This window comes from Astatotilapia calliptera, chromosome 23, assembly GCF_964374335.1.
Source record: "Astatotilapia calliptera chromosome 23, fAstCal68.1, whole genome shotgun sequence".
NCBI classification, from domain to species: domain Eukaryota; kingdom Metazoa; phylum Chordata; class Actinopteri; order Cichliformes; family Cichlidae; genus Astatotilapia; species Astatotilapia calliptera.
The window spans coordinates 11,263,712-11,335,800 of record NC_137443.1 but is presented as its reverse complement, the minus strand read 5'-3'; the positions used below and the strand labels follow the sequence as shown (position 1 = coordinate 11,335,800).

Below are 72,089 nucleotides of genomic sequence, written 5' to 3'. Positions count from 1 at the left end.
CCCTTGAATTCGAGTTTGAAAAAAAAGTTCAGTTTACATTTTTAATTTTATTTTATTTGTTTGTTTTTCCTCCAGTTGAGCTCCAAGGCAAAGTTCAGTGAGAATGTGAAGCCTATTCCTCTGGCGAGTCATGATGATGGTACTTTGCCAAAATCATGTATACTCTCTGGCTGGGGACGAACAGACAAGAATAATAAATATATGTCTCCCAAACTTATGGAAACTAGCATAACACTGATTGACAATAAGGAGTGCACCATGGAAAACTTCTACTGCTCTCAGGGAGACACTGGTCCAAGCGAGGTACGTACATCTTTATAAAATAAAGTGAACTGACTTCGTTCAGTTAACTCACTTTTGAAGCATCACTGCTTCACATGCTGAATATTTACTTCCAGGGAGATGCTGGTGGTCCATTGGTCTGTGAAGATGGAAAGGCATACGGTGTGATATCCAGTGCAGTTACTCCACACTCAGGTGGCCCAGACATCATTAGATTCACTAAAATTCCTGAATCCACTGAAACACAGCATCATGTTTGTATTAGACCTGCTGATTAGTCAGTTAATGTGGAAGTTGCAGAAATGAGAACAATCTAAGAAGTACCACGTCTTAATGCAAAATTAAGAAAAAATCTATAATCTAAAATAAAGCATTGATTCTCAGGTTTACTAACAATTAAATTAATAATCTCTTGTTCCATTACTTTCTACAGTTTTTGGATAGTTCTGGGGCTTTGTTTTTTAAATGTTACCTTTACAACTGATTTCATATCTGCAGACGTCTGAAATCTGAATTTTGTTCAGTAGATTTAATATTATATGTCATTATTGTTCCGTCTTCATATGTATTAAAGAGATTCTTCAATCTAATGAGAAAATAAGATCCTCTAACGTTGTTTTATCTCATATTGTCTAAAAAGAAACCTTTATCTTAATTTTTTTTACTTATTCAATGTATCATTTTTGGCAGGTCAAGTGTACAGCACTTTGTCTTCAGCTGGGAGTTGTTCTGAAAGTGCGATATAAATAAATTCCTTGCTTCAGTCACGTACTTTGCACAATCTGACTCTGTCATTTCTGATCATTTCTGTTGCGACTCAGATTCACACACACACACACACACACACACACACACACACACACACACACACACACATAGAGCCCCCAAAAATTTATAATAATCCAAAAGTAATAAAAATAGATGAAAAAGTCCATACAGGTTATGGAAATTCTGTACAGGCTGACATATATGACTCCAGATGGACTAATGAGCACTTCTTTTTGTGCAAAGGCCCTAACCAATTCTGGACATCCAAACTAGGTCCACAATTTGGTCATCCAACCATGAGCCGACATAGATGTCATCTTTATTTCATCGCCTATTAAACTTCTAGCGTTGACATCATTAGGGCCTCCGTGCACGGGCTATTTATAGTCCAAATATGGTCATTGTTCACGTCTTTTCAGAGTCAAACTCCAACTCATTATAGATGTTGATTTTATACTGCTTCTAGAGGCTCTGTAGTCCCGTGTTTCCAGAGGGTGGAGGACAGAAACAGTTATGTGTGGAGGTGTGCAGAGTGCTCAGCAGGCTAACACATAATAAATCAGGTTTGTTTATAAATATCTGTATTCATATATATCATATTGATAACAACAATGTTAATGTTAAAGGAAAATATTTAAATTAAGTGAATGTCTCTATTTAAAAACAAACAAACAAACAAAAAACTCATGATGTGATATTATAGTATATAGTATATCAGAAATCTGTTCACTATTTTTATTACAAATTATATCAGTAAGGAAGCTGACTAAATATTAACTGATAATTTATGGCAAAGGGGTGGGATTAAATAAGTGTTTACTTCTTCCCACTCCCTTTCAACATGTAAATTAATCAGAACGGGGTTTTTTTTTTTGGGGGGTTTTTTGTATGTAATTTGTATAGTATTTTTTTTTTCTCTCTTCTTTTCTTTTCTAAATGTACTTGTATATTGTTCACATGTTGAAATAAATTACCAACCAATCAATCAATGTTTGTAAATAAACAAATGTATTAATCATGTACATTTCCTGCACCTGTCATAGATGTCCACATGACGTCCAAAAATATTATTCAGTCCAAAGTTCAAGTTTTGAGACCAACAGACTCAAGACAGACATGATCTGCACGTCTACCCGACGTCCAGTGTTTAGTGGGAATGTAATATTTTTACAAATATCTACAGAAGACATGGTTTTCTGTAAAACTGCTGTGATAAACAGTGGATCAGTGTAACAAAGGCTTCCTGGTGTTATGCTCTTCAGTGCAGGGATGTTTGCAGAGGTGCTTCACTGAAGCTGGCTCGAGTACACTACAGGGAGTGCAGAATTATTAGGTAAATGAGTATTTTGTCCACATCATCCTCTTCATGCATCTTGTCTTACTCCAAGCTGTATAGGCTCAAAAGCCTACTACCAATTAAGCATATTAGGGGATGTGCATCTCTGTAATGAGAAGGGGTGTGGTCTAATGACATCAACACCCTATATCAGGTGTGCATAATTATTAGGCAACGTCCTTTCCTTTGGCAAAATGGGTCAAAAGAAGGACTTGACAGGCTCAGAAAAGTCAAAAATAGTGAGATATCTTGCAGAGGGATGCAGCAGTCTCAAAATTGCAAAGCTTCTGAAGCGTGATCATCGAACAATCAAGCGTTTCATTCAAAATAGTCAACAGGGTCGCAAGAAGCATGTGGAAAAACCAAGGCGCCAAATAACTGCCCATGAACTGAGAAAAGTCAAGCGTGCAGCTGCCAAGATGCCACTTGCCACCAGTTTGGCCATATTTCAGAGCTGCAACATCACTGGAGTGCCCAAAAGCACAAGGTGTGCAATACTCAGAGACATGGCCAAGGTAAGAAAGGCTGAAAGACGACCACCACTGAACAAGACACACAAGCTGAAACATCAAGACTGGGCCAAGAAATATCTCAAGACTGGTTTTTCTAAGGTTTTATGGACTGATGAAATGAGAGTGAGTCTTGATGGGCCAGATGGATGGGCCCGTGGCTGGATTGGTAAAGGGCAGAGAGCTCCAGTCCGACTCAGACGCCAGCAAGGTGGAGGTGGAGTACTGGTTTGGGCTGGTATCATCAAAGATGAGCTTGTGGGGCCTTTTCGGGTTGAGGATGGAGTCAAGCTCAACTCCCAGTCCTACTGCCAGTTTCTGGAAGACACCTTCTTCAAGCAGTGGTACAGGAAGAAGTCTGCATCCTTCAAGAAAAACATGATTTTCATGCAGGACAATGCTCCATCACACGCGTCCAAGTACTCCACAGCGTGGCTGGCAAGAAAGGGTATAAAAGAAGAAAAACTAATGACATGGCCTCCTTGTTCACCTGATCTGAACCCCATTGAGAACCTGTGGTCCATCATCAAATGTGAGATTTACAAGGAGGGAAAACAGTACACCTCTCTGAACAGTGTCTGGGAGGCTGTGGTTGCTGCTGCACGCAATGTTGATGGTGAACAGATCAAAACACTGACAGAATCCATGGATGGCAGGCTTTTGAGTGTCCTTGCAAAGAAAGGTGGCTATATTGGTCGCTGATTTGTTTTTGTTTTGTTTTTGAATGTCAGAAATGTATATTTGTGAATGTGGAGATGTTATATTGGTTTCACTGGTAAAAATAAATAATTGAAATGGGTATATATTTGTTTTTTGTTAAGTTGCCTAATAATTATGCACAGTAATAGTCACCTGCACACACAGATATCCCCCTAAAATAGCTAAAACTAAAAACAAACTAAAAACTACTTCCAAAAACATTCAGCTTTGATATTAATGAGTTTTTTGGATTCATTGACAACATGGTTGTTGTTCAATAATAAAGTTATTCCTCAAAAATACAACTTGCCTAATAATTCTGCACTCCCTGTAGTGACATGCAAGAGAAGATAAGGAACCACAAAGAGAAATTATATCAGAGGTCGAGGGTTTATCGTAGTCAGCAGCAGCTGGGTGCACTCTAATCAAAAGGTTCCCATGCTCTCTTCGTGGCAGTATAGCAAGTCAAAACTGTATCTGCTAAAAATGCTAAGTCTCATTGTTTTTTCTACATTGACATAAGCATTCTGAAATCAGCCGAGTTTGTTGCTTTTAGTAAAGATTTCAATATAATAACAACAAAATGATTAAAAGGCTTGTTCACTGTGTGACGTGGTTAACTGTCAATACGTTGGCTGAGCTGAGCACCATTAGTTATCTAAGTTATCTCTCTACACCACAGGAATGTTGAAGACAGACACTGGGCGAGTTAACATGTACAGACATTCTGTACTTAAGAAAAAGTACAGATACTAGTGTTAAAAAATACTACAGTAAAAGTAGAAGTACTTATTATACTTTATTTAAGTAAAAGTGAAAAAGTAAAGGCATAGAGGTTCTCGCTTTTTTCTTTTCTGACCTCTGCAAACGACATTGATCCTTGACACAGGTTTTCCCTTCTTTCTCCTGTCCTTTGCCTACTCTCTGCATTACTGCACGCTCTCTTCTCTGTTGGCCGTCAGCGGTAATGTCGACTCTCTCTCTCCTGTATTTGCAATTCTCAGTCTTATTGCTGTCTCTGCCTTATTGAAGATTTAAAATTCAAGAAGATTTCATTGTGATTTCTCAAAGTATCTACAGAAACACACAGGCTGAAACAAAATATTCTTGATTGATTATTGTATTCTGTAGTGTAATAATCAGTAAAAAAAAATAAAATAAAATAAAAAAAGAAGAATACAGTAATAAAAACCCTAAAATGAGTATAAATAACAATCAAACCGCAAATTGTCCGAGACACTCGGCAAACACAGGTGTAAACAATCACAGTCATTCAGCCAGCAGCAGTCCTCACAGTCACTGAGAGGGACACATTATTTCCATTAATTGTTATTATTAGATGTTCTGGCCTTTTGTGGGCTTGAAGCTTAATACAGGCTCTCCTTTTTTCTCCTGACCTTTGTTTATAATCATCATCATCATCCTGAGTATTTAAGTCCTGAGTTTCCTCCAGTTCATCGTCTTTGTCATTTTTGATTCTGTTTGTCTGTTTCCAGTTCAGTTCGGTCCCGTCACGTGCATCAAGATCTTCCTGAATTTCTTTGTACTTGTTTATGAGGTGTGATTTACTCTCTTTGTTTTTACATGTAAACTGTTTTTCTGGTCGCTATAGAGAAAGGTGCTCATGACAGCACACATTAGTTGGAATCCCGCAAGAGTCAAAATATTATCAAAATTAATTAAAGCTTTAATTTGTCAGATGGTGATGCTTTATTGAATCCTGGAATTTAAACTGAATTTAAATTCATTTTAACATTTTATTGTTTAAAATGAAATTTAATTTACCATAAAAACAATTTGGTGCAAACTCAATGGACTTAGGAGTGACGTTAATGAGTTCACAGGATCATATTTTTAGACATTTTTCATGTAAAATAGTAAGGCGATATTTACCTTCCTTAAGAATGTGGTTCAAAGCCACATCACTGAGCATGCGTATGCAAATAGCACAAATATATAGGAAACATTTCAGGGTGAAAATGATCAGAGATTATTATTTCTCTTCAGTATCTCAGCTGAACTCTCGACTGTGATCGCACCATGATTATTTACTATAAACTGACATTACTGACACTGGTACTGAGCTTTCATCAACAAGGTAAAGATCTTTACATATTTTACGCACACATTTGATTTTGTATGTATATACTTTATTTCACTTTTGTCTCAGGCCATGCGATCATTGGAGGTCACGAGGCTGTGCCTCACAGCAGACCTTACATGGTGCTTTTGCAGATGAACAGCGCAGGTGGTCAAAGAGCCCACTGTGCTGGCTTCCTTCTCAATGAGGATTTTGTGATGACTGCTACACACTGCCAAGCCGAGTGAGTTTAACACACTGTTATGTTTTTTTTTTGTTTTTTTACCTGTTTAGTGTTTAGGGGCCTCCTGTGGAATCTGTAATCTCAAGATTAAAGTCAAGTCACATATTGAGAGGAGGAAATCTGTTTTTATGCAGCTTCATGGTTATTAGATAAAATGACCCAAAAATATTTTATCTTGTGAACACAAGACCAAAAAGTCATTATTTTTATCAAACAAATAATACACTTTTTTTTTTTTTTTTTTTTAGGTCCTACAAAGTTTTTCTGGGACTTCATAATTATCATGATCAGAATGGTGTACAGCATGTTAATGTGCCTGGGAGAAATGCATTTCCAATGAAAGGCTACGATCCAGTTAATATTAAAAATGATATGATGCTTCTTAAGGTATGTATATATATAACAAATATGATTGTACTTTTGAAGTTCACCATATTGCTCTAATTTAGTCTTTTTTTCAGAATCTCCAAATTTTTTTCTCTTTTTTTTGGCTGTTGCTCTGTTCATTCAAGTTGTACTGAAATCCTGTACATACTGATTTTTATTTTACTTTTTTCCCTCTTCGATTTACTGAAATTGAGCCCAACTGAATACAGCACTAAAACAGACTGTAGTTAACAGTGCTAATATCTTTTAAAGGGTTTTCTCTCTCTCTTCCTTAAGTTGAGCACCAAGGCAAAGTTGAACGACAAAGTGAAACCCATCGCTCTTGCTGACCGTGATGATGGATCTCTGCCAAAAGCATGTGTCATTTCTGGTTGGGGAAGCACAGAAAACAGCAAATATATGTCTGTCAAACTCCTGGAAGTAAATGTGACCCTGACTGACAATGAGCTGTGTGCTAACACAAACATGTACTGCTCTGAGGGTGAGAGAGAACCTGGTCAGGTAAGTGTATTTTTGTACACTAACATCGAGAAAAAAACTTTGGTCAACAACGGAAATTCTCTTCCAAAGCAATCACTAAATACTGTGTAAATACTGAATACTTCCAGGGAGACGCTGGTGGTCCATTAGTCTGTGAAGATGGAAAGGCATATGGGGTGATATCCGCCGACATACCAAACCCAGATGGCTCAACAATTCAGGGTTATACTAAGATACCTGACCACAGAGACTCCATCAAAGAACATAAGGGAAAGTTACATTCTCCGACAACCGATACAGTAACCATCATTCCTGTTTCTAAGGAACATCATATTTGTGTTAGAGATGCTGATTAGTCTAATAATACATGGTAATTAACAGAAATTAAATCAGCTGTTCTGATGAACAGAACATTTGATAGTTTGTCAGATATGTGATTTTCCACAGATTACAGCAAAGGGAATATTTTTGGGTTTTAGACGGCTGGAGAACATTACAGAGGCTTTGGTTTCGAGCATTTTTTTGTCATTGTTTATTAAGTTAAACACAAAACAAAGCTCAACTGATCAGGAAACTAACTGTCAACAATGAAAATAGTAATCGCTGGAATCCTTCAATCTTCAAACAACATGAGGTGCATTTAAAAATCAACATGGACTCAACTGTGGTCATCAAATTGTGTAATGTATGTGTCCTTTTACTTAAAAAGAAAAAAAACAGCTCAAACAGCGAGAGAAACCTTCCGGTGATAAACTGCAGATTCACATCAGACAGAGGAAATGGTGACAGTAATCTGCACTTCCTGATTATTACAAAAATAATGAGAGACGCAAGAACATTTCCACATGTGTGACTAAACCAGATACACGAAACTGAGAAACAAACTGGACTTTAAATGATTCATTTACTGAAAAGGGTAATTAAATAATTATAATGGGTAAAAACTTGGATTAAAAACCTCCATAATTAGAGGCTTATGTGGCCATAGAAAGGCGATGCATAAAATAATAGAAAGCACATGAATGAGTACAGAAAACCCTTTCACTCGGTAGTTGGTGTAGATTTACAACAAAAATATGTTTTACCACATGTGCATTAAAATTTAATGTCATAACATTTATCTTTTCACTTAAACAGTGGTTGTCCTGCAATAGTTGAACAAACAGTAACGGCATTTCTCTGCAACTTAAACCTCTATAAGACAAACACATTAGTGTCTTTATTGAAAAGAATTTTTACATTTAAATTTAAAATTAATTGACAAGACAAATATATTCAGAAATTTAAATCAATGTATAAAGGTATGGTTTTCATGCAGTCCAATGTAATAAATTCTCATGGTTATACAACATTTGGAAGCAGCTGCACAATTACATGACTGAGCTATGAATATGTGAAGGCGGTGGTAACACGTGTGTTACTTCTTCCCACTGCTTTTTGAACACTGGTTGTACTACAGGACAGTATTTTCCTTTTCGTATATATGCTCTATTTTGTATGTATGTACGTATATGCTTGAAATAAATGATCTCTCAATCAATCGCCTCGGTTAATAAACATGGTGAGCTTCATGCAAGCACAGCTTAATGGATGGTGGCCAGAAACACTGAGACTGTGCAGTGAATTAAAACTTGATTGCATCTGCTTGTTCACGCCAGACTGAGACAAAGCAGGGAAAGAAAGACTGAAGTCAGGTTTGTGTTTTATATAGATTTTACAGACCAGCACAATAAAGAATGTATACAGCAGTTTGTATAAAAGGTAGGATCTCCTCTGGAGTGCAGTCACCCATCTGCACACGGACTATAATACCATCTCATGTGGAGAATAAATTTGGTCTGTTTATCTATTTTTGAAGAAAGATGTAGTAACTTACTAATAACTTGCGCTGTTGTAGGTTTCCACTTGCTTTTATATGTGATTTTATACATCAGCTTTTTTAATGATCTGTACATGGCAGGCCACGAATCAAAGCAAGCAGGCTGTATCCCAATTCAGAGCCCTGAGTACTTTCTCCCACACTGAAAACACTTGAATGATAAAATTATGGGAACATTGCCTAATAAGATTGATTCAGGACAGACAGTTAGTTTAAACTTTTCTAGCAGTCCTTCACAAACAGGGAACAGTCTGTCTATTCTCTTCATCTGTCAGCTGCTGCGGGCTCTTCCTCCTCCTCTTCCTCACACACTGCTGAGTTTGTCCTGGTGGATCATCAGGGGTGCAAAGCCTCACAGATGATGTGCAGCAGTGGGTCCCTCAGTCTGTCCTCACTCGGGACACTTGCTGTTGTCACACATGGAAATCAAATGTGTGATAAGCTGCAGGATTCAAACACAAGTGTAACTTATAAATACATGTTCATACTTTTATTCCACAATCAGAGAGAAAGAAACAGAGAGAAAGTGCAGGACAGACAGACAGGTGACAGTCTCAGGTGTATACACTGCTACAAAACAGCACCAGAGAAGGAGGATTTAGTCAATACGCCGTCATTCAAACAAAGGTAAGTCAGCTTGAGTACTGCAAGTAAAATGCATTTAATTTCCCCCGTATTTTCAGATTAGTGCAAGCATCAATTCATTAATGAGGGGGAAATTACAGTGAGAACATGTGGAGGCTCTGTTAGATGGATAACATAGTGAGTTCAGTGCATTGATGTGACATTGTCCTGAAGCATTTAGTCATTCTCTATGGTTAAAGAAATTGCAATCATTAATTCATATTTATTATAAATAATCCTAATTATACATCTTGCTTCCGTGTTTATGTCCTGTGTCACTAAAATACATTCTTTTTTTGTTTTATACATTGATTAATGACCTGCAGAATCTCCTTATCATATTAAGTGATTCATATTTGTCACTTAAAGTCGAACTTTATGCTTTCTCCCTCTTGAAAGTGATTACATCCTTGCATTACATAATTTAGGTTCATTTTTTGCTGGCAGATTAAAAAAACAAAAACAAAACAGGCAGATTTAGAATATAACATGCAACATTCTATAGATGGATACTGTTAATAGGAAAATTGTACTTAGTAGTCAGTATAATCTTTTAATGATATAAGTTTGCATATGGTAGAATGCTGCATGTAATTATTTGTGTGTAGAAGTATATGGTTGGTGGCATATTGAAAGAATGTCTCATCCTAGGAGGTCTGTAACATTCTAGGGTGTTCACCCCCACATCCTAGGAGCATGGGAGAGGTCGTACCTTGTCTTATTGTTTTACGGTAGGATTAACGTAGCTATATCTGTTTTAGTCTAAGTGCCTTTTGGTTTGATGAACTGCTGGACTTCGAGACCAGCAGGTTTAGGGAAGTCTTTATGGGGTCACACTCTGACCCCACACACACACACACACACACACACACACAAGCACCCACTGAAGTATAAATAAAAGACCGGGGCAGTTTCTCAGCGCGAGTCTCTCAGTCTGGAGGCTGCCCTTGCTAGCAAGAAGTTCTGTGTGTTTCTCTTCTCTGAGTCTTTACTGAAGAAGTGTTTTAGAATATATTTCTTAACAAATACATAAAAAGATTTTTTTAAAATTACATGTATTGTCTTTAAATTAACTTTGTGTGTGTTTCAGGTGCACGGCACTGAATGAACCAGCATTGCAGGCATGGGTCATTGTGAGCATCACAGGGAAGGTTGAAACCGCCCACTGCACCTGTGTGCCCGGAGTCGCGGATGCCTGCAGCCATGTCACCCCTCTTCTGTTTAATGTAGAAGCAACAGTGTTGATCCGTGGCACAAGGACGGTTACAGATGAACCTGCATACGCATACTGGGTTTTGCTGGGCAATATGACCATGATACAGTCAGAGGTTGGCCATAAGACAGACTTCTCTTCAGCTGCCCCGAAAAAGGCTCTCAATCAAAACACAAACAGACCATCTGTAGTGACAGGTAAAAGAAGCCATCCTCAGAAAAGAAAAATTCCACCTGCTAAATTCAAATCAAATTCAAATTCAAATTTTATTTGTCACGTACACAGTCATACACAGTACGATATGTAGTGAAATGCTTGGACAACTGCTCGTGACCTAAGGAAAACAAAAAAGGAAAAGGCTATGAATAAGATAGGAAATAAATATGAAAAATTAAAAAGGGTAAATTTAACTAGGAAGGAATAAAATATAAATTAAGGTTAAAAAGGAAATAACTGTACAACACAAATTAGAATGAAGGGTAAATTAAACTGGGAAAGAATAAGATAAAATATATAAATTAAAGTTGAAAATAAAATAACTATACAACAAAATACACAATATCAGTGTTGGGACTAACACGTTATTAAGTAACGCGTTACAGTAACTACGTTATTATTGTGGTAACGAGCACGGTAACTAGTTATTATGCCAAAACTAGGAACGCATTACTTGTTACTGGGATTTAGATAGGGTCGTTACTCGTTACTTCGTGTGGTGGCTATCACGGAGTTTATCGCTCACTTTGCGCCGAAAGAGGAAACCAGCGGATGTTGCGCTAAACAACAGCAGCACGTTTAAGCTTGATCAGCTATTGTTAGAATTTATTTAATATTAATTTCTAGTATCAGCTGATGTTTGCTGGAGCCACAGCTGCAAAAAAGCTGCTGGTCATGATATGGTTTGGTTATCTGGTGAGAGGGAAACATGAAGATGAAACCAGGAGATGTCCTTACTGGATCATCAGAGCTGAACAGGTGATGGAGAAACAGGTTAACCTTTTAGGTGACATGAATGAGTTGAAGGGAAGTTATGAACTGTTTCTGAGAGACAAATAACCCCAGGATCCTTTTTTAGGTAGCTGACAGCTGGTAACTGTGCAGGGGCGGGTCTAGCAAAGTGTTGCCAGGTGGGCCAGGTAGGGCATTAACAGGGAGAGGTGGGCACAAAGAAATACTTTTCTTTCTTATTCTCATTTAAAATGTCTAGCTTTTAAAAAATAATTATCTGAATCTTACAACAAACGATTGATAGATTGATGCATATATACCATCAAAACAGTGTACATCACTATAACAACAGCGTTTGTTTTCATTCAAAGGCTTTATGATTTTTCCTATAATGGTGGGCCAGTCTCTAGTCAAAATGCCCAGGACGATTTTTTTGTCCCAGTCCAGCCCTGTATGCAGCTCATCTGCAGTCTGGTGTTGCCTACATCTTCCTATTCAGAAGGCAGAATTTCCGAGTTCTGAGTACAATCGAAAGCACCACGACTGCAGATTTTGTGTTGGATGTAAAAGGCGCACATGACGCTGTGATGTAGGCTAGAATCATGGCAGCAGTCAATGACGGTCCAGGCGTGGGATTTCTCTCGTGGAAATATGCACATTATCTTTTTCTTTCTATTGGTAGGTGGCACAGTGCACTTGTGGCAAGTAAGCAAGCTAGAAGACTGGCAAAGTTATGGAAGCAACACATTAACAAGAAAATTCTGAGTAAAACCAAAGTTACTTTCCCTAGTAACTAGTTACTTTGAAAGTAACGAGTAACTTGAAGTAACTGAGTTACTTTTGAGAGAAGTAACTAGTAATGTAACTAAGTTACTATTTTAAACTAACTTACCCAACACTGCACAATATAAGAATGTATGAAGAAATGTATGAAGAAATATAAATAACGCGACTGTGGCTCAGGGGGTTGGGAATCGCATCTGTAACCGGAAGGTCGCCGGTTCGATCCGTGGGCTCTCTGTCCGGGTCGTTGTGTCCTTGGGCAAGACACTTTACCCTACCGCCTACTGGTGTTGGCCAGAGGGGCAGCCTCGCTTCTGTCAGTCTGCCCCAGGGCAGCTGTGGCTACAACTGTAGCTGCCTCCACCAGTGTGTGAATGTGAGAGTGAATGAATAGTGGTATTGTAAAGCGCTTTGAGTGCCTTGAAAAGCAAGAATTTCTCCAAGCATAGTTCTGTTCTGAATAACCCATAATGTTTTATTTAGGGGGTCTACATTTGTGTCTGAAGCGCATTGCCATGTAAATAATTTGCATTTACTGTATATGTGCTTACTAAGTAACACTGTTCAAAAAGTTGAATAAAGAAACAAAATTATTTTTGCCTTTTAATTAAAACCACTTTGTAGAATATCACATCAGTTACAATGTAGAATCAATGTATAGTTTACAAATGACAAAATGTTCACATAAAATCATGACAACATTTAAATAATATCACGCACTATTAGCGTTCTGTAATTTCCTGTCTCTTTTGAAAACTTATAAGTACATACACAGCACAAGACTTTTAAGAGTATTTAACAAGAGCATTTTCCCCTGGTTTTACTACCACTCACTCATTCACCAAAACGCAGAAACCTTCACTATCTTATCCAAAAGGGTCACCTCTTCACCCTCACATGGAAGAACTAATCTGATTGGCATAGTGGTATGCTATGTAGCGTGTAGTTTGAAGCAGGGATTTCATAGTGCCCCATATGTAGCATTGGAACCCAGTCAGGATTTGTGCCATCCATTGCATAGGCTGGTTGGCCTGCAATAATGAAAAACAATTAGCAACTCTATAAATAGAGTGAGTGTTTTAACCAATGCATGAAACGATACATAAGTTGTAACGGCTGCCGTTTTCTTCGTGAGTATTTATTCAACAGCGTGCTGCGGGGAAAGGCCTGTTCTAACGTTTGAGTCTAAGGTTTATTTTTAGCACCTGGCGGCTCTTTTTTGCTCTCATCTATGGGCTCAAATTGTGGTCATAAATATTTTGTTATTTATTTGTGGGGCGGTCGTGGTTCAAGAGTTGGGAGTTCGCCTTGTAATCGGAAGATTGCCTGTTCGAGTTTCACATGTACTTCTTGGCTAAGTCCACACACAAATCTTTTTTACACATACAAATCTTTTTTACAAGTACAACATATTTATGACCACAATTTGAGCCCATACTCATCCGTAAACACTCTTTCACGTCATTCAGTTTATTTTGAAAAGCAGTGGTGTGTCCAGCGGGGTGGCCTGGGGGGGGCACAGGCCACCCCTCCAACCAGACTGGCCACCCCAGGTGCCACCCCGAAGCTAAAACAATAAAATTTAATGAAATATCAAATGTACGATTATGGTTTCACAGTGAAGCTCAGATATCCGAGGGTAAGTGAATGCAGCACCGGCTTCCGCACTATGCGCATCATGTTAGCAAAGGTAGGAGAGCCAAGCACGAAAGACGGCACCGCAGAAAACATTTTTTCTGCGAAAGATTAACAAGTTAACATAGCTGGACTAGCCATTGGACGTTTGCATGGTGGGCTGATGACTTTTTTTTTTTTTTTTTGTAATGGCATGAACAATGAGAGGTGGTGGCTATGGCGGAGCTTCCACAGAGGCAACAGGTGGATGAGGGAAGGTGAGGCAGGAGGAGAGACCCGAGGCGGCTGCCGGTCCGAGTGTCAGGTGAACTGAACTTCAGGTAAGAAGTTATGACCTGCAGTCTATCTGGGTCAGATATAAACCAAGTTTAGGTGGAGTTTATTTTCGTTGTGCTGAGTTTTTACAGTCAGTTACAATAACTCGTACTGCGTGAGCTAGCATGATGAGTTTATACAGCTGTTTGGTTGCTATGTTACTGATAGTGAACTTTATTTTATTCATAAGTTTAGTTAGTAGAGTTGCCAACAGCTCCTTAAAAAATGCAATGGTCCCTCATTTAGAGAAAATATTACGCGTTTCGTATTGAGCTGAGAAGAGACACAGTTTGTCCCGTACTTCAGCTAGGATGGAAAAAGACACAAAGCTGGAGTTATTCTGTCTTTACAGCTGCCTCTTCTATTGCTACTTCAATCATGAAACTGATCAATGATCAGCTGATCATCTCTCTTGTTTGTTTATCGCCCACTTTGCGCCAGAAACAGGAAACCAGCGGATGTCGCGCTAAACAACAGCAGCATGTTTAAGCTTGATCAGCTGTTGTTAGAATTTATTTAATATTAATTTCTAGTATCAACCGTAAAGCTGGTGGTCATGATATCTGTTTGGTTATCTGGTGAGAGGGAAACATGAAGATGAAACCAGGAGATGTCCTTACTGAATCATCAGAGCTGAACAGGTGATGGAGAAACAGCTTTACCTTTTAGGTGACATGAATGAGTTGAAGTTATGAACTGTTTCTGAGAGACAAATAACACCAGGATCCTTTTCTAAGTAGCTGACAGCTGGTAACTGTGCAGGGGCGGGTCTAGCAAAGTGTTGCGAGGGGCCCAGGTAGGGCATTAACAGGGAGAGGGGGGCACAAAGAAATACTTTTCTTTTTTATTCCCAATTCAAATATTTAGCTTTTATTAAATAATTATCTGAATCTTGCGAACAAAGTTTTTATCTGACGTAAAATGTATAGAAATCATACATATACCAAAAAGACTGTACATCACTGTCACAGCAACATTTGTTTTCATTCAAAGGGTTTATGGCTTTAATACCTGGTGGGCCGGTCTGTAGTCAAAATGCCCGATTTTTTGTCCCAGTCCAGCCCTGCAGGTTAATACTGGCAGTGTCACCGTGCCAGCTGACTGTATTTCATCATCAGCCAGTGCTGTTCTTTATACATCAATATTACCAAAGTTTACCATGAGGCAGCATATAAAGTATTTACTTGCTTTCAGGTTTTATTCAAATGTTAGTCTTTTCAGTTGTTTCCCCACTTTTTTCCTGTTTCAAAATCAAACACCAGTTTGTGAGAAGATTATCTTCTTTTTTTTAACAGGCATTGGTTTTGCATTGACATTGGCTAATTTGCCAATTGTATGTTAAAAATGTTTTTGCCCAAAACATATGTGCACTACATGTCAGTAAAAATACTATGCAAATATTGATGTCCTTGAATACTGAATAAACACTGACTGATTGTATCTCTTGTACTTTATCAACGCAGTATCTAAAAACTTTGCACCGTAGTGGTTAAAATCTCATTCTAATAAGAGTTAAAAGCGCATTCGGTTATTAGGTTTATAGGGTTATTGAATTATGGTTAACGGTTGGTAGAATTGTTTTTAACATTATCTGCCAATTACATCTGCCACGCTTCTCCAAATCTGTGCCCCTACCTGGCCCCCCCAACAAAAATTTTCTAGACACGCCACTGTTGAAAAGTCTCAACAGGATCTTGAGCTTTATTGTGAAAGGGAAATAAACAAGCAGACACGATGGTTTTACCGTCCTTGTTGCTAACGACAACACCTAAAAACAGTCGCTACACCCTCTCCAGTGACATCACACTCCAGAGCAGACGTCGGTGTCACGTGATACATTTTCAGCTTTGATCTGGTCCTACCAGCTCATAAATAGGGGCGGAGGCAAGGCAAGTTTATTTGTATAGCACAATTCAACACCGAGGGTTTGCTTTGCAGAGACATTAGAAACAAAAGTTATTACAGACACTAGTAACGGGATCAGAGAACAGCACAGAAAAAACTCAAATGGATTCCTTTAAAGGAGACTGTCCACAGGAAACCAGGCCCATAGAAATATCTGAAGAGGAGATGCAGACACTTCTCTTCAAATCCGCCTTTATGACCCGTACACAGGCAAAGAGACGAGAAATGGATGAAAAAAACTTTATCGTTCAGTTTGTTGTAAAGCTTTCAAACACCATTACAACAAAAACTAAATTAGTCATAAAACCCATCGACATGTTTTCACTCATCAAAACAGTCACAGAAAAAACTGCAGGAAAATTACCTGCAGAACTGCCAACATCTATAAACAGGGTGGTTAAGTCTGTTTTCCATGGACTGCAGAAGATGTACAACTCCAAGGACTTGCTACAATTTTTGATTGTATTTCGTCAGTCAACATTTGAAGAAAATGTCACAAGAATTTTAATATCAGAGATCAATAAGGTAAAGGAGAAAAGGATAAAGGGTTCTGTTGTTTGGGAAAATCAAACCAGTCCTGCTGAAACGTCTGAAGAACAGATCCCCAGTCCAGGGCAAAGGACACAAGAAACTAAAGAAAGAAACTTTATAATTCAGTTTCTTGTTAGGCTGAACAACATGATCACCTTAAAGACAGGCACAGCAACAAAGCAGGTCAACATTTTTGCCATTTTAGAAAACGTCATTGAAATGGCTGTGGGTAAACTACCCGCACAACTTCCAAAATCTTTAGACAAACTTGTTAGAGCCGTTTATAAGAGTCTAAAGAAGACATATAAGTCTAAAATGATGGTACAGACTGCCATGGAATTCAGGCAGTTAAACTTTGAAGATAATGTAGCAAGAATGTTGATATCTGAAGTGAACAGGATGAAGGAGAAGAGGATTAAGGTTTTTGTTGTTAAGGAGAATAACAACAATTCATCTGAACAATCCTCTTCAAACACCACTAGGAACTGTTGTTCTTTTGGGAAATTTCTGAAAACATTGTTTCCCTACAAAATCATAGTCGAAATCAGGCTATGATTTCGACTATGATATATACAATTCACAAGATTTCAACAATTTTAAAATCCTACAGTGTTGGTTCTGTCTCGCATCAGCCCCATCCAAACAGGTCGCGGCAGATGGCTGACCCTCTCTGAGCCTGGTTCTGCTGGAGGTTTCTTCCTGTTGAAAGGGAGTTTTTCCTCCCCACTGTTGCCAAGTGCTTGCTCGTGGGGGATTGTTTGGGTTGGAGCTTTAATTTTGTAAGGTTTTTACCTTACAATTTAAAACACCTCGATTCAGAACCTCTCACTGTTGTTGAAATTGTTTGGCCCTTTCTGTGAGGGCACTGCATGTTCTCAATCTCATTGGGAAATGCTACATTTTGCACATGAATGCAGATTTATTCTAAATTGCAAAATGCATTTGCTAAAAATAAACAAACTAAACTAATGCATGGCTATGGTGTATTTTTATGAATCTCGTACTCAGGTAATAAATACTTTTGTCTTATTACTGAGCAATAATAAAGTTTAAAAAAAAACCCTCATGTCTTTTAATGAACCGCTTGTGTTTTAGTTTAGTTATAGTTATAGGTAGTGGCCGAAAGAGTTTTGGTCCCTCTTACTCCAATGTAAGCTTGTGGAAAAAGCCCAAGAAGTGTGTTCAAGCCTGTCTATTGAGCAGAGTTTAGATTATGAAACTCTTAAGAAAACTGTGCTGCAGGCGTGTGAACTTGTCCCTGAAGCATATCGGCAGAAATTTAGGAATCTTAATAAAACTGCTAACCAGACTTTTGTTGAGTTTGCGCGAGAAAAGAATGTGTTGTTTGAGAAATGGTGTTGTTCATGTAAAGTTAAAACCGTGGAAGAGTTAAACTCTTATTTTGCTGGAGGAGTTTAAAAAGTGTTTGCCGGAACGCATCGTGACTTATTTAAACGAACAAAAGGTGTCGTCTCTCACTAACGCGGCACTCCTGGCTGACGAGTTTGTTTTAACGCACAAAAGTGTGTTCTGTGCACAGAATTCGTTTCAGGAAAATTTCTCTGAACGAAAAAAGTCACCACGAGCAGTGCGTAAAAATGTATCAGCGTTCATTGCTAGATCAAACGGTCGAGAATGTTTTTATTGTCACGACTCAGGACATTTGATTGCTGCATGTCCAGTATTAAAAAGAAAAGAAGCGAGGGGCACTAAATTCCCCGCAGGCGTGGGTTTGATTAAAACCGCTTGCTTGCCAAAGGTGCACGCGGAGGCTGAACAAAACCCGAAAACTGACATTGATCCGCAGTTGTGTCATGCGGCTTTGTTTCATTGACGGGTGAAGAAAATGATAAAGTGCCAGTCACGGTTCTTAGAGATACGGGTGCGTACCACTCATTCTTACTAGAATCTGTGCTGCCTTTGTCTGAAAAAACATCCTGTGGTTCCAACATAGTAGTGTGGGGAATAAAAATGAGTGTCACCAAAGCCCCTCTGCATATGGTACACGTGCATTCGCTGTTAGTGTCGGGCTACGTTAAAGTCGCCGTGTGCCAGCGATTACCAATCGAAGGAGTTTCCTTCATTCTTCGTAATGATCTAGCTGGTGGGCATGTTTTTCCCCCGCCAGAAGTTGTTGATGTTCCTGCTGAAGGATATAAAAAAAACAACAACAGCAATAGAATAATATTAAACACAAAGTGAACCCGTCTTCCTTCATTAAATAGGTTCTTTTAGATGTTAAGGAGGAATTGACTTAACCAGGCTGGCGGAGAATGAAGACAACCGGACACCTGCAGCAGATGGGGGAATCAGTGAACTTTTATTGAGACAGAGACAACCTCTCAAACAGCTCACATCAGGAGATTCCTAATATTTGCTGTGAGGATGGGTATATATTCTCTAAAACTTACAGGAGGGGGTTGTGAGGACAGTGCTGCATTAGCAGAAAAACAACTCCATAAAAGGAAATCGGCCTTGGGTGTTCTAGTCTCTTCGCTTGCAGATATCTTTCGCCTGCAGGATGAGGCGATCGCTTCTTATCGCTCTCAAGGCCAAAGTCGTGAGCACACATTTTTATTACACAGTTGCACAGTAACTTTAAAGCTGAACAATATTTAAAGCTGAATAATGTTTGATCAAATTATATTTTCTTCAAATCCCCCTTTTGACCCATCTTAAATGGGTCAACACACAAAAATAAGTAACATTCAAAGGAACACAGAGACGTGTCGAAGCCTGGCTCGAAAAACTCCTCGGGTCTTATCATTTGTCTTTATCTGTCATTGCAGATGAGGAGAAAAGAGTCCAGGCACCACCCTGCCCAGGGGTCGGCTGCAAGCAGTCTCGGTTCCCGATGAAAGCAGTAACAGCTGTCCTGCACACACGGATACAACGAGTTAGTGCAACCAGGGTAGTGACACAAAATTAACAGTCCCTGTAACTCAGCAACCAAAAAGCATAAGTAATGATAAAAATGTGGAGAGTACAGAGTATACTATAATAATGAGAGATATAAACGTGAAAATGTGAAAGAATAAATCAATCGTAAAATAAACACAGAACGGTAACTGCTAAGGACATTCAAAAGTGAATATGGTAAAACGTGAGGAAGGGGTGTGGAAAAAAACAATTTATATCCAGTGGTGGGAGTACACATTCGCTCAGGCTTAAGTCCGGAGACCCTGAGAACATCGCTTAACCCTCACAACCCGACCAGACACAGTTCAACCAGATATATCCTTCAAGAGGAAGTGGGTGAGGGAAACAATTAATAACAAGCCTAATACAAAACACCACAGAGAAACAACCATTCTAGAAGCATTTAAACAAGAGAAAGACGATAATGTTCGTCACCCTCACGATCAGAGTTTTCATCATCCGTTGGCGAGGAGGTAACCGTGTCTCGTTTCTTTCTAAATGGATCGGGCGTGGGCAAAACTGGAGAGGAAGTGGTGGGCAAGACCCTAGGGGCTACATTTGTCAGATTGGGACTGTCAGAAGGGGGCGAAGCTTTTGAACTTCAAGGTGTCAGAAGTGTCGGGGGCCCTTCACAGATCAGGATTATGCCAATGGGAATGAGACCCAGGGCCAGGAAGCAAACAAAGACGCAACATCTTTGCCTGCCTGTCATTTCAGGGGGAAAGGGCCAAGACATGTTTACTTAGCTTGGATGTCGTCTAATAGAGGATGATGGGGCACAGAAAGGTGGTCCAGTTCCCCCCATCTCGCCAAGGGCGTGTTCTAGGAGTTAAAGAGCAACAACCTGAGAGAGAGAGAGAGAGAGAGAGAGAGAGAGAGAGAGAGAGAGAGAGAGAGAGAGAGAGAGAGAGAGAGAGAGAGAGAGAGAGAGAGAGAGAGAGAGAGAGAGAGAGAGCCCCTAATGGCCAGTTAGTGGGCTCTAGGTCAAACTGTCCCCAAATTTGTTATTTGTTATTATTACTTGTTTTCATGTCACTTGTCTGTTTTCTACTGCACCCCTCTCACCAAAGCAAAGCAAACATTAGCAGCACATTGACCGTAGTCAGGCATCCTCATTCCATAGGTGCTATAAAACATTTCCTGTAAATACAGTGTAATAGCATCCCCAACTCCTAACCCATAAACACCGTTTCTTCACACATCCGCCCAGAAATCCTGTAATAGAAAAACATTAAAACTGTAACCCTGTAGGGAAGAAAATGTAAATGGTAACGCTGCGCAGTTACCTCTGTAAGCAACACAAGACACAAAAATGGCATTTACAGGTTCACTCATCCTCGAATATTTTGTCATCCTTCTACTCCTGTAAAAGAAACCCACATAAATTCATCCACCCTTTTATCCTATCTAGGTGGAGGTGGTTAACCTTGAGTCATGGTCAAGTCTTGTCATCTTTTACCAGTCAGTCCGTTTGTTTTTATTCCCAGTCTTTCATCCATTCATCCGTTCTTTGCTGATAGTGAAACCTGTCGTCGCATCTAGTTTCCACACTCAGCAAAATGACGTCATCTCAAAAAGAAACAAGAACTTGAGTTTGGATTACCTCGCTGAATCCTTTTTTAAACAGGGACTCTCGTTTCTAATTGTCCCCACAAGTGTTTCCTCCAGAACCCATTTCAATGCGGAGAAACTCACTTACAACAATTTTCTCGCCGACGTGTAATGCTTGTAATTTCCGATGTGCAGATCTGCTTAAAGAAAAGATTCACAAACAAAAATCAGTAAATATAAAACAAAATAAAATGAAAAATAACAAAAACAAAATGCAGACGCCCGGGTCTTAGGACTTGTCACTGAATATTCTTCCCATCAATAAAAATACCAACCTAAACCTACACAGAGTCAAATCAACACCACCTCAACCTTTTCATATTCATAAACCTATATGTTTTGCGTTCGTGAAACAAAATTGAACCATTAAGTAAGTTGAGCTCTTGAAATGTTTTAATTCTCTTAATTCTGCCAGTTTATTTCAACACTTATTCAATGACTTTTATTCAACTGCTACTTGGTCACTCGACTTTTACCTGTTCAAATTGCCTAGGGTTCAACAAAGTCTAGATCCCCGTTATCATGAAACTTGAACGGTGTACGATGATTTACTTACAGTAATTTAGAATCATCACTCAACCTAGCTCTACTACTGGCACTGCGTGACTTTTCTCACACTGGAAACCAGAATTTAGTACAGAACTTTAATGCCTCAGGCAATCGCGTTCAAGGGCTGCCCCCCCTTCTCTTCTTCTTTGTCCGTGTGTTCCTCCTTTATTAAATCTCCATCACAATGACGTGGCGCTCTGAAATAAAACTCACACTGTTAATTCCTCGTTTTCACTCTGCACCACTGCTCAGAGTGTTTTCTTTTCTTTTTAGTGTAGAGTAAACAATTAAGTCGAGGCCTTAAGCCCCAGATATCTCGCACGGGCATCATTTTCATAACCAAACCGCTCCGGACTCTGCTCCCCAGACCACACAAATGCCCTCTGGGCTTATTATTATAGCAAATTCTGTATTTGACTTTGTTGTGTGCAGCATTGAGCCTTTGTCAGTAAAGCATTCTTCATTGCAGCAGCTAGAGCATTGTGTGTCACTTCTTAGTAAATTAAATCAACATTTTGATTTTAGTGCATGGGTATGTATCAGTTTTTACTCCCTCAACAAGTGCATCAGTGTTCATGTGTGTGTTTCCCTTCATTCTAAGTAGGCGCATGCAGAAGTGTGTGTTCGTGTGTTGGTATATGTTTGTGTTCATCACCTTCCTGTTCTGTAGTTTAGGTAAACCAGCGGCCTGACGCATGGCCTAGGGTCCTCCCCTCCTCTTTGGGTCTGTTTTCATCCGTTGTTGCAGCTGCCTGCATCTTCCTTACTTTGCTCCACGGCCTTCTGCAGCTCTGCTGTTCGGCTCTTCTCAGAGGTCAGCATCCTTCTGCTCACCGTCCCTTTTCCTCCGGGCTTAATGCGCGTCTCGTCACAGCTCTGTCAGCTGACGCAGCCTGGGAATTTCCCCCGTGTAGTGAAACGGGCTTTAGGTTTAGTGCTCTCCGTCTCTGCTGCATGAGATCACTCTTTTGCAGCACTGTTGACATCCTCAAGTTGTTGTTGTGAGTCCAGCTGCTGTGGCCTTCAGGGGTCAAAGGGTCAAAGATGGTCGCGGAGAGGGCAACGATGGTAGAGGGGAGGGTAGGAGTCCAGGTCAGCTTCGGCTCTCAGAAAAAACAAAAACAAAACAAAACAGGCGAACAGGAAAATGATGTTGTGTTGGCTGTGCTGTGTTGGCTGTGTTATCCCGAGAGGGGAGAAACAACGAGATCTCGTCTCCCCCCTTTTTTGTTTTTGTTTTTTTTTTTTTTTTTTTTTTCTCCATATAATCAACTCATAACCCCTCAAGTTGACAGGACAACACAGGTACGTGTTAAAATTCTTAAGATCCTGTTTAGAAACCTAAAAAGGAATTTCCTATCATTCAGTAGTCATTTGTCTTAAACAATCAACAAAAACATGTCCCAAGTCGACCCTTTTAACCACTAAATTTGTCGTGTCCTCACTTAATCCTCAGACCAGTGTCTTTGTCTTTTGACGTTACGTTGTTGTCCTGCAACCCAAAGCGTTTAATTGTCAGTAATGTATGAACTATATCATTTAAAAACAGGTGTATGTTAAGTGTCGCTACTTTAACCTTGCATGTACGTGCACATGTATGTAAGCTGTTTCTTCATTGCATGTATGGGTGCGTCTGTATATGGGTTACTTTAACTTTTTCTCAAACGAGGCATTTCTCTAACACGCACATGTGTCTGTTCCTCACCCTTCTCATATCTTTCTCTGGTTGTGTGTGGTTTTATTTGTTTCAGTGATTTACCAGGAACATCTTTTCCTTTTCTCCATGTCTTCCGCCAGAGGTTAACACTGGTGAGATTCAGGGACACAGCACCCAGAGCAGGTCAGCGAGAAAAACCCGCCTCAAACTACATTCTCTCTTTTTTGTTTTACCGGGAGGGGTGAGGACAACTCTGGTGTCCAGCCGTGAATTTTAGCCAAAGCTTGGCCTGTCTTCTGCTGCCGTACTCAGGCTTCCAGGTTAAGAAAAAACACCTGTATGAAGACACTAAACATACATTTAGTATTTGTATAAACATAACTGCCTAAATCATTGAACTCTTGAGGAGGGTGTATTTCAGAATCAGAATCAAAATCAAAAACTTTATTGTCATTGTCATGAGACCGACGACATTAAGAATGGTCCCTGATCATTGCATCATCCCTAGTAATATCAAATATAAAAAAACAATAAAATTCAATCAATAAAATAGATAGAATACTTAAAATACTAAGTATTCCCACCGTCATGCTTCAGACCGTGCATAGATTAACACAAGAGTGGCATGGTGGACATTTTTGTAGTATTCAGATGTGTTATTGCAGTTGGATAACAGCTGTGTTTGAGTCTATTAGTCCTTGCTCTGATTGCCCTGTACCGTCTGCCTTAGGGCAACAGTTCGAACAGGGAGTGGCCAGGATGTGAGGTGTCTTTTATGATGTTTTGGGCCTTTTTAAAACAGTGGGCGTTGTTTGACTCTTTACTAACTTTAAAACCCCACCATAACAATTTCTCACTGACAAACTTCTATGCATCCATTTAAACATGCGAAGCCAGCACAAAATCACACACATACCCCTACAGCAAAGCTTTAACATAACCACAATGCAACTCCTCCCTTAAACGGGAGAAATCACCCTGAATCAACCAACTCTATATAAAACGTCAAACAAAGATAAACCACAAACATTTCTACACTTCTGTGTCTTCCACGCAGCACAATAGGCAGAAAAACACCGATTACTCACAGTCTACAACAAAAGAAAAACCTGCTCTTTTCACAACTCTCACAGCTAAAGTCAAAACTCTTACCCAGTGCCTCTGAAATAATAAAAAATCACCAAATACTCGATTACTCTTTTCACTCGCTCCCTCTCACTCCCTTCTTCCTCATACAGCATACACGCTCGCTCCCGCGGACCCGCTCGGCCCCGCGGGCTCACTCGGCCCCCACCTTTTTCCTCTCACAGAGACAGAGAGAGACCCTTTTCCTTTTTTTTTTTATTTCTCCAGCACACATACACACACAGAATCCCAACTGAGAGAAAGAGGGAGAGAAGAGAAAAGAGTTGTAGAGAGGAAGTTTTTTAGCAGGAGTTTCAGATCTAACAGATTTATACAACTTATTTACACACACCGGTAATTTATGTTCTATTTATTGATTTTAAAGGAGAATTTGGGCCAGCTGGGTTTCTGCCTCTGTTAGGCACTAATCAGCTGGGGCGCTGCTTTAAAGGTGAGTCAGCACTGAAATATCCCTTCAGGTGTTACCAAGCTTCTACCAAACCGGAGTCTGGCGGGTAACCTTGCCTAGAGCTTCCTGATAGGGGTGCTAGTTGGTTGTCACCTTGTTCACACGTCTCATTCACACTTCATACATTACCTGCAGTCACTCATTACCCTCCTTATGTATGTAATAAATGTGTAAAAAAAAATTCTATGTGTGGTGTATTATTTTAACCAAAAGAGGAACCTAGTTCCTTTAATTGTGTAATCTGTGAACACGGAGAACCAAACTGTCCTGCCCAGTGTTCCACAGCAAGCATTCAGCGTGTATTTATGTGTGTCCAATATCAAACAGAACATCAAAACATTTAAAACACTAAAATCATCGGGGTTTTAAGAAGAGATCCGTTTTCTCCTATTGATCAAAGGGACCCCTCCTTTGGACTCCAACCAGTACTTCTCCTTTTTAAGTTTTAGAGGATCTTTTCTAATAAAGTCCTCTGGGCCTTCCTAACCCTTCTGTAGTTTAGAGAATATTACTAAAAAATATTCTCAAGGCCTTTAACCTTTTAATTTGTTTAGAAAGGCGTTACTAATAAACCCTTTCAAGGTCCCAGACCTGCACTGAGGTATGTATCCGACACCGGAGAGCAACCCGTCGGCTGCAACCGTGGTCAGACCTCAGTTCACTCTTATCTTTATTCACTTATTCACTTATTTCTTATTCACTTATCTCTTATTCACTTGTCTGATTCTCAACAAGCCTTAAGTAAGCCAGACAATTTTGGTTATGAATTACTAGGAGTTTGGACACTAAGTATTTTATAATGTTCAATATAGCAGAAATAAAAGGTCTGCTTACCTTGTTTTTGTGTGCACACAGCTTTTGTCCAAACTCCGTTCACTCAGACCACGGCCGATGTCCTCCCACCCGTTCCAGTTTGGCCTGGAGCGGATCCTGTTCGTGACGCCAATTGAAGGATATAAAAAAAACAACAACAGCAATAGAATAATATTAAACACAAAGTGAACCCGTCTTCCTTCATTAAATAGGTTCTTTTAGATGTTAAGGAGGAATTGACTTAACCAGGCTGGCGGAGAATGAAGACAACCGGACACCTGCAGCAGATGGGGGAATCAGTGAACTTTTATTGAGACAGAGACAACCTCTCAAACAGCTCACATCAGGAGATTCCTAATATTTGCTGTGAGGATGGGTATATATTCTCTAAAACTTACAGGAGGGGGTTGTGAGGACAGTGCTGCATTAGCAGAAAAACAACTCCATAAAAGGAAATCGGCCTTGGGTGTTCTAGTCTCTTCGCTTGCAGATATCTTTCGCCTGCAGGATGAGGCGATCGCTTCTTATCGCTCTCAAGGCCAAAGTCGTGAGCACACATTTTTATTACACAGTTGCACAGTAACTTTAAAGCTGAACAATATTTAAAGCTGAATAATGTTTGATCAAATTATATTTTCTTCACTGCCCTTGCTGCTGACTCAGGCTCCACTGCTTCAGAGATGTTTCCTGCGTGCGCAATTACTCGTGCTCAGGCTCGTAAAATGGGTGAGATTGTGGATTTGTTGGGGTCGTTTATGGCTATGCTTGATGAAGACGACTCTTTCGTGTCACCCATTGATTCTGTAAAAAATCTCCACATGTGACGTCCCTGAAATGATTCCTGAGGACATTAATCAGAGCTTGAATATGACCAGAGCACAGCAGAGTGATCCTTCACTGGTGCCTTGTTTTTCCTCTGTTGTGGACAGAGAGGGATCTAAAGCTCCAGTGAAATATTTCATTTGTTTTAATTTGCTATGACCTCAGAGTAGGGATGTGCGATGTGACCAAAATCACATATCCTAGTGATGGGATTTCTGGCTCTTTTTAGAGATCCGGCTCTTTCGGTTTGGCTCGCTAAAAAGTGCCGGCTCTTTCGGCTCCGAACCGGCTCTTCAGGTTGTTTTGTTGCTTTAATTCATTTATTATTAACAATAATATAAAATTATGCACAAAAGGAATTACTAACGTAAAAAAAAAAAAGTGGTTTTATTTATATATGTTTATATAAAAATATATGCGGTGGCCCCTAGAGACAAAACACGTACAAACTCCAAAACACATTTCTAGCATGAACTGAACTTCCAAATCAGAGCTACTAGATCACTTAAATTACACAATTGAAAGCATATGTGTGTTGTTTGTGTATTTATACACAGGCACTCATATATATTCAAATAATTTAAAAAGAAAGTTCATTTACCTGTTACTACCACACACCAAATCCGGTCGTTGGTACTTGCTGGCTTGTGTAGCCACAAGATAACAAAAGCTCAACACTGCGCCCAGCATCCTGGAGCACTTCTGTTGTCTTTTGTACGTGTTTTGAGTTTTTATGTGCTTCGGAATTTTTATGTGCTTCGGAGTTTGTACGTGTTTTTACGTGTTTTGGAGTTTGTACATGCTTCAGAGTTCGTACGTGATTTGAAGTTTGTACATGCTTCAGAGTTCGTACGTGATTTGAAGTTTGTATGTGCTTTGTCTCTAGGGGCCACTGTAAATATACTTTTATTTATTCACTCCACATAAAATGTAATAAATAAATCATATAATACAAAAATCAACTATTCACATTTCAACTTTTAACTATTTAAATTTTCAGCTTTTTCCTTTTACAAATTTAAAGTGAAAACAACACAAAACACTGCAAACCACAACACAATTAAATATAAATTATAATATGAAAACAAAAAGAACATGCATATTCTCTGTCATATGGGCCTGCATGAATAAACTTTCTGAATCCTTTATCATCTGCAACTGAAAATAGTTGTGAATGATTACTATACCTTTCTAATGTGACGTTGTTGTCCCTGGCTCTTTCTCTCTCTTTCCCTCTGGCTCTGTTCCTGTGCTACTGAGTGTAACTACCGCCCCTCCCCCCTCTGCCCAGCGTAAAGCACAAGGCTCCCGTGCAGAGTGAAGTGGAAAAAAGTGCGAGAGAGTGAGAGAAAAAAAAAAACAAAACCACGTGCCGGCTCACAATAAGGAGCCGGCTCGCATCGTTCACGTCAAAGATCGGCTCTAAGAGCCATTTCGTTCGCGAACGACCCATCGCTAACATATCCCAATATAAGCATCTATCCGGTTGTTCAGTCTGACGTCACTAGCCGTGTCTGGGTCTAAACTCCGCTGCAGGTCCATATATCAAACGATCACTATAGCATTACTGAGAGTTGAAAAACTGTCTAAAGTCTTTCATCTTTAATAAAATGATCAGCGTTCTGCTCTACCAGGTGTAACAATTGAGTTTAACATCCAGGCATCCATGAAAACGGAATTTATGACATTTAACGGAGTTAGAAGTTAGCAGGGGGTTAGCTCGCTAGCTTCTATCTAAATACAATATAGCATGTCCTGACTGCGGGGTTTTGGAAACAAATTAAAACGTACAGCTCTGCTATCACTTCCAGCATAAATGAAGACAGCAGTGACGTTTGTAGGGTTACTGAAGTTGGGCTAGCTGGTATATAATGATGTGCTACGTGACCGCTAGCGACACAGCTATGTTAGCATAATATAAACAAGCTAACTTTTTTTCCACTCGATAAAAGTTAACGTGAGTGTTCTCGGTGGTCAGGAACAAATGTAATCGCATGGCAGGATGCTGTAAAAGGACCAAACTTCAGCCAGGAGAACAACTGAGATAATCCATCCACAATACGAGGTTAGTCATTCATATACTGCTGCATGGGCTGGGCTGTAGTTACATCCTAAGGTTTTAAAAACTGAGCTTAAATAAATGATTAGCGGTAATAAAAGCCGAGGGAGGTCAACAGGGATCACTGACTGTTTTAGGAGCTTTTTGAGATTAAATAGAAGAAAATAGATAACATTAAACATGTTAACAACACAAAAGCCATATTAAACGCAGACTACTTTAGACCCGGAAGTAGGATTCGTCGCGTCATCACTGAACAACCGGATAGCCCCGATAACGATAGAAATCACAAAAATGTAACATTTTCTGTAAATTCTGTGAATCTCGGGCAGCTCGACTCAGCTGGGCATCGTGTACCTGGAGTTGAGTGTTTTAACCGATGCATGAAACAATACATAAGTTGTAACGGCCGCCGTTTTCTTCGTGAGTATTTATTCAACGGCGTGCTGCGGGGAAAGGCCTGTTCTAACGTTTGAGTCTAAGGTTTATTTTTAGCACCTGCCGGCTCTTTTTTGCTCTCATCTATGGGCTCAAATTGTGGTCATAAATATTTTGATATTTATTTGTGGGGCGGTCGTGGTTCAAGAGTTGGGAGTTCGCCTTGTAATCGGAAGGTTGCCGGTTCCAGTTTCACATGTACTTTTTGGCTAAGTCCACACACAAATCTTTTTTACACATACAAATCTTTTTTACAAGTACAACATATTTATGACCACAATTTGAGCCCATACTCATCCGTAAACACTCTTTCACGTCATTCAGTTTATTTTGAAAAGTCTCAACAGGATCTTGAGCTTTATTGTGAAAGGGAAATAAACAAGCGTACACGATGGTTTTACCGTCCTTGTTGCTAATGACAACACATAAAAACAGTCGCTACACCCTCTCCAGTGACATCACACTCCAGAGCAGACGTCGGTGTCACGTGATACATTTTCAGCTTTGATCTGGTCCTACCAGCTCATAAATAGGGGCGGAGGCAAGGCAAGTTTATTTGTATAGCACAATTCAACACCGACGGTTTGCTTTGCAGAGACATTAGAAACAAAAGTTATTACAGACACTAGTAACGGGATCAGAGAACAGCACAGAAAAAAACTCAAATGGATTCCTTTAAAGGAGACAGTCCACAGGAAACCAGGCCCATAGAAATATCTGAAGAGGAGATGCAGACACTTCTCTTCAAATCCGTCTTTATGACCCGTACACAGGCAGAGAGACGAGAAATGGATGAAAAAAACTTTATCGTTCAGTTTGTTGTAAAGCTTTCAAACACCATTACAACAAAAACTAAATTAGTCATAAAACCCATCGACATGTTTTCACTCATCAAAACAGTCACAGAAAAAACTGCAGGAAAATTACCTGCAGAACTGCCAACATCTATAAACAGGGTGGTTAAGTCTGTTTTCCATGGACTGCAGAAGATGTACAACTCCAAGGACTTGCTACGATTTTTCATTGTATTTCGTCAGTCAACATTTGCAGAAAATGTCACAAGAATTTTAATATCAGAGATCAATAAGGTAAAGGAGAAAAGGATAAAGGGTTCTGTTGTTTGGGAAAATCAGACCAGTCCTGCTGAAACGTCTGAAGAACAGATCCCCAGTCCAGGGCAAAGGACACAAGAAACTAAAGAAAGAAACTTTATAATTCAGTTTCTTGTTAGGCTGAACAACATGGTCGCCTTAAAGACAGGCACAGCAACAAAGCAGGTCAACATTTTTGCCATTTTACAAAACGTCATTGAAATGGCTGTGGGTAAACTACCCGCACAACTTCCAAAATCTTTAGGCAAACTTATGAGGGGCCGTACAAGCCAAAATTTATACTTTCACTCTCACATACATATTTTCTTCTTTCACACACATATACTTTCACTCTCACATATATATTTTCTTCTTTCACACACATATACTTTCACTCTCACATACATATATTCTTCTTTCAGGCACATGTATTGTCACTCTCACATACATATATTCTTCTTTCAGGCACATGTATTGTCACTCTCACATACATACATATATTTTCACTCTCACATACATATATTGTCATCTCGCACACCTTTATTCTTATTTCATATCCATGTATATTCACTCTCACATAAATCCATTAATCTTCCTTTCACACACATGTATTCTATTTTTCTTAATGCTACATATTTTTATGCTGACATATATTTATTCTCCTTGCAGGTGCAGCCCTTTCTAGTCATACATATATATACATACCCTTTACCTTTCAACACATATATATTTGTACTCCTATATATACATACAATCCCAGTGTTTATCCTTTACCCTTGCATAAATACACTCAAGATTTGTTGACGATACAAGAAATAGAGAAGCAGTGAATACATTACAGTCCTTAAATGGATGGCTAATTTTTTTACTGACTGCTTATGAAACCAGACAAGGAACTACATCTGAGAACAGACTTGTCTTGCTACCTCCACCTCTCATGACTTGCTCTCAAGGTCGACCGCGATACAGCATTTCAAGAGAGCAAATATCTCATTTAGTATCTCTTGGAATGAACTGGCAAAGCATTGCAACATGCTTAGGGGTTAGCTCCCGTACTCTGTACAGGCACAGAGAGGACCTTGGCATTGAGCCACTGACTTATGCAACATTATCCGATGAAAACCTGAACAGGGTTGTTAGGGAAATTCTTCAGTATACCACAAATGCAGGTGAACGATATGTGCATGGCAGCTTGAGATCACGTGGGTTACAAATCCAAAGGTGGCGTGTAAGACAAAGTCTACAAGAAATTGACCCCTTTGGACGTTCCCTCAGAAGACGCAATGCAATACGTCGACGACTGTACAGTGTTCCTTTCCCCAATCAGTTATGGTGAGAAAATTCTAACAGAAAAACAGTCCTGATTCTAAGTCTATAGCGAAATGGATTATCTAAAGCAAAATAACTCATTGTTTTATTTACTCAAACGTGTGCATATCCTTGACCATGTCATAGTTTCCCCATACATAACTTATACTTATTTCGTTTTTCTATAGGCATATAGATGGAAACCACAAACTTGTGAGATGGAGGATGGTGTTCCATGGCTGTGTGGATGGTTTCAGTAGAACCATCATCTACCTTGCGTGTTTAGATAACAACAGGGCATCAAGTGTTTTGTCACTGTTCATGGTTGGTGTTCAGAACTTTGGAATGCCATCCAGCGTGAGATGTGATCATGGACTAGAAAACACTGGTGTTGCCCGTTTCATGCTTTACAGGCAAGGACTGAACAGGCATAGTGTTATCACTGGCAGGTCTGTGAAAAATCAAAGAATTGAGCGATTATGGGCAGCGATTCTAAAACCGGTGTAATGTGGGCCCGCCCTCTGGTCTTCGTCAGCACACGAGCTGCCGAGTTTTGCAAGAGTTGTAAAGTTGAAATATTCTTCTTAGGAAGACCAGAGAGCAGGGCATTACAGTAATCAATGCGACTGGTAATAAAAGCATGCATCAGCATCTCCGTGTTGGCCCGAGAGAGAATAGGGCGGACTCTGGCTATATTTTTTAGATGATAAAATCCAATTTTGGTTACATGTTTAACAAGTGGGATAAAACCAAGCTCAGAGTCAAAAATAACACCCAGGTTTTTCACTTGTAGCGAAGGACATAGTGAAAATGCCTCTAATTTAGAAAAAAGTTTCTCTCTCTGAGCCTCAGGACCGACAATTAAAACTTCAGTTTTGTCCTGGTTAAGCTGTAAAAAGTTTTCTGCCATCCAAGATCTTATATCCAAGATACAGTTAAAAAGGGCATCCATTGGTCTGGTGTCATCAGGAGACACGGAGATGTACAGCTGCGTGTCATCAGCGTAACTGTGGAAGTTCACTCCATGCCTCCTGATGACACTGCCGAGAGGCAACATATACAAATTAAAAAGTACAGGGCCTAGAACCGACCCTTGAGGCACACCACATGTCATTTTATGGATCTTAGAGGAGCATGTATCCATACTCACCATAAAAGATCTGTCAGAGAGATAGGAAGTGAACCAGTTGTGTACAGCACCAGAGAGGCCCACCATGTGTTTTAGTCTGTTTAAAAGAATAGCGTGGTCTACTGTATCAAAGGCTGCGCTTAGATCCAGTAGCACCAGGACTGAGAGCTTTTGGGCGTCCCAGTTACATCTAAGATCATTTAAAACCTTTAGGAGAGCAGTCTCTGTGCTGTGGTTCTCCCTAAATCCAGACTGGAATATCTCCAGGATCTGTCTATCATTCAGAAAATCAGTAATCTGAGTAAAAACAAGTTTTTCTAAGACTTTACTTAAAAATGGTAAGTTGGATACAGGTCTGTAGTTATTAAAATCATTACAATCCAAATTGCTCTTCTTCAGAAGGGGCCTCACACACGCCGTTTTAAAGGCAGCAGGGAAGACACCCAACTGAAGAGAGCAATTCATCATGTATAAAAGCTCAGCCTCAAAAAAATCCATAAAGTGTTTTAAAGAGTGAAGAAGGAATTGGATCTAAAAGACATGTGGTGGGTCTCACTGTGGAGAAAACTTTCTGAAGGTTCTCAGCATTAACCAGGACAAAGCTGTCCAGTGTCTCCTCAGGTACAATCGAGCCCTCAGATGTGTTTACAATCATATCGCGATTAGATAAAATATCAGATCTGATGGCGCTGATCTTTCCCCTGAAGTGGTCTGCAAACTGCTCACAGAGTGAGTCTGTGGGGGTTCTTTTGGAGCTTTTAAAATCAGGGTTAAATAAATGATCTATGGTGGAAAAGAGGACCTTGGGATTATTTTTGTTAATACTGATTATTTTGGCGAAGTATGAATTTCTTGACTTCCTTAATGTATTATTGTACATTTTAAGTTGCTCGGAAAATATTTGATGGTTGATAGTATTTTTATTTTTCCTCCATCTCCTTTCTGCTGCCCTGCAATTTCTTTTGAGTTTTTTGACTTCTTTGTTTCTCCAGGGTGATGCATGTTTTACGTTAATCTTTTTGGTGGTGAGTGGAGCAACGGAGTCAAGGCTTTTCTTCAGTTTGCTGTTAAAATAACTAAAAATCAAATCGCAGGGTGCAGGTAAAATCACAGGGGGGCATTTGACTAAAACCCTGGTAAAATTTGCAGCCACTTCAGAGGTTAGATAGCGCCTCCTCACAGTTCGCACCGAGGTCTCCCGCTGAATAAAACCGGTGATGTTATAAAACACACAGTAGTGGTCAGAGACAGCCAAGTCAACAACAGAGGACACGCTGGTGGACAGCCCATGGGTGAAGACCAGGTCCAGAGTGTGTCCTCTGTTGTGAGTCGGCTGCGTGACGTGCTGGATAAAATCCAAACAGTGAAGAACGTTTAAGAATTCTTTTGTTGCAGGGTCAGAAGGATTATCTATGTGCAGGTTAAAATCACCGGTTAAAACTATCATATTATATTTTGAATGTATGTTTGTTAAAAATTCTGAGAATTCCTTGATAAAAGCAGCGCTGTCTTTAGGTGGTCTATAAATTGTGACAGATAAAACTGGAGGGCTGCTGAAAACAATAGCGTGGAATTCAAAAGTGGTAAAATTATCAAATAAAATTTGTTTGGTGGTGAGTGTGTTGTTGGCTAAAGATGCAGTCCCACCACCTCTCTTACCACTTCTAATAGAAAAAGAGAAATTAAAATTTGGTGGGGAGGCCTCAGTGAGAACAACTGGTGCATCCGAACCCAGCCATGTTTCAGTTAAAAATAAACAGTCAAGTTTATTATCTAAAATTAAATCATTAATAATAAAAGACTTGTTCGACAGAGAGCGGACATTTAAAAGTGCCATACTGATTGAGACTGGTGGATTATTGACAATAGAGTTGAATGGATGTTGATATTTTTGAAGAGGCCGGAGGTTATTAATGTTTTTGGAGTTACTGGATTTATGATAATTCTGTTGCTCTCTGTTTGTGATTATGACGGTCATTGTGTTGACTGTGGGAGAGAGAGGTCCGAGTCCAGAGTTTTGTGTATTACTGTTAAAAGTGGAACAAATTAAATTTAATTAAAAATTAAATCGAGTGGTCTCATATCATTTTGTTAATCTTTTCAATTTTATGGAGGAGCATGGTGTATTAGATTCACTTAATGAGGTCCATTTATTTTGTCTTCATTATATATATTTGCCACGTATTCAAAGAGCTGCCACAGAATTTCAGAACCAGTGGAATAACCATGGACTTTCAACACAAGGAGGGCAAACCCCTCTTCAGCTGTGGCAAAGGGGCATTATCAACGATGCAGGAATACATAACCCAAATATGAATGGTATTTGTGAAAATGACTTTGGTATTGATGAATGCAGACCACTGCCAGAGCTGGAGACAAACAATAATATCGTTGTTCCATCAATTAACATTTCCATCAGTGACACCATGATGGTTACACTTCAACAGACCTTTGATCCATTTGAAGATGATGGCAATAACGGTATAGATTTATTTTGCAACCTTGTTCGTTTTCTTGAGAGACAATCCTAAAATATCAATAAGGCCTCTGGAGAAATTTCATTTACTGTAATTGTGGTTGTGCAGCTTAAAAAGAATACAGTGCCAAGACTGTTGTTAGTTCAGTATTATTAGAAGTTTAGTCACAGCTTTAAATTTCAAGAATGCTACTATCAACCTTTACATGCATGTTGACGGTTTGTATACAATTTTAAAGAATTTATGAGTTGTATTATGTGAGTGTGTTGAGATTTTACAACCATGTTTTGTTTTAAAACACCTTGTTAAAAGAAAAAATAAATTTGTGCAACCACATTTTATTGAGGTTTTTGGTCATCACAATCACCAGATGTATTGTCTTGGAACAAGATGACTCAAACTGATAACATTAACATTAATACAGTCAGTAAATACATCAAACATGGATCACTGATCAAATAGAATAGAAGTGTCAGATAAACAATATTGAAGAACACCAGAGAATAAAAGCAACAAACAAGTACAAAGCTAGAAAACAAAAATAATCACAATGCACATAAATTAATGCAATGAAAAAATTATTATTGAATTATGTTAGTATATATAACTATTGTATACTTGTAGAATGGTACCCTAACAAGCAAAAAGACTTGAAGCAAATGAACATTTGTTAAAAGGTCAATGCAAAAACAGAGCCTCCAATCACAAAATAGGTGGGTGAAATATGAAATATGGCAACATAAAGTAAATTCAGCTTGGTCTCAAGTGTGTTAATTGGTGTTTTAGGTGGAACATTTTGAACATTTGTTTGATTTCTGGGAAAGAAAATGCAATGATATTCAAAACAACCCCCCCACCCCCACCCTTAGAATTACTTAATGGTCGACACTCATTAATTTAACTGAGTGCAAAACTCAGATTAGCATACTAACCTGACCAGGAATTAAGCTATTCCAAAACCATGTGTATTACCTAATGCAAAGTCCATATTCTCCTGAAAGTCTTTGTAAGAGGTATGAAGTGGTAACTTTAAACAATTGATGCACGTGTTTGCAATGGGTAGTTTAGACATGGTTTGTGCATCAGGCTCTTGGTGAAGAAATTCAATGGACGGTTGTGGAGAGAAGCCAATTGGTGGAACAGTGTTGGCTCCAGTGGCGAAGGCAAGAATTGTCCCCAGCTTCTGTGTTCCGTCTTGATCTAAAGGAAAAGCAATACTGTCAAAAATGGCATTAAAGACAAAAAACACAGCAAGCATTTCTACTTTTAACTGATTCAATGAAAAGATGCACTGCATTATAAATTGAACACACAATGCTTAAAACGCTAAATTTACCTTCTGCATCTGTTAGGTAGTCTCTCCAGAAACTAATGACAACTGCTTCAGCATGCCTTTTATTGCTCTCAGCTGGAGAAAGGCAGATGGTAAAGAGGCTGTCAAGAAGGTCAGCTGTAAGCACTGAAGGTGACCAGCATAGAAGGGTGCGAAAACTCTCTGGGTGAGCTTGGATTTTGTCCAGCACCTCAAGTGTCCATAGTCCATCCTGAAATCTAAATGATAATCAGAATTACCTTTAAAATCACAAATCACATCAAAAATGAATGGATCCAAGAAGTATAATCTAAAACATATGAATTTATATATACAATAATTTTTACTTCAGATTATTCACATCATCAAAAGTGTATGTCCCAAATCTGCATTTTTCATGTGATGCTGTCACCTTTGGAGGCATGGTGTACCTACACATAAAGAAATGCCACACAAAATTCCCAGAATACAAGGCAATCTGCATGGGTTTGAGTTACTTATTGGACAACAATAAATACATACATACATACCTTTCAGATGGACCACGGACTCTGTGTATTACTTGGAACATGATAATGTCATGTATAAGCAGATCCTTGTCTTCCAGCCTCCGTAGCGGCCTCAGGCAGCCAGCATTGGCTAAGTATTCCTGAAGTGGCTCAGTTGCTACTATCAGATCTTCAAAGGATTTACACTCTTTAACCTTCAAATAAAAAAATAAAAAATTAATGGGCCCCAATTAATACATGGAGTAGAACGAAATGCACACAATACTAAAACATTATCCAACAACTGACAAATCAGTTTTACCCTTTTAATTTTTTCACGCAGGTCACTATCGGCAACATCTTCTAAAACTGGTTTAGCCAAATCTGGGCCATCAACAAGGCAAGAGAAGAGTGTTGGGGACAGAACAACCCGTTCTCACTCCCAAAGCGTAACATTTTACGCTAGGTGACAAATCGTCACCATATTACGTTTTCGGCTACCCACCACGTTCCTAAATGACGACCTCGGAAAAAGAGGAAATATGAGAACCGTCTGGACTGAACCTACACATGTTCGCTCTTTTTCTTCAAATCGCTTAGAAACACGCTATTTAACATCATTAAAGTCCTGGTTACGGTCTGGAATAAGGTTATGGTTAGGGCTAGGGATAAGGTTAGGTTTAGGGCTGGAATACAGGGCTGGAACGTCTATTACCGCGGGAGCGTCATTGCACTGGATTCCAGCCATAACCCACCGCGTACCATAAGAACGCCGAAGGTCTCCTTTCGCGTTCCTCAGGAACGCCGCGGGACGTGACAAAACGTCGACATGTTACGCCTCGGGAGTGAGAACGCTCTGGACAGAAAGCCTGCTGGTGGACCACCATGTACAAGGCTTACTGCAATGGCTCTGCCTGCAATGAAGTACCTGTCCTCCCTCATGGCTAGAAATAATGAAAAACATTACATGTCAATAGATGCATGAAAGCGCTTGACAAGAACTTCATAAAAATGATTTTTTTATTGCATTACTCCAGGGATATCAGCCTAAAATCAATACATACCAGCACTATCAAGCGCCAAGTTCATTTTGCCTTCTTCACCCTCAAACATTGGAGACAGGGGCAAAGCTTCGATCAGAAGTCTTAGAAATTCTCTTCTTGGTCCACCCAAGTCAACAGCCTCTTCAGGTACTCCCATATCGTCAGAAAACCTGACAGAAATTGTGTGGCATGGATCATATGTTGCTCGTTTAAAACCTCTAATTGCTCCATCCAGGACTGTTGATCTATTAATGTTGAACTTGCATTTCTTCTGTTGGTTTACTTTTGCAGAAAGTTCCTCCAAAATATCTTTTGCTGATACCAAACAACTTGAAGTCCTGTAGGATTAAAAAAAAGAAAAGAAAAAAAAAAAGAAAAAATATTGAAAAGAACATCAGTAAAAACATTCACATACAAGGGCTACAAGGACATACAAAGTTTTGTCAAAATCAGAATCAGCATACTTTATTAATCCCTAAAGGAAATTATCATAATCATAAGCAAAATGTACAAAGGAGTATATTGCTCAGTGGCTTTTTATATTGTTTATATGTTTTGGAGAACTAGAAAGCACTAGAGCAAAGAAAAATAGTTTCAATGCACAATAAGTAAATTTCATTTCATTGTCAGATAGGCTGTTAAAAATTCGCTGCCTATTTCAAATAAAATAAAATTTGCCAGCATTACAGCATTATCATTTGACTCTGTAGACATTATTCAAAAAACTGTTTTGTTAACAGCAAATATAAATATCATATATGCATATAAATATCTGAGGATGGATTACACTCCTTCACAACACTGGTTACAGTATTGGATTGCAACAAATATGGTGTGTTTAATTGGCTACTGTAAAACATTTGTATTTGAAACTAACCTTTCGCTCTGCAGGCTTGCTAGTATAGCCTGGTTAAGTTCCTCATCATCAGAAGACATGTCAGATAGTGGAGTCATGATTGAAAGGTAGTTATCGTAGTTTACAGATTGACTGTGTGTTGATGTACAGGGTAATGCTGAACAATGATTCTCTGGATTCCTGGTCTGGTAGGGTGAGCTTGAGGTATTTCGGCACGTCAGGACCAGAACTGGATCACTTAAAGATGCAGATGATGAGGTAGAAGGCTGACTAGTGGAAGGGTAGATTTCCAATGAAGACACTGGTAACTGGCTGAAGGAAATGTTTGTTGAAGCGCTGCTGTACTTGTGTGAGATACTACTTTCATGGGTCAAGGCAGGAGTTTCCGTTAATAATGTTCCATTACAAACTGATGAGGCAGGAGATTGCGTCGGAGCAGAGATTGGTTGGAAGGCAGCTGTTGAACTGGTAAAACTGTCTGAAGATGATGAGCGCAGCTGCCTTGATGAAACAGGGTTTTCTTCACAGTTTTCCTCACTGCTGTAGCTTGTAATATCATCCTTAGAAATAAAATAATAATTATAATAATTCACATATATTGAATTTGAACATTAAATACCATATATCCAACCTCTTCTGCTTATTCTTATCAGAGGTGGGGTGGTTGGAGCCTATCCCAGCTACCATAGGGTGAGAAATTTCAAGAGTTAATAGATCTTTCTCACAATTACTTTGACATACTAGGCAGACAAAATTGTAACACATCTCCTGAACAGCAGTAGTCTTACGTTCTATAATTCACAAACAGCCCAACAGAGCAGCTGTAAATTTAGTCAATACCAGAGCTTAGGATTAACATTTTTAAAAAGGAACATTAACTTGGTACTATTCTATCCAACTACAAAAGGTGAAAGGCAAGTTTAAAAAGAACAGAGATGAGAAAGTTCAAAGGTTGTTTATGCACCAATTTCTGGTCTTCATATTATTACTGTACAGTGCTATGTAGATTCATTTAAAAGTCAAATAATGTACCAAAATTGGTTTTGATGGTCTGATGTATAGGGCTCTCGATTTATAAATTTTATGTATGAGATTTGCATCCAGCGCCTGTCCTGCTCGCAGTTTGGGCGCAATCAGTCTGTTGCCACAAGCCATCAGAAACTCCAGGCTGGAAAACAGTTAAGTTGTAAAATGTTTAAAATCCAAAACAGCAAAAATGTTCCAATAACTTTTTTAGAGCTAATCTTGTTTTCCTCTTTGAATCAGACTTAAACCAGTAGTAACAGAAGTAAACTTTATACAAATGTCAAAAAAGTATGCCAAAAATGGAGTGTTCAAGAAAGGATAACTGATTTGGTTCTTTTAGTTTAGTTTACTGATTCATGTCTACCTGTTCTCTGACTTAAATCGTTATGTAAAGCTTTGAAATGCCTAGATATCGAAAAGACTACTGACAAAAGCTGTGTCGTATTAGGTTTCGACTGCTAGCACAACCTACCTTACATCAATAGAAAGTTTATCTCCAAAGGCGTCCCTTATTTGTTCAGAGACAGTTTTCTGGTCCCAGGATTTTTGGAATTCAAATCCATTCAATATATGCCCTTGTTCATGTAAATGTTGTTTTGTGCGATGCTTGACAACAACACTGCTTGATGGCCGTGGAAGAAGGATGACAACTTTGTTGAAAGTATCATGATAATGTGTCTTGGCCCTATAAAACAAAACAGAAACTATATTCAGATTTATGTATCCTTTGTTTTATTTACCTATACTTAGACACTATCAGTTCCTTAAGAAAGTTGCTAATGTCACTTGGTAGTGACCAGCTTACACGTTAAACTGTTGCTAAGCTTTTATAAATAAAATAAAATGTTACACAGTTTATATTAAAAAAACAGTATCGCAGCTAGCCATTTAGCCCACTTGAATATGTTTAAAGTTGCTCGTGCATGTAAGAGTTGAGTATAATAGCAAACACAAATAACAGAAACATAATTTGAAAGAAAAAAAATGCATAAAGTAATAGCATGCTTATAAATTGCCTTTGAAAAAAAATGGAAAATGTACGTAAAATAGAAAATGTTTTGGGGTTTGACCATTATAATTCACTGACGCTTGAATAAAAAAAAAAAATAAATATATATATATATATATATATATATATATATATATAGTACAATGAAAGAAAATCTAAGAGCTCCAGTTCAACTACAGTGCGGCCCCTTCAATCACAAAAGCTCAAAAAATAAACTGCATGAGGATTTATTTTACTGCTCTTTAAAATGAAATACGCCTACAAAGAGGCATACAAAGAAACATTTGCTATTACTTTTTACTTTGACTAAAGAACAAAAAAGACACCGATCATATTTCTTTTTTTCTTATTTCATACACTTTAGAAACTGGACTGAAGGCATGACTTGGCATCCATGTTTATCTACCTCTACAGTGGTACAGATATTGATCCACTCACAACACAGAGTTGGATTGATGTCTTCTAGCAAGATTAAAATTCTACCCCAAAAAATAAATAAATAAATAAATAAATAAATAAATAAATAAATACAAAACTAAACAAAAACAACAAGAAAATTAACCCAACCTTTTATTTAGCAGGAGGTGGTAGCTACATCAGTGAATAATGTAGCTACCACCTCCCACATTAATAAAGAAGATTTAATATAAATAATCTTAAAGTAAGCATCAACTTACACTCGGGTCACAAGTACAAACAGCCACTAATATTGAAATAAATGCCACGGTCTTTACTGTTTTTAATGTGGATGCTGCTGAATAAATTAGCTAGGGATAAAAAATTATAAGGGTAACAAAGTGCGTTGCTAAATCAGCAAAGCACATTTCGTATTTTGTATTTCGCAGTTGTATAGTTAAGTGGCAAACTGTTTTGTTCTTACCTTTTCCTTGATCTGCAGTTCCAGTTGCCAAAGTGTTTCTGGGTCTGATATCGCAAAGACTGCCCCACTCCAGTCGAACTCCGTGTAGCTACTTGACTCGTTGAAGATACCCGGGTGTTAGCTGGTCTAAAAAGTTCCCTCATCTCACTTTCCACCGTGCTGTGGGTAACACTGGGTGCAGTTGAGCCCGTCCGATCTCGATCAAGTGACGAGGACAACGATGTGACCGTTTCAGGAGATGATAAAATATTTCTTAACAACCCGACAGCTTGCTGAAGAACTCGAGTTTCTTCTCCCCCCTCCATGCTGTCAGACACTTGAAAGTGACCCGCGCGTGCTTCTCAGCCAATCACAGCGGTACAGACACCCAGCCTTCCGTTTCCATTAAACTCCTTCCGTTTCCACTATACTCTTTCATTCACATACATTATTCTCTTGCATACATATATTTTCTTCAGATATGTATGCATTCTCTTCTTACATACATATATTATTTGTAAGATTAAATGCATTTTGAATGCATGTAAATGAGAGCAAAATGTAGGAATGCATAAATGAAAATGCATGTATGTTAGAGTGCAAATGTGTAAATATGTAGATTAAAATACATGTATAAGAGAGCATAATATTGCAATGTGTGTGTTAAATATGTGTAAACATGAGAATAAAAATATCTAAATATAAAAATTAAAATAAAACAACATGAGAGTGAAAGTATATGTATGTGAAAGAAGAATATATGTGTGTGAGAATGAAAATATATGTATGTGAGAGTGAAAATATGTGTGTGAAAGAAGAATGTATGTATGTGAGAGTGAAAGAATAAATTTTGGCTTGTACGGCCCCTCATACAAACTTGTTAGAGCCGTTTATAAGAGTCTAAAGAAGACATATAAGTCTAAACTGATGGTACAGACTGCCATGGAATTCAGGCAGTTAAACTTTGAAGATAATATAGCAAGAACGGTGATATCTGAAGTGAACAAGATGAAGGAGAAGAGGATTAAGGTTTTTGTTGTTAAGGAGAATAACAACAATTCATCTGAACAATCCTCTTCAAAGACCACTAGGAACTTGTTAAGGGATTCTTTTATCAAGCACTCAGACGTAATGAAATAACACTCAGACACTTCAGCAGTTTAACGTGCACGGGTGAAACCTCAAAAGAGATTCACACACTTCCCTGTTGCAGTCTGCCTTTATTTATACAAAGCAGGAAGCATACAAAAAAGGAAATATCATGCTTATCTTGTCAAGCAAGCAGGTATGATTTCTCAAGAACTTTGTATCCTCCACAAGGTCGTTTCTTACTCTTGGGTGGCGGTTTCCTGCTGCTGACAGATAATGTGAAGGCAAACAGTTTCCGTTACAGAGTAGAGAGCCAGCAATTAAAATATGCAGCTGGTTGAGTACAGAAGAGAAATGTAAACACTCTTAGCTGATTATTATATGAATAATAAAACCTTTAAAAACAAAAATCCGCTGACAGAACTGTTGTTCTTTTGGGAAATTTTTGAAAACATTGTTTCCCTACAAAATCATAGTCGAAATCAGGCTATGATTTCGACTATGATATATACAATTCACAAGATTTCAACAATTTTAAAATCCTACAGTGTTGGTTCTGTCTCGCATCAGCCCCATCCAAACAGGTCGCGGCAGATGGCTGACCCTCTCTGAGCCTGGTTCTGCTGGAGGTTTCTTCCTGTTGAAAGGGAGTTTTTCCTCCCCACTGTTGCCAAGTGCTTGCTCGTGGGGGATTGTTTGGGTTGGAGCTTTAATTTTGTAAGGTTTTTACCTTACAATTTAAAACACCTCGATTCAGAACCTCTCACTGTTGTTGAAATTGTTTGGCCCTTTCTGTGAGGGCACTGCATGTTCTCAATCTCATTGGGAAATGCTACATTTTGCACATGAATGCAGATTTATTCTAAATTGCAAAATGCATTTGCTAAAAATAAACAAACTAAACTAATGCATGGCTATGGTGTATTTTTATGAATCTCGTACTCAGGTAATAAATACTTTTGTCTTATTACTGAGCAATAATAAAGTTAAAAAAAAAACCCTCATGTCTTTTAATGAGCCGCTTGTGTTTTAGTTTAGTTATAGTTATAGGTAGTGGCCGAAAGAGTTTTGGTCCCTCTTACTCCAATGTAAGCTTGTGGAAAAAGCCCAAGAAGTGTGTTCAAGCCTGTCTATTGAGCAGAGTTTAGATTATGAAACTCTTAAGAAAACTGTGCTGCAGGCGTATGAACTTGTCCCTGAAGCATATCGGCAGAAATTTAGGAATCTTAATAAAACTGCTAACCAGACTTTTGTTGAGTTTGCGCGAGAAAAGAATGTGTTGTTTGAGAAATGGTGTTGTTCATGTAAAGTTAAAACCGTGGAAGAGTTAAACCCTTATTTTGCTGGAGGAGTTTAAAAAGTGTTTGCCGGAACGCATCGTGACTTATTTAAACGAACAAAAGGTGTCGTCTCTCACTAACGCGGCACTCCTGGCTGACGAGTTTGTTTTAACGCACAAAAGTGTGTTCTGTGCACAGAATTCGTTTCAGGAAAATTTCTCTGAACGAAAAAAGTCACCACAAGCAGTGCGTAAAAATGTATCAGCGTTCATTGCTAGATCAAACGGTCGAGAATGTTTTTATTGTCACGACTCAGGACATTTGATTGCTGCGTGTCCAGTATTAAAAAGAAAAGAAGCGAGGGGCACTAAATTCCCCGCAGGCGTGGGTTTGATTAAAACCGCTTGCTCGCCAAAGGTGCACGCGGAGGCTGAACAAAACCCGAAAACTGACATTGATCCGCAGTTGTGTCATGCGGCTTTGTTTCGTTGACGGGTGAAGAAAATGATAAAGTGCCAGTCACGATTCTTAGAGATACGGGTGCGTACCACTCATTCTTACTAGAATCTGTGCTGCCTTTGTCTGAAAAACATCCTGTGGTTCCGACATAGTAGTGTGGGGAATAAAAATGAGTGTCACCAAAGCCCCTCTGCATATGGGTGCATTCGCTGTTAGTGTCGGGCTACGTTAAAGTCGCCGTGCGCCAGCGATTACCAATCGAAGGAGTTTCCTTCATTCTTGGTAATGATCTAGCTGGTGGGCATGTTTTTCCCCCGCCAGAAGTTGTTGATGTTCCTGCCCTTGCTGCTGACTCGGGCTCCACTGCTTCAGAGGTGTTTCCTGCGTGCGCAATTACTCGTGCTCAGGCTCGTAAAATGGGTGAGATTGTGGATTTGTCGGGGTCGTTTATGGCTACGCTTGATGAAGACGACTCTTTCGTGTCACCCATTGATTCTGTAAAAAATCTCCACATGTGACGTCCCTGAAATGATTCCTGAGGACATTAATCAGAGCTTGAATATGACCAGAGCACAGCAGGGTGATCCTTCACTGGTGCCTTGTTTTTCCTCTGTTGTGGACAGAGAGGGATCTAAAGCTCCAGTGAAATATTTCATTTGTTCTAATTTGCTATGACCTCAGAGTAGGGCTGTGCGATGTGACCAAAATCACATATCCCAATATAAGCATCTATAGCCCCGATAACGATAGAAATCACAAAAATGTAACATTTTCTGTAAATTCTGTGAATCTCGGGCAGCTCGACTCAGCTGGGCATCGTGTACCTGGAGTTGAGTGTTTTAACCGATGCATGAAACGATACATAAGTTGTAACGGCCGCCGTTTTCTTCGTGAGTATTTATTCAACGGCGTGCTGCGGGGAAAGGCCTGTTCTAACGTTTGAGTCTAAGGTTTATTTTTAGCACCTGCCGGCTCTTTTTTGCTTCTCATCTATGGGCTCAAATTGTGGTCATAAATATTTTGTTAATTATTTGTGGGGCGGTCGTGGTTCAAGAGTTGGGAGTTCGCCTTGTAATCGGAAGGTTGCCGCTTCGAGTTTCACATGTACTTTTTTGGCTAAGTCCACACACAAATCTTTTTTACAAGTACAACATATTTATGACCACAATTTGAGCCCATACTCATCCGTAAACACTCTTTCACGTCATTCAGTTTATTTTGAAAAGTCTCAACAGGATCTTGAGCTTTATTGTGAAAGGGAAATAAACAAGCGTACACGATGGTTTTACCGTCCTTGTTGCTAATGACAACACATAAAAACAGTCGCTACACCCTGCTGTGACATCACACTCCAGAGCTGACGTCGGTGTCACGTGATACATTTTCAGCTTTGATCTGGTCCTACCAGCTCATAAATAGGGGCGGAGGCAAGGCAAGTTTATTTGTATCGCACAATTCGACACCGATGGTTTGCTTTGCAGAGACATTAGAAACAAAAGTTATTACAGACACTAGCAACGGGATCAGAGAACAGCACAGAAAAAAACTCAAATGGATTCCTTTAAAGGAGACAGTCCACAGGAAACCAGGCCCATAGAAATATCTGAAGAGGAGATGCAGACACTTCTCTTCAAATCCGTCTTTATGACCCGTACACGGGCAGAGAGACGAGAAATGGATGAAAAAAACTTTATCGTTCAGTTTGTTGTAAAGCTTTCAAACACCATTACAACAAAAACTAAATTAGTCATAAAACCCATCGACATGTTTTCACTCATCAAAACAGTCACAGAAAAAACTGCAGGAAAATTACCTGCAGAACTGCCAACATCTATAAACAGGGTGGTTAAGTCTGTTTTCCGTGGACTGCACAAGATGTACGACTCCAAGGACTTGCTACGATTTTTCATTGTATTTCGTCAGTCAACATTTGAAGAAAATGTCTCAAGAATTTTAATATCAGAGATCAATAAGGTAAAGGAGAAAAGGATAAAGGGTTCTGTTGTTTGGGAAAATCAGACCAGTCCTGCTGAAACGTCTGAAGAACAGATCCCCAGTCCAGGGCAAAGGACACAAGAAACTAAAGAAAGAAACTTTATAATTCAGTTTCTTGTTAGGCTGAACAACATGGTCGCCTTAAAGACAGGCACAGCAACAAAGCAGGTCAACATTTTTGCCATTTTACAAAACGTCATTGAAATGGCTGTGGGTAAACTACCCACACAACTTCCAAAATCTTTAGACAAACTTGTTAGAGCCGTTTATAAGAGTCTAAAGAAGACATATAAGTCTAAACTGATGGTACAGACTGCCATGGAATTCAGGCAGTTAAACTTTGAAGATAATGTAGCAAGAATGTTGATATCTGAAGTGAACAGGATGAAGGAGAAGAGGATTAAGGTTTTTGTTGTTAAGGAGAATAATAACAACAATTCATCTGAACAATCCTCTTCAAAGACCACTAGGAACTGTTGTTGTTTTGGGAAATTTTTGAAAACATTGTTTCCCTACAAAATCATAGTCGAAATCAGGCTATGATTTCGACTATGATATATACAATTCACAAGATTTCAACAATTTTAAAATCCTACAGTGTTGGTTCTGTCTCGCATCAGCCCCATCCAAACAGGTCGCGGCAGATGGCTGACCCTCTCTGAGCCTGGTTCTGCTGGAGGTTTCTTCCTGTTGAAAGGGAGTTTTTCCTCCCCACTGTTGCCAAGTGCTTGCTCGTGGGGGATTGTTTGGGTTGGAGCTTTAATTTTGTAAGGTTTTTACCTTACAATTTAAAACACCTCGATTCAGAACCTCTCACTGTTGTTGAAATTGTTTGGCCCTTTCTGTGAGGGCACTGCATGTTCTCAATCTCATTGGGAAATGCTACATTTTGCACATGAATGCAGATTTATTCTAAATTGCAAAATGCATTTGCTAAAAATAAACAAACTAAACTAATGCATGGCTATGGTGTATTTTTATGAATCTCGTACTCAGGTAATAAATACTTTTGTCTTATTACTGAGCAATAATAAAGTTAAAAAAAAACCCTCATGTCTTTTAATGAGCCGCTTGTGTTTTAGTTTAGTTATAGTTATAGGTAGTGGCCGAAAGAGTTTTGGTCCCTCTTACTCCAATGTAAGCTTGTGGAAAAAGCCCAAGAAGTGTGTTCAAGCCTGTCTATTGAGCAGAGTTTAGATTATGAAACTCTTAAGAAAACTGTGCTGCAGGCGTATGAACTTGTCCCTGAAGCATATCGGCAGAAATTTAGGAATCTTAATAAAACTGCTAACCAGACTTTTGTTGAGTTTGCGCGAGAAAAGAATGTGTTGTTTGAGAAATGGTGTTGTTCATGTAAAGTTAAAACCGTGGAAGAGTTAAACCCTTATTTTGCTGGAGGAGTTTAAAAAGTGTTTGCCGGAACGCATCGTGACTTATTTAAACGAACAAAAGGTGTCGTCTCTCACTAACGCGGCACTCCTGGCTGACGAGTTTGTTTTAACGCACAAAAGTGTGTTCTGTGCACAGAATTCGTTTCAGGAAAATTTCTCTGAACGAAAAAAGTCACCACAAGCAGTGCGTAAAAATGTATCAGCGTTCATTGCTAGATCAAACGGTCGAGAATGTTTTTATTGTCACGACTCAGGACATTTGATTGCTGCGTGTCCAGTATTAAAAAGAAAAGAAGCGAGGGGCACTAAATTCCCCGCAGGCGTGGGTTTGATTAAAACCGCTTGCTCGCCAAAGGTGCACGCGGAGGCTGAACAAAACCCGAAAACTGACATTGATCCGCAGTTGTGTCATGCGGCTTTGTTTCGTTGACGGGTGAAGAAAATGATAAAGTGCCAGTCACGATTCTTAGAGATACGGGTGCGTACCACTCATTCTTACTAGAATCTGTGCTGCCTTTGTCTGAAAAACATCCTGTGGTTCCGACATAGTAGTGTGGGGAATAAAAATGAGTGTCACCAAAGCCCCTCTGCATATGGGTGCATTCGCTGTTAGTGTCGGGCTACGTTAAAGTCGCCGTGCGCCAGCGATTACCAATCGAAGGAGTTTCCTTCATTCTTGGTAATGATCTAGCTGGTGGGCATGTTTTTCCCCCGCCAGAAGTTGTTGATGTTCCTGCCCTTGCTGCTGACTCGGGCTCCACTGCTTCAGAGGTGTTTCCTGCGTGCGCAATTACTCGTGCTCAGGCTCGTAAAATGGGTGAGATTGTGGATTTGTCGGGGTCGTTTATGGCTACGCTTGATGAAGACGACTCTTTCGTGTCACCCATTGATTCTGTAAAAAATCTCCACATGTGACGTCCCTGAAATGATTCCTGAGGACATTAATCAGAGCTTGAATATGACCAGAGCACAGCAGGGTGATCCTTCACTGGTGCCTTGTTTTTCCTCTGTTGTGGACAGAGAGGGATCTAAAGCTCCAGTGAAATATTTCATTTGTTCTAATTTGCTATGACCTCAGAGTAGGGCTGTGCGATGTGACCAAAATCACATATCCCAATATAAGCATCTATAGCCCCGATAACGATAGAAATCACAAAAATGTAACATTTTCTGTAAATTCTGTGAATCTCGGGCAGCTCGACTCAGCTGGGCATCGTGTACCTGGAGTTGAGTGTTTTAACCGATGCATGAAACGATACATAAGTTGTAACGGCCGCCGTTTTCTTCGTGAGTATTTATTCAACGGCGTGCTGCGGGGAAAGGCCTGTTCTAACGTTTGAGTCTAAGGTTTATTTTTAGCACCTGCCGGCTCTTTTTTGCTTCTCATCTATGGGCTCAAATTGTGGTCATAAATATTTTGTTAATTATTTGTGGGGCGGTCGTGGTTCAAGAGTTGGGAGTTCGCCTTGTAATCGGAAGGTTGCCGCTTCGAGTTTCACATGTACTTTTTTGGCTAAGTCCACACACAAATCTTTTTTACAAGTACAACATATTTATGACCACAATTTGAGCCCATACTCATCCGTAAACACTCTTTCACGTCATTCAGTTTATTTTGAAAAGTCTCAACAGGATCTTGAGCTTTATTGTGAAAGGGAAATAAACAAGCGTACACGATGGTTTTACCGTCCTTGTTGCTAATGACAACACATAAAAACAGTCGCTACACCCTGCTGTGACATCACACTCCAGAGCTGACGTCGGTGTCACGTGATACATTTTCAGCTTTGATCTGGTCCTACCAGCTCATAAATAGGGGCGGAGGCAAGGCAAGTTTATTTGTATCGCACAATTCGACACCGATGGTTTGCTTTGCAGAGACATTAGAAACAAAAGTTATTACAGACACTAGCAACGGGATCAGAGAACAGCACAGAAAAAAACTCAAATGGATTCCTTTAAAGGAGACAGTCCACAGGAAACCAGGCCCATAGAAATATCTGAAGAGGAGATGCAGACACTTCTCTTCAAATCCGTCTTTATGACCCGTACACGGGCAGAGAGACGAGAAATGGATGAAAAAAACTTTATCGTTCAGTTTGTTGTAAAGCTTTCAAACACCATTACAACAAAAACTAAATTAGTCATAAAACCCATCGACATGTTTTCACTCATCAAAACAGTCACAGAAAAAACTGCAGGAAAATTACCTGCAGAACTGCCAACATCTATAAACAGGGTGGTTAAGTCTGTTTTCCGTGGACTGCACAAGATGTACGACTCCAAGGACTTGCTACGATTTTTCATTGTATTTCGTCAGTCAACATTTGAAGAAAATGTCTCAAGAATTTTAATATCAGAGATCAATAAGGTAAAGGAGAAAAGGATAAAGGGTTCTGTTGTTTGGGAAAATCAGACCAGTCCTGCTGAAACGTCTGAAGAACAGATCCCCAGTCCAGGGCAAAGGACACAAGAAACTAAAGAAAGAAACTTTATAATTCAGTTTCTTGTTAGGCTGAACAACATGGTCGCCTTAAAGACAGGCACAGCAACAAAGCAGGTCAACATTTTTGCCATTTTACAAAACGTCATTGAAATGGCTGTGGGTAAACTACCCACACAACTTCCAAAATCTTTAGACAAACTTGTTAGAGCCGTTTATAAGAGTCTAAAGAAGACATATAAGTCTAAACTGATGGTACAGACTGCCATGGAATTCAGGCAGTTAAACTTTGAAGATAATGTAGCAAGAATGTTGATATCTGAAGTGAACAGGATGAAGGAGAAGAGGATTAAGGTTTTTGTTGTTAAGGAGAATAATAACAACAATTCATCTGAACAATCCTCTTCAAAGACCACTAGGAACTGTTGTTGTTTTGGGAAATTTTTGAAAACATTGTTTCCCTACAAAATCATAGTCGAAATCAGGCTATGATTTCGACTATGATATATACAATTCACAAGATTTCAACAATTTTAAAATCCTACAGTGTTGGTTCTGTCTCGCATCAGCCCCATCCAAACAGGTCGCGGCAGATGGCTGACCCTCTCTGAGCCTGGTTCTGCTGGAGGTTTCTTCCTGTTGAAAGGGAGTTTTTCCTCCCCACTGTTGCCAAGTGCTTGCTCGTGGGGGATTGTTTGGGTTGGAGCTTTAATTTTGTAAGGTTTTTACCTTACAATTTAAAACACCTCGATTCAGAACCTCTCACTGTTGTTGAAATTGTTTGGCCCTTTCTGTGAGGGCACTGCATGTTCTCAATCTCATTGGGAAATGCTACATTTTGCACATGAATGCAGATTTATTCTAAATTGCAAAATGCATTTGCTAAAAATAAACAAACTAAACTAATGCATGGCTATGGTGTATTTTTATGAATCTCGTACTCAGGTAATAAATACTTTTGTCTTATTACTGAGCAATAATAAAGTTAAAAAAAAACCCTCATGTCTTTTAATGAACTGCTTGTGTTTTAGTTTAGTTATACACTGTAAAAAAAATCCGTAAAAATACAGTACAATCTACTGTATAAACGTGAAGGAATTTTCCGTATTAGTCATTTACAGGTATTTTTCTGTATTTCTCAACTACTGCAATGCATTGTGGGAAAAAGAACCTGAAAAGGAGGGAAAAGTAAGCGCAAGAGCAGCCATTAGGCTTCTTTCAGGCTTCATCTGGATTTTGGATTCTGAAGTTGGAGAAACTGCCTTCAAATTTCTGTGGTAAGAATTAAAACTCATATTTCGTTTTATTAAAATAATGTTTTTCAAAAGACTCCGTGTTTTTATTTAGAAAGAATTGTTAATTTATTTGTTAACTGGTTTCGGCTGTCTCCAGACAAGTCAGGAATATTTTGCTGACTCATTTTTTAAAATAATTGTTATTTAGGTTTAACATGACTTAAGCTTTATTTTAGTTAATGTTAAAATAATTTTTACTGTGATACCACCAGTTTTGCCCTTCAGTGGCTGAACCAGTTTTCATAAATATTAAAGTTAGCTGTCTGTGTCTCTCTGGGTATTACACAGCTGTGACTGCTAACTAGCTAATTAGCGAAAGTCAGCGATGTGGATAACTGGGAAAGTGAGAACTTCATGGTTCTAGAAATTATTCTAGGACTCTAATAAGTACTGTATCAATACCTGTGTTTTACAGTTGGCTCTACTGTACACTTTAAAGGGTTTCAGGCAAAGTTACACTAACCCTAGTTTAAGCCTCAGACCTTCCTGGCTGACGCTAGCAAATGCTAATGTTAGCCTCTGATTTGGGCTGCTAAAGTAAAGACTTTTAGCTAGCTGACCAGCATAGATTATTTCGGTGGTTAACAGACTGTAGTGGTAAAATTATTGAAAGTATAGTTTCACCTCAGCACATTTACAATTACAGTATGTCTATTTTGTAGCACATAGAAATGTTTAGTTAATATTTACAGACAGACACATTTTCCCTGTAACTGTGTTTTTACTCCAACATTTGTTGAAAATGTAATTTATGAAATGCTGAGCAGCATTTCTTGTATGTGGAATATTTTTGTCACCCCACTGTGCTAATGTGATTAAATACTAAAAATTATTACTAAAAAAATTCAATAATAAATCAATAATAACTATTTCTTGATTGAACTATAATGTAAGCGCAGTGCTGGTGTGCAGGGGCTCTATATGCCTTGTCTATATCAAGCTTTTAGCCAAATATAAGCAGAGATATTTGTATCTTTCTTAAAAATCCAGATCCTTACAGATTATTTGAGAAATGGATCAACAGCTATCACTACTTGAAGCACTTTAAGTCCTGCAGTGGAAAAATATCCCTTATTTCACCTTTGATCACACACTTTGGTTTTCCAGTGCAGAGCAATGGCCAAGAAAAGGAAAGACTTCCCCGAGTGGAAAAAAAAGATGAAGATACAAGCTGGTGATGATCCAGAGCAGCTGGTCTCAGGAAATGAAGAAAAACCCTGATCACCTTCTCTACAAACACAAGGTGAGTTTAATGTTGTGGTTGATTTAGTTTTTCAAGGTATGTATGTTACTTTAATTATAAACTGCTTTTGTTGCAACAGAATGGTGTTATGTGTATGCAACTCTACGTGAATTATAATCCTTTGTAGGGCTGCGTGATATGACCAAAATCTCATATCCCAATATAAGACGTATCTCTCCTGATAACGATATATATCACAAAATAGTGCATTTTCTGTAAATTCTTTGATTCTCGGGCAACTCGACTTATGTGAAATGTTTTCAGTTGGGCGTCGTGTACCTGGAGTCGAGTGTTTTGACCGATGCATGAAACTATACATTTTTAGACATGAGTTTAAATGGCCGCCATTTTCTTTCTGAGTATTTATTACACGGCGTGCTGCAAGGAAAAGCCTGTTCTAACGTTTGAGTCTAAGGATTATTTTGAGCACCTGACGACTCTTTTTTGCTTTTCATTCGTAAACTCTCTCGAAACTCTTTCATGTGATTCTTGTGTAGGTGGTTAAAGAGGTTTGTCGTGTTCGAGTGGTGGTGGGGACCAGTTTGTGGCATAATTTGCATAGTACAGTTTTCTGGGGCGTGTCAGACTTTTCATAACCAAACCATGTCCATGCTACAGAGGTAGCCCCTCATTTAACAATAAGGTCCTCGATTTGTTTTGACTGGTCCTTCTGGTTCTGCCTCATCCTTGCTGGCCATGCTGGTATTCTCTGTGCCTTCATTTGCGTGGTGACTGTAAGCGCCATTTATAGTTACTTGATGTTTTTATTTGAGGTCATTTGTTTGATGCATATTCTGAAATTTTATGTTTGAGAATAATGTATATCATTTCAGTTTAGTTTGAAAAGTCTCAACAGAAACTTGAGCTTTATTGTGAAAGGTTTATGTGGAAAATAAACAAGCGGACGGCAGAGCCACACGATGGTTTTATCCTCATTGTTGGTAACGAAAGTACGCATAAAAACAGTCACTTGTCCGTCCATAGTGTGGTTACTTTAAGTATAAGAGAAGGAGAGAACTTTAAGAAATAATATAGCAACTACAGTGACCATCAAAACCATGAAAAAAATATTGCCGTAAACAGTTTATTTTGCAACACCACAAAACAAAGAATAGTGTATAATATGAAACGATAGACATTTTTATATCGTAATCTGATATATATCGTCATATCGCACAGCCCTAATCCTTTTTTTTTTATGTTGTTTATGCTCTAGGTAAAAAAAATTATAAAAATACAAACTTTTTAAAAATGTCTTGTTGTTTCTCTTTTTTTCCTCAGAATAAATTGCGACTAGTCTCAATGGCTGACACGGAGGAGCAACACAGCGACACGTTAACTCCGACTGCTGCAGTTCCTGTATGAACTGAGCAACTCTTAAAATCCAAGGAAAAGCTGTGTGTATTTTACTTAAAGCTCAGATGGACCTTGATGTACTAACATGCAGGCTGCATTCAGGACTTTGTCACACTGTTATATGAAGAGCGGTAACAAGACTTTGTAGTAATTTGTCTTACTATTGTCTTATTTGTTGTGATTTAGGGTCTGTGCGCACAAGCAGAGGTTTTTGTTTGTAACTGTAACCTCGTTTTCAGAGCCTTGTCTAACATTTAATGGTCATGAAATATGTCAGACTTTTTCCTCTACTTAACCAGCTTAGAGAATTTGAACACCGTGGAGAAAAAGGTGTGCATTAAGGATTTTGAACTATGATGTTTAAGTGTTGTCACTGCTGAGGATTCGTGGACACAGATCCTTATTCACTATGCTGCTGTTTACAGTTTAACTTTTCATCAGAACAAGCACTTCTAATTATACTTTGCTCCTCACTGACAAAACAAGTCCTGTAAATACACTTTTATCTTTAAGTTTGGGACAGTAATCTGTCTTAATTTATTATGTGTTGTAGTTATCATATGGGGAAAAGTCCTGTGGTTATCCATCAGTCCTGTTCGAATAAACCCAAAGTTCAGGAACTTCTTCTTTAGATCTGTTCAGTTGTATTCATGTGGCACCACTTAAACAGTCAACAAATTTTGACTCAAGTATGTTATATTGTAAGGTAAAGAGCCCAAAGAGTTAATCTCAGACAAATGTTCACACAAATGTGAATTACATTCACTTCATTAATGAAGTGAATGCAATTCAGTAATCAAAGGTGTTTGGCTATAACTGACTACATGTGTATACTGTATCATAAGTGGACAGAGATGGATGTAAACCACACCTTAACCATTTGGCTGAGGCAAAACTACCACAAGGCAGTGATTATAACTCAAAGGTACTCTGGATATTATTAAATGTGAACATGTCGTTAAATATGACATTTTTTGTTTGTCAGGTGTCCTGTTTGAAGAAAACACTTGGTAGCCACTTGAATGAATGTAAATAAACACATTTACATGAGGGCAACCTGATTTCAAGGTAATAAAAATGCTCAAATTTGAAAGCTTGTGAGTTATTTTGTTCATGTATCAGCTGTTTAGTAGTTTTATGACAAGATGGATGCTGTCATTATATTTTAGTATAGTGTTTGAGTTAAGGAGAATAAAAGAATATTTAACATTAATTGTACCAATGTTGTTGTGTACGAAGCACAAATTAATTTAAGTTTTAATTTATGAATTTTTGAGTACATGGTGTACTAGGTTGTAATTGCATAGAAATGTATGTTTAAGGATATAAAGAACTATATTTAATGAGTTACAGTGAAAAGAAGTGCTTGGAAATAGTAATATAAACAGAAATTTCAATTTTTCTATTAACGGAAAATATCAGTTAATGATACAGAAAATATACTGTGAATAAACGGAATTTTCTGTTTTATAGCTGAAGGAAATGTCCGTAAATAGTACAGAGAGTATACTGTAAATCTACAGAATTTTCCGTTTTATCATTTACAGAAAGGTCCGTCAAACCTCCGTAAAAAAACAGAAAATGTACTGGCAGAAAATTACCAGGACATTTTCTGTTTTTCTACGGAATATTTTTTTACAGTGTAGTTATAGGTAGTGGCCGAAAGAGTTTTGGTCCCTCTTACTCCAATGTAAGCTTGTGGAAAAAGCCCAAGAAGTGTGTTCAAGCCTGTCTATTGAGCAGAGTTTAGATTATGAAACTCTTAAGAAAACTGTGCTGCAGGCGTATGAACTTGTCCCTGAAGCATATCGGCAGAAATTTAGGAATCTTAATAAAACTGCTAACCAGACTTTTGTTGAGTTTGCGCGAGAAAAGAATGTGTTGTTTGAGAAATGGTGTTGTTCATGTAAAGTTAAAACCGTGGAAGAGTTAAACCCTTATTTTGCTGGAGGAGTTTAAAAAGTGTTTGCCGGAACGCATCGTGACTTATTTAAACGAACAAAAGGTGTCGTTCTCACTAACGCGGCACTCCTGGCTGACGAGTTTGTTTTAACGCACAAAAGTGTGTTCTGTGCACAGAATTCGTTTCAGGAAAATTTCTCTGAACGAAAAAAGTCACCACAAGCAGTGCGTAAAAATGTATCAGCGTTCATTGCTAGATCAAACGGTCGAGAATGTTTTTATTGTCACGACTCAGGACATTTGATTGCTGCGTGTCCAGTATTAAAAAGAAAAGAAGCGAGGGGCACTAAATTCCCCGCAGGCGTGGGTTTGATTAAAACCGCTTGCTCGCCAAAGGTGCACGCGGAGGCTGAACAAAACCCGAAAACTGACATTGATCCGCAGTTGTGTCATGCGGCTTTGTTTCGTTGACGGGTGAAGAAAATGATAAAGTGCCAGTCACGATTCTTAGAGATACGGGTGCGTACCACTCATTCTTACTAGAATCTGTGCTGCCTTTGTCTGAAAAAACATCCTGTGGTTCCGACATAGTAGTGTGGGGAATAAAAATGAGTGTCACCAAAGCCCCTCTGCATATGGGTGCATTCGCTGTTAGTGTCGGGCTACGTTAAAGTCGCCGTGCGCCAGCGATTACCAATCGAAGGAGTTTCCTTCATTCTTGGTAATGATCTAGCTGGTGGGCATGTTTTTCCCCCGCCAGAAGTTGTTGATGTTCCTGCCCTTGCTGCTGACTCGGGCTCCACTGCTTCAGAGGTGTTTCCTGCGTGCGCAATTACTCGTGCTCAGGCTCGTAAAATGGGTGAGATTGTGGATTTGTCGGGGTCGTTTATGGCTACGCTTGATGAAGACGACTCTTTCGTGTCACCCATTGATTCTGTAAAAAATCTCCACATGTGACGTCCCTGAAATGATTCCTGAGGACATTAATCAGAGCTTGAATATGACCAGAGCACAGCAGGGTGATCCTTCACTGGTGCCTTGTTTTTCCTCTGTTGTGGACAGAGAGGGATCTAAAGCTCCAGTGAAATATTTCATTTGTTCTAATTTGCTATGACCTCAGAGTAGGGCTGTGCGATGTGACCAAAATCACATATCCCAATATAAGCATCTATAGCCCCGATAACGATAGAAATCACAAAAATGTAACATTTTCTGTAAATTCTGTGAATCTCGGGCAGCTCGACTCAGCTGGGCATCGTGTACCTGGAGTTGAGTGTTTTAACCGATGCATGAAACGATACATAAGTTGTAACGGCCGCCGTTTTCTTCGTGAGTATTTATTCAACGGCGTGCTGCGGGGAAAGGCCTGTTCTAACGTTTGAGTCTAAGGTTTATTTTTAGCACCTGCCGGCTCTTTTTTGCTTCTCATCTATGGGCTCAAATTGTGGTCATAAATATTTTGTTAATTATTTGTGGGGCGGTCGTGGTTCAAGAGTTGGGAGTTCGCCTTGTAATCGGAAGGTTGCCGCTTCGAGTTTCACATGTACTTTTTTGGCTAAGTCCACACACAAATCTTTTTTACAAGTACAACATATTTATGACCACAATTTGAGCCCATACTCATCCGTAAACACTCTTTCACGTCATTCAGTTTATTTTGAAAAGTCTCAACAGGATCTTGAGCTTTATTGTGAAAGGGAAATAAACAAGCGTACACGATGGTTTTACCGTCCTTGTTGCTAATGACAACACATAAAAACAGTCGCTACACCCTGCTGTGACATCACACTCCAGAGCTGACGTCGGTGTCACGTGATACATTTTCAGCTTTGATCTGGTCCTACCAGCTCATAAATAGGGGCGGAGGCAAGGCAAGTTTATTTGTATCGCACAATTCGACACCGATGGTTTGCTTTGCAGAGACATTAGAAACAAAAGTTATTACAGACACTAGCAACGGGATCAGAGAACAGCACAGAAAAAAACTCAAATGGATTCCTTTAAAGGAGACAGTCCACAGGAAACCAGGCCCATAGAAATATCTGAAGAGGAGATGCAGACACTTCTCTTCAAATCCGTCTTTATGACCCGTACACAGGCAGAGAGACGAGAAATGGATGAAAAAAACTTTATCGTTCAGTTTGTTGTAAAGCTTTCAAACACCATTACAACAAAAACTAAATTAGTCATAAAACCCATCGACATGTTTTCACTCATCAAAACAGTCACAGAAAAAACTGCAGGAAAATTACCTGCAGAACTGCCAACATCTATAAACAGGGTGGTTAAGTCTGTTTTCCGTGGACTGCACAAGATGTACGACTCCAAGGACTTGCTACGATTTTTCATTGTATTTCGTCAGTCAACATTTGAAGAAAATGTCTCAAGAATTTTAATATCAGAGATCAATAAGGTAAAGGAGAAAAGGATAAAGGGTTCTGTTGTTTGGGAAAATCAGACCAGTCCTGCTGAAACGTCTGAAGAACAGATCCCCAGTCCAGGGCAAAGGACACAAGAAACTAAAGAAAGAAACTTTATAATTCAGTTTCTTGTTAGGCTGAACAACATGGTCGCCTTAAAGACAGGCACAGCAACAAAGCAGGTCAACATTTTTGCCATTTTACAAAACGTCATTGAAATGGCTGTGGGTAAACTACCCACACAACTTCCAAAATCTTTAGACAAACTTGTTAGAGCCGTTTATAAGAGTCTAAAGAAGACATATAAGTCTAAACTGATGGTACAGACTGCCATGGAATTCAGGCAGTTAAACTTTGAAGATAATGTAGCAAGAATGTTGATATCTGAAGTGAACAGGATGAAGGAGAAGAGGATTAAGGTTTTTGTTGTTAAGGAGAATAATAACAACAATTCATCTGAACAATCCTCTTCAAAGACCACTAGGAACTGTTGTTGTTTTGGGAAATTTTTGAAAACATTGTTTCCCTACAAAATCATAGTCGAAATCATAGCCTGATTTCGACTATGATATATACAATTCACAAGATTTCAACAATTTTAAAATCCTACAGTGTTGGTTCTGTCTCGCATCAGCCCCATCCAAACAGGTCGCGGCAGATGGCTGACCCTCTCTGAGCCTGGTTCTGCTGGAGGTTTCTTCCTGTTGAAAGGGAGTTTTTCCTCCCCACTGTTGCCAAGTGCTTGCTCGTGGGGGATTGTTTGGGTTGGAGCTTTAATTTTGTAAGGTTTTTACCTTACAATTTAAAACACCTCGATTCAGAACCTCTCACTGTTGTTGAAATTGTTTGGCCCTTTCTGTGAGGGCACTGCATGTTCTCAATCTCATTGGGAAATGCTACATTTTGCACATGAATGCAGATTTATTCTAAATTGCAAAATGCATTTGCTAAAAATAAACAAACTAAACTAATGCATGGCTATGGTGTATTTTTATGAATCTCGTACTCAGGTAATAAATACTTTTGTCTTATTACTGAGCAATAATAAAGTTTAAAAAAAACCCTCATGTCTTTTAATGAACCGCTTGTGTTTTAGTTTAGTTATAGTTATAGGTAGTGGCCGAAAGAGTTTTGGTCCCTCTTACTCCAATGTAAGCTTGTGGAAAAAGCCCAAGAAGTGTGTTCAAGCCTGTCTATTGAGCAGAGTTTAGATTATGAAACTCTTAAGAAAACTGTGCTGCAGGCGTATGAACTTGTCCCTGAAGCATATCGGCAGAAATTTAGGAATCTTAATAAAACTGCTAACCAGACTTTTGTTGAGTTTGCGCGAGAAAAGAATGTGTTGTTTGAGAAATGGTGTTGTTCATGTAAAGTTAAAACCGTGGAAGAGTTAAACCCTTATTTTGCTGGAGGAGTTTAAAAAGTGTTTGCCGGAACGCATCGTGACTTATTTAAACGAACAAAAGGTGTCGTCTCTCACTAACGCGGCACTCCTGGCTGACGAGTTTGTTTTAACACACAAAAGTGTGTTCTGTGCACAGAATTCGTTTCAGGAAAATTTCTCTGAACGAAAAAAGTCACCACGAGCAGTGCGTAAAAATGTATCAGCGTTCATTGCTAGATCAAACGGTCGAGAATGTTTTTATTGTCACGACTCAGGACATTTGATTGCTGCGTGTCCAGTATTAAAAAGAAAAGAAGCGAGGGGCACTAAATTCCCCGCAGGCGTGGGTTTGATTAAAACCGCTTGCTCGCCAAAGGTGCACGCGGAGGCTGAACAAAACCCGAAAACTGACATTGATCCGCAGTTGTGTCATGCGGCTTTGTTTCGTTGACGGGTGAAGAAAATGATAAAGTGCCAGTCACGGTTCTTAGAGATACGGGTGCGTACCACTCATTGTGTGGATGCTTTAAGCATCCACACTATTGAGTTCCTGTTTCTCTTTATTCTTTATTGTGTGGATGCTTTAAGCATCCACACTATTGAGTTCCTGTTTCTCTTTATTCTTTATTATTGTGTGGATGCCTTAATAGGCATCCACACTATTGAGTTCCTGTTTCTCTTTATTCTTTATTATTCCGGGTGTTTCCGTACACTTTTTGCCGTGGAACTACTCCCACAGTTTTCATCCGATTTTCGCCATTCAAACTTTAAAAAATTCTGCTCTTTCTGCTAATGCCGGCTATGACTTTTGGTGCTCATAACTTCTATACTTTTTGAGATATTGATTTTTTTTTTGCAATATTTTTTGCCCATTTCTGCCATATCATCAGTGGCCTCACTGATTTTCCTTGCCGGCTTGACCTGTGTTTTAGCTCAGTGAGATGAGCATCCGTTCTCAGACTGGGTGGCCCGGGTTCAAATCCCGCTTATGGCAACATTTCTTTCAGTCAATACTTAAACTTTTTTTTAACTCTTTTCAACACAAATTTAAGCTTTTTCACCCCTTTTCAGCACAATTTTGAGTTTTTTCACCACTTATCCTCTTTTCAGCAGAATTCTTCTGATTGAAGTCTTTTCAGCAAAATTTTGAGTTTTTTCTGCTGTTTTCAGCACAAATACCAGCTTTTTCAGCTGTTTTCAGCAAAAACCTCTTTTCAGCAGAATTCTGCTCATTCAACTCTTTTCAGCAGAATTCTGCTCATTCAACTCTTTTCAGCAAAATTTTCAGTTTTTTCTGCTGTTTTCAGAAAAAAACATTTTTCAGTTAAATTCTGCTGATTGAACTCTTTTCAGAAGAAATTTTGCTGATTGAACCCTTTTCAGCAAAATATTCAGAGTTTTCACCTCTTTTCTGCCCAAATTCTGCTTATTCACCTCTTCTGAAACATTTTCAGCCTTTCCACCTCTTATCAGCACAATTCTCAGCCTCTTCTGCTCATTTCAGCACAATTGTCAGTCTCTCCACCTCTATTTGTGAGAATGACTGTGGCGCAGTGAGATGAGAACCTCCCTTGAGTACCAGCAGGGCCAGGTTCGAATCCCGCTCCGGGCAATATATTTTTTTTTTTTCAACTTTTTCAGCTTTTTTCAGCAGACATCCTCAGCGTAAAGGCATCCACACAGCATTTTCGCAGGAAATGCAAATTTTTCTAGTTATTGTGTGGATGCTTTAAGCATCCACACTATTGAGTTCCTGTTTCTCTTTATTAGTGTGAATGCTTGAAAAGCATTCACAGTATTGTTCTTCTAATCTTTATTCTTATATTTTATTATCTATTCCGTACGTTTTTTGAAAGCCTACTCCTTCAAAACCATTCAACTTAGAAAAACCATTCAAACACCGTTAGATTCCTATTCTTTTGGACACTGTTGCTTGTATTTTTCTCATTTTTAACATTTATATTTTTAATTTTATTCAACTTTATTCAACAAAAATTTCCCATGTATTTCAATGGGGAGACCCTTCAAATTCTCATTCAACTTACTCATTTTTAAACTCTTACTACTTCCACATACATTGACATAGAGCCACCATTCAAACTTTAAAACGAAGACAAGACATTCAACTATTGAACTTGTATTTATCTTTTCAATATCTATTATACTTTTTCTTCAGTTCCAGTTTAAGTTTCATGATGTTTTTTCACCCGTTTCAGAGTTTATAATGGGTGTGTATGGGACGGAATGTTGGAGCTAGAGTGAGGCAGCTCAACTGCTAGAGTGAGAGGAGCAAAAAAATTAATCTTAAAATCTTTTTTAAAACTGCTGCTGTGTCCGCAGCGTTTGCTCTACAGGTATGATTTTACCCTCAAAACGTAGCCATCACTGTCCTCTTTCATCCAATGTGTTTACTATTGTCCTAGGTGTTATGGTTCTTTCGTAAATGTCACCAATGCACAGCCTCCTCCCTCCAACTGTTCCATAGACTCTAATGTTAAAATGGCTCAGAAGGTTCGTTTGAAAATCAGAAGAGCATGGTGTCTTTCCACTGTCACCACGTCCATATAATAAACTCCACAGACATGAAAACTGAGAATTTGGTAGACTAGACATTGCTGTCGCTCACGGTGAAAGAATTTTGTCAATACGACTTTTACTTTTCATTTGGGAACGATTTGTTTCGGCCTGACTTTTCTGTTCATTTTAAGCAGCAAAAGTGAGGTGCATGTCTGTGTGCGTGTGTATGGAGCCATTGGGTGCGGTCACTATAGCAACCAGGCTCACACCTGCCTGCTTAACGAGCTCTCTCTGCCACTCTGCCAAAATTCATCTTAAGCACTTCTCTTTCAACTGCTGCTGTGTCCACAGTGTTAAAGCCATCATTTTACCCTCAAAACGTCGCCATCGTTGTTCTTTTTCCAACATCTTGTCTTTCAAAGCTCAGAGATGTCAACTTTTTAAACTGTGTGGGTCCAAGTGGAGGGATCACATTTTAGTCATTCAGTGATTCAAAGAATATGACCTTTTAATATTCTTTCAGATGTTTTCTGACTCTAAATGTTCTTTTCTCATTTCTTAGGTTTTTCTAATTTACAATTAAAACATTTTCAGCTTTTTTCCAACTTCTTCTTCTGTGTAACCTTCAGCTTTTAGCAGTTCAGCACTTTTGTTTTCAGGTTAAATTCGGGTTTGTTTTTTTTTATCTCATTCAATATTTTTAACTCAAAATTCAGTAATTAATTCATTTCAGTGCATACATTCAGATTCAAGCATTCACACTGCAGTTTCTTCAGAAAATGCACTTTCTAGTTCTTTATTATTGTGTGGATGCCTTAATAGGCATCCACACTATTGAGTTCCTGTTTCTCTTTATTGTGTGGATGCTTTAAGCATCCACACTATTGAGTTCCTGTTTCTCTTTATTGTGTGGATGCTTTAAGCATCCACACTATTGAGTTCCTGTTTCTCTTTATTCTTTATTATTATTATTATTATTATTATTCTTAGGACTTCCGTACACTTTTCGCCGTTAAACTACTTCCACAATTTTCAGCCGATTTTCACCGTTCAAATTTTAAACTATTCAGCTATTTTTGCTCTTTCCGGCTATGACTTTTGCTATTTTTAACTATTATACTTTTTAAAATATTCCACTTTTTTCCTTTAATTTGTCCCATTGAAATGAATGGGAAACTTCAGCAATTCTGCTAAAATTTGCTTGTTTTTGAAACTTAACTACTTCCTCATACTTTCACCTAGAACAACCATTCAAATTTTAAAATGTTCACAAATTATTGGGCTATTCAGGTATGATTCAGCTTTTTCAAATCTTTTACTGTTTTACTTTTATGCCTCTTAAAGTTTTGAGTTGCAAAATTGTGATTTTTCACAAAATACATGCGTTGTTATGGTTGCTATGCTCTTGGCTTCCAGTGTGCCACTGAAGCTTTTGCAGTCTTCTCTTCATGTCCGAACAACTGTTTGCTACTTGCTCAATATTCACTCAACTTCCACAAATTATACATCAAAACGTAGGTATTTTTTCTGGCTTTCAGAAAATGTCACTATCATTGTTGTGGTATTCATAGAACTTTCGCAAATCTCCTCAGACTAACACAAGGTCAGAAAACTCTCCATATAAAGTCAATGGAGAGTTTGTTCAAAATCACCGCTGCATTTCTGTAATGAGAGGCATATTCGAATCGTCATATCTCCTTAACGAAGCAAAGTTAAGACATGAGGCTTGTCCCGGCATATCTTCAGACACTCCTGACGCTCACAATTCAAGAATTTCTTTCTCACCTATTACCGTTCTGAAATGAGTTGGACTTGTTTGAGGGTAGGAAATTCGTCCTTTGCTCAGATTTCTTCAGATTTCAAAGTCTGGAAATGAACCACTTTTTTCTTTCGTCATAACTTTTTGTTGGATTTCCACAGAGACCTGAAAATTTCCATGATTGTTCACCAAAGCCTGCTGTCTCTTACGGTGAAAGAAGGATATCGATACTCCAAATAGATTTCAAGTTACAAAGCGTTGTTTGAGGGCAAGTCAAGGCAGTTTTTGCTTCACTCTACTCAGTTATGGTGCATTAGAAGTCAAATATCTTTAATAATTCATATTTTAATGATAAATTGTAAACACTGGAAGATTCCCCCATGTCTTCTGAACAAAACGGTGTAAGAATGACCGTTCTAGCCCCTACGGTTAGGAAATTATGGTCATTTGTTTGAGGGGAGTCGTCACTATGAGAAATAGACTGCAATAATCCTGTGCCTCTCTCTGCTGCGTGTGTAAAAAGATGCACCTTTTTTGGCGGGAAAACGTAAACAGCCACTCTGATTGGTGGATTTAAATTCGGCAGCTCTCTCCCTCTGTGTCTGTCTGTCTGTGTGTGTGTGTGTGTGTGTGTGTGTGTGTGTGTGTGTGTGTGTGTGTGTGTGTGTGTGTGTGTGTGTGTTAGTGGGAGAGAGAGGACCCTGCCCTTATTTGGCAGCATGTCATTGTAGGATTTAAATTGAATATAGTTAGACTGATTGACTGGATTAGAGCCTGTGTTTGTGTGTCCCTCTCTGCATTTCTGTTTCAATATGCCTCCATATTTGTAATTTTGTAAGTTATTCTGCTAAATCATAGTATTTCTGGTACTTTTTGGTACTTGTGCTAAATACAGTATTTCTGCTAAATTATAGTATTTCTGCTTTATTATACTATTTGTGCTAAAACATAGTATTTCTACTAGATGTAGTATTTCTGCTTTTTATACTATTTGTGCTAAATTATAATATTTCTGCTTTTTATACTATTTGTGCTAAATTATAATATTTCTGCTTTTTATACTATTTGTGCTAAATTATAATATTTCTGCTTTTTATACTATTTGTGCTAAATTATAATATTTCTGCTTTTTATACTATTTGTGCTAAAACATAGTATTTCTACTAAATGTAGTATTTCTGCTTTTTATACTATTTGTGCTAAATTATAATATTTCTGCTTTTTATACTATTTGTGCTAAATTATAATATTTCTGCTTTTTATACTATTTGTGCTAAATTATAATATTTCTGCTTTTTATACTATTTGTGCTAAAACATAGTATTTCTACTAAATGTAGTATTTCTGCTTTTTATACTATTTGTGCTAAATTATAATATTTCTGCTTTTTATACTATTTGTGCTAAATTATAATATTTCTGCTTTTTATACTATTTGTGCTAAATTATAATATTTCTGCTTTTTATACTATTTGTGCTAAAACATAGTATTTCTACTAAATGTAGTATTTCTGCTTTTTATACTATTTGTGCTAAATTATAATATTTCTGCTTTTTATACTATTTGTGCTAAATTATAATATTTCTGCTTTTTATACTATTTGTGCTAAATTATAATATTTCTGCTTTTTATACTATTTGTGCTAAAACATAGTATTTCTACTAAATGTAGTATTTCTGCTTTTTATACTATTTGTGCTAAATTATAATATTTCTGCTTTTTATACTATTTGTGCTAAATTATAATATTTCTGCTTTTTATACTATTTGTGCTAAATTATAATATTTCTGCTTTTTATAGTATTTGTGCTAAAACATAGTATTTCTACTAAATGTAGTATTTATGCTTAATAATAGTATTTCTATATACTTCTGCCAGGTCCCCAGGCAGCCAATCCTCTGTGAGGACTGAGACATTCAAATTTTCAAATCAGGGCCTGCACAGTTTCCCAGCCAATCAAATAAGTGTCCTGAGGCATTCAAATTTGCATATTGGGGCCTTCGTGGCTTCTAAGCCAGCCAATCATATCTGAGGGCTGAGGAATTCAAATCCACAAATCAGGGCCTGCACGGCTTCCCAGGCAGCCAATCATATATGTGGCCTCAGGCATTCAAATTTGCATATTGGGGGAATTCGTGGCTTCTAAGTCAACAAGTCATCCATGTCGTATATCTCTAAAAATTCACATTTTAATGATAAATTGTTAACACTGGAAGATTCCCCCATCTCTTCTGAACAAAACGGTGTAAGAATGACCGCTCTAGCCCCTACGGTTTGGAAATTATGGTCATTTGTTTGAGGGGAGTCCTCACTATGAGAAATAGGCTGCAATAATCCTGTGCCTCTCTCTGCTGCGTGTGTAAAAAGATGCACCTGTTTTGGCGGGAAAAAGTACACAGGCTCTCTGATTGGTGGATTCAAATTCAGCAGCTCCCAGGCTGACCTAGAAACTTACTTCTCTCTCCCTGTGCATTTTTTTGCTGATTTTTTCATTTAACAAGTATATTTGAGGGACTCTCAGCATGTTCAGCATTTTTTCAGCTGTCCATTTAGCTTTTCCAATTTTTCTGTTTAACTTATTACTATTGTGCTAAATCATACTGTTTCTGCTATTTCATAAGATATTGTGCTTAATATAGTATTTCTGCTTTTAATAGGATTTGTGCTTAATATAGTATTTCTGCTTTTTATAGAATTTGTGCTTAATATAGTATTTCTGCTTTTTATAGAATTTGTGCTTAATATAGTATTTCTGCTTTTTATAGGATTTGTGCTTAATATAGTATTTCTGCTTTTTATAGGATTTGTGCTTAATATAGTATTTCTGCTAAATTATAGTATTTCTGCTTTTTATAGTATTTGTGCTAAAACATAGTATTTCTACTAAATGTAGTATTTATGCTTAATCATAGTATTTCTATATATTTCTGCCAGGTCTCCAGGCAGCCAATCCTCTGTGAGGACTTAGACATTCAAATTTTCAAATCAGGTCCTGCACGGTTTCCCAGCCAATCATATATGTGTCCTGAGGCATTCAAATTTGCATATTGGGGACTTCATGGCTTCTAAGCCAGCCAATCATATCTGAGGGCTGAGGAATTCAAATCCACAAATCAGGGCCTGCACAGCTTCCCAGCCAGCCAATCATGTATGTGGGCTCCAGGCATTCAAATTTGCATATTGGGGAATTCGTGGCTTCTAAGTCAACAAGTCATCCGTGTCATATATCTCTAAAAATTCATATTTTAATGATAAATTGTCAACACTTGAAGATTCCCCCATCTCTTCTGAACAAAACGGTGTAAGAATGACCGTTCTAGCTCCTACGGTTAGGAAATTATGGTCATTTGTTTGAGGGGAGTCATCATTATGAGAAATAGACTGCAATGATCCTGTGTCTCTCTGTGCTGCGTGTGTAAAAAGGATGCACCTGTTTTGGAGGGAAAGAGTGCACAGGCTCTCTGATTGGTGGATTCAAATTCAGCAGCTCCCAGGCTGACCTAGAAACTCACTTTTCTCTCCCTGTGTGTGTGTGTGTGTGTGTGTGTGTGTGTGTGTGTGTGTGTGTGTGTGTGTGTGTGTGTGTGTGTGTGTGTGTGTGACAGAGAGAGAGAGAGAGAGAGAGAAAGGCTTTTAATGGGATGATCTCATTCTAAGATTTAAATTCAATATATTTAGACTGGTTGACTGAATTGGATCTTGTGTGTGTGTCTCTCTGTGCATGTGTGTTTTCTTATGTGTACATATTTGTGATTGTGTGGCTGTTATAGATTTTTTTGCTGATTTTTTTCATTTAACAAGTATAGTTGAGGGACGTTCAGCATGTTCATCATTTTTTCAGCTGTCCATTTTTGCTTTTCCAATTTTTCTGTTTAAGTTATTACTATTGTGCTAAATCATACCATTTCTGCTATTTTATAAGATTTGTGCCAAATACCGTATTTCTGCCAAATATAGTATTTCTGATTAATTATAGTTTTTTCTACCAAATCATAGTACAGTATTTCTGCTTTTTATAGGGTTTGTGCTTAATAAAGTATTTCTGCTAAATTATAGTATTTCTGCTTTTTATAGTATTTGTGCTAAATTATAGTATTTCTGCCAAATTATAATATTTGTGCTAAAACATAGTCTTAATTTAAAATGACAATATTCATAGTTCATCACAGTGTCTCTGGTAAATCACAATATTTCTGCTCTGTTGTACTATTTTTCTAAATCATAGTGTTTCTGTAATGTTTAAGTATTTTTGGCTAAATATATTCTTTCTGTTATCTTATACTATTTCTCCTAAATTCTTGTATTTTTGAGAAGTTATCATGTTTCTGGTAAGTTACAATATTTCTGCTAAATTCTGCTATGCTATTGTATTTCTGCCAAGTATTATGTTTCCTCTAAGATATTGCAGTTCTACTAAGTTATTCCATTTTAGCAAACTTATTTTGCTTCTGCAAAGTTTTTACAATTTCTGCAACTTTTCAGCTTTTTCAGCTAGTTTTTGCATACAGCTTCAGCTTTAAGCATCCACACTGCATTTTCGCAGGAAATGCAAATTTTTCTAGTTCTTTATTATTATTCTTCAAGTTGCTTCCGTACACTTTTCGCCGTAGAACTACTTCCACAATTTTCAGCCGATTTTCACCGTTCAAATTTTAAACTATTCTGCTATTTTTGCTCTTTCCGGCTATGACTTTTGCTATTTTTTGCTATTATACTTTTTAAAATATTAAGCTTTTTTCCTTTAATTTGTCCCATTGAAATGAATGGGAAACTTCAGCAATTCTGCTAAAATTTGCTTGTTTTTGAAACTTAACTACTTCCTCATACTTTCACCTAGAACAACCATTCAAATTTTAAAATGTTCACAAATTATTGGGCTATTCAGGTATGATTCAGCTTTTTCAAATCTTTTACTGTTTTACTTTTATGCCTCTTAAAGTTTTGAGTTGCAAAATTGTGATTTTTCACAAAATACATGTGTTGTTATGGTTGCTATGCTCTTGGCTTCCAGTGTGCCACTGAAGGTTTTGCAATTTTCACTTCATGTCCGAACAACTTCCTGCTACTTGCTCAATTTTCACTCAACTTCCACAAATTATACATCAAAACGTAGGTATTTTTGCTGGCTTTCAGAAAATGTCACCATCATTGTTGTGGGATTTATAGAATTTTGGCAAATCTCCTCAGACTAACACAAGGTCAGAAAACTCTCCATATAAAGTCAATGGAGAGTTTGTTCAAAATCACCGCTGCATTTCTGTAATGAGAGGCATATTCGAATCGTCATATCTCCTTAACGAAGCAAAGTTAAGACATGAGGCTTGTCCCGGTATATCTTCAGACACTCGTGACGCTCACAATTCAAGAATTATTTTCTCACCTATTACCGTTCTGAAATGAGTTGGACTTGTTTGAGGGTAGGAAATTTGTCCTTCGCTCAGATTTCTTCAGATTTCAAACTGTGGAAATGAACCACTTTTTTCTCTCGTCATAACTTTTTGTTGGATTTCCACAGAGACCTGAAAATTTCCATGATTGTTCACCAAAGCCTGCTGTCTCTTACGGTGAAAGAATGATATCGATACTCCAAATAGATTTAGAGTTAGAAAGCGTTGTTTGAGGGCAAGTCAAGGCAGTTTTTGCTTCGCTCTACTCAGTTATGGTGCATTAGAAGTCAAATATCTTTAATAATTCATATTTTAATGATAAATTGTAAACACTGGAAGATTCCCCCATCTCTTCTGAACAAAACGGTGTAAGAATGACCGCTCTAGCCCCTACGGTTAGGAAATTATTTTCATTTGTTTGAGGTGAGTCCTCACTATGAGAAATAGGCTGCAATAATCCTGTGCCTCTCTGTGCTGCGTGTGTAAAAAGAGGCACATGTTTTGGCGGGAAAAAGTACACAGGCTCTCTGATTGGTGGATTCAAATTCAGCAGCTCCCAGGCTGACCTAGAAACTTACTTCTCTCTCCCTGTGCATTTTTTTGCTGATTTTTTCATTTAACAAGTATATTTGAGGGACCCTCAGCATGTTCAGCATTTTTTCAGCTGTCCATTTTGCTTTTCCAATTTTTCTGTTTAACTTATTACTATTGTGCTAAATAATACTATTTCTGCTATTTTATAAGATTTGTGCCTAATATAGTATTTCTGCTAAATTACAATATTTCTGCTTTTTATACTATTTGTGCTAAAACATAGTATTTCTACTAAATGTAGTATTTATGCTTAATCATACTATTTCTGCTTTTTATGGAATTTGTGCCTAATATAGTATTTCTGCTTTTTATAGGATTTTTGCTCAAACATAGTATTTCTACTAAATGTAGTGTTTATGCTTAATCATCCTATTTCTGCTTTTTATAGGATTTGTGCTTAATATAGTATTTCTGCTAAATTATAGTATTTCTGCTTTTTATAGTATTTGTGCTAAAACATAGTATTTCTACTAAATGTAGTATTTATGCTTAATCATAGTATTTCTATATATTTCTGCCAGGTCCCCAGGCAGCCAATCCTCTGTGAGGACTGAGAAATTCAAATTTTCAAATCAGGGCCTGCACGGCTTCCCAGCCAATCATATATGTGTCCTGAGGCATTCAAATTTGCATATTGGGGCCTTCATGGCTTCTAAGCCAGCCAATCATATCTGAGGGCTGAGGAATTCAAATCCACAAATCAGGGCCTGCACAGCTTCCCAGCCAGCCAATCATGTATGTGGGCTCCAGGTATTCAAATTTGCATATTGGGGAATTCGTGGCTTCTAAGTCAACAAGTCATCCATGTCGTATATCTCTAAAAATTCATATTTTAATGATAAATTGTCAACACTTGAAGATTCCCCCATCTCTTCTGAACAAAACGGTGTAAGAATGACCGCTCTAGCCCCTATGGTTAGGAAATTATGGTCATTTGTTTGAGGGGAATCCTCACTATGTGAAATAAACTGAAAGAAGCAGGTCTATGTCTCTGTGCTGCGTGTGTAAAAAGAGGCACCTGTTTTGGCGGGAAAACGTAAACAGCCTCTCTGATTGGTGGATTCAAATTCAGCAGCTCCCAGGCTGACCTAGAAACTTAGTCCTCTCTCCCTGTGTGTGTGTGTGTGTGTGTGTGTGTGTGTGTGTGTTTAGTGGGAGAGAGAGGACCCTGCCCTTATTTGACAGCATGTCATTGTAGGATTTAAATTGAACATAGTTAGACTGGTTGACTGGATTAGAGCCTGTGTTTGTGTGTCCCTCTGTGCATTTGTGTTTCAATAAGTTATTACTATTCTGCTAAATCATAGTATTTCTGGTACTTTTCGGTACTTGTGCTAAATACAGTATTTCTGCTAAATCATACTATTTCTGCTTTTCATAGGATTTGTGCTTAATATAGTATTTCTGCTAAATTATAGTTTTTCTTCTTTTTATAATATTTGTGCTAAAACATAGTATTTCTACTAAATGTAGTATTTATGCTTAATAATAGTATTTCTATATATTTCTGCCAGGTCCCCAGGCAGCCAATCCTCTGTGAGGACTGAGACATTCAAATTTTCAAATCAGGGCCTGCACAGTTTCCCAGCCAATCAAATAAGTGTCCTGAGGCATTCAAATTTGCATATTGGGGCCTTCGTGGCTTCTAAGCCAGCCAATCATATCTGAGGGCTGAGGAATTCAAATCCACAAATCAGGGCCTGCACGGCTTCCCAGCCAGCCAATCACATATGTGGTCTCAGGCATTCAAATTTGCATATTGGGGAATTCGTGGCTTCTAAGTCAACAAGTCATCCATGTCATATATCTCTAAAAATTCATATTTTAATATTAAATTGTCAACACTTGAAGATTCCCCCATCTCTTCTGAACAAAACGGTGTAAGAATGACCGTTCT

The 72,089-nt window shown here is 38.5% G+C and overlaps 3 protein-coding genes and 2 long non-coding RNA genes across 5 annotated transcripts in view; 3 read left to right on the top strand and 2 right to left on the bottom strand.

The window, feature by feature from the left end:
- Positions 1-1,053, top strand: part of LOC113016531 (granzyme G-like) — a 1,785-nt gene extending 732 nt beyond the window's left edge. The window contains exons 4-5 of the mRNA XM_080297323.1: positions 76-303; positions 399-1,053. Of these exons, the coding sequence (XP_080153449.1) occupies positions 76-303; positions 399-560 (390 nt within the window). The 3' untranslated portion in view covers positions 561-1,053. The remainder of the gene's footprint in view (positions 1-75; positions 304-398) is intronic.
- A 3,374-nt stretch (positions 1,054-4,427) lies between these two features.
- Positions 4,428-8,325, top strand: LOC113016733 (granzyme B(G,H)-like). The gene is made up of 5 exons (XM_026159798.2): positions 4,428-5,692; positions 5,765-5,918; positions 6,167-6,305; positions 6,582-6,806; positions 6,914-8,325. Exons 1-5 carry the CDS (start codon positions 5,635-5,637, stop codon positions 7,139-7,141), a joined length of 804 nt encoding a protein of 267 aa, XP_026015583.2. The 5' UTR covers positions 4,428-5,634; the 3' UTR covers positions 7,142-8,325.
- An 11,925-nt stretch (positions 8,326-20,250) lies between these two features.
- LOC145424094 (uncharacterized) lies at positions 20,251-26,146 on the bottom strand. Its single transcript, XR_013905050.1, has 3 exons — positions 26,008-26,146; positions 25,783-25,878; positions 20,251-20,381 (listed from the first exon to the last, which is right to left on the bottom strand). It is a non-coding gene; the product is annotated as an uncharacterized LOC145424094 (long non-coding RNA).
- A 9,112-nt stretch (positions 26,147-35,258) lies between these two features.
- On the bottom strand, positions 35,259-42,351 carry LOC145424461 (uncharacterized). Its single transcript, XM_080297817.1, has 10 exons — positions 41,700-42,351; positions 40,283-40,495; positions 39,813-39,952; positions 38,806-39,352; positions 37,950-38,266; positions 37,752-37,829; positions 37,208-37,311; positions 36,928-37,100; positions 36,422-36,636; positions 35,259-36,285 (listed from the first exon to the last, which is right to left on the bottom strand). Exons 1-10 carry the CDS (start codon positions 42,002-42,004, stop codon positions 36,029-36,031), a joined length of 2,349 nt encoding a protein of 782 aa, XP_080153943.1. The 5' UTR covers positions 42,005-42,351; the 3' UTR covers positions 35,259-36,028.
- A 9,101-nt stretch (positions 42,352-51,452) lies between these two features.
- LOC145424432 (uncharacterized) lies at positions 51,453-55,878 on the top strand. Its single transcript, XR_013905517.1, has 3 exons — positions 51,453-51,612; positions 52,738-52,873; positions 54,155-55,878. It is a non-coding gene; the product is annotated as an uncharacterized LOC145424432 (long non-coding RNA).
- The last annotated feature ends 16,211 nt before the right edge of the window (positions 55,879-72,089 follow it).

Excerpts from the sequence above, each read along its gene's own strand:
- LOC113016733 (XM_026159798.2), top strand. The coding sequence starts at position 5,635 with ATGATTATTTACTATAAACTGACATTACTGACACTGGTACTGAGCTTT. Across the intron at positions 5,693-5,764 it reads ACTGAGCTTTCATCAACAAG|GCCATGCGATCATTGGAGGT; the intron begins GTAAAGATCTTT and ends CTTTTGTCTCAG. Across the intron at positions 6,807-6,913 it reads GTGAGAGAGAACCTGGTCAG|GGAGACGCTGGTGGTCCATT; the intron begins GTAAGTGTATTT and ends GAATACTTCCAG.
- LOC145424461 (XM_080297817.1), bottom strand. The coding sequence starts at position 42,004 with ATGGAGGGGGGAGAAGAAACTCGAGTTCTTCAGCAAGCTGTCGGGTTG. Across the intron at positions 39,353-39,812 it reads ATCAAAACCAATTTTGGTAC|TTTCTAAGGATGATATTACA; the intron begins ATTATTTGACTT and ends ATTATTATTTTA. Across the intron at positions 36,637-36,927 it reads GTCCGTGGTCCATCTGAAAG|ATTTCAGGATGGACTATGGA; the intron begins GTATGTATGTAT and ends ATTATCATTTAG.